The sequence below is a fragment of the Mustela putorius genome, unplaced genomic scaffold (genome assembly GCF_011764305.1).
Source record: "Mustela putorius furo isolate JIRA1106 unplaced genomic scaffold, ASM1176430v1.1 tig00003923_pilon_pilon_pilon, whole genome shotgun sequence".
NCBI lineage: Eukaryota > Metazoa > Chordata > Mammalia > Carnivora > Mustelidae > Mustela > Mustela putorius.
Genome location: NW_025422068.1, coordinates 7,098,617 through 7,170,705, shown reverse-complemented (window position 1 = coordinate 7,170,705; position 72,089 = coordinate 7,098,617). Strand labels below are relative to the sequence as shown.

General features: G+C 41.1%; 1 protein-coding gene across 3 annotated transcripts; it reads right to left on the bottom strand.

Moving 5' to 3' along the window:
- Positions 1-17,231: 17,231 nt before the first annotated feature.
- Positions 17,232-69,880, bottom strand: PGGT1B (protein geranylgeranyltransferase type I subunit beta). Of its 3 annotated transcripts, none has more exons than XM_045069278.1 (9): positions 69,862-69,880; positions 58,684-58,802; positions 49,021-49,088; positions 44,303-44,454; positions 42,816-42,948; positions 37,006-37,051; positions 28,240-28,424; positions 23,018-23,126; positions 17,232-18,769 (listed from the first exon to the last, which is right to left on the bottom strand). In XM_045069278.1, coding segments are annotated over exons 1-9 (996 nt in total). In that variant the 5' UTR covers positions 69,864-69,880; the 3' UTR covers positions 17,232-18,587. The 3 variants fall into 3 exon arrangements, with proteins under 3 accessions (XP_044925213.1, XP_004759116.1, XP_012915172.1); XM_004759059.3 differs by lacking the exon at positions 69,862-69,880 and adding an exon at positions 69,078-69,252; XM_013059718.2 differs by lacking the exons at positions 58,684-58,802; positions 69,862-69,880 and adding an exon at positions 69,078-69,411.
- Between the last annotated feature and the right edge of the window lie 2,209 nt (positions 69,881-72,089).

The following is a 72,089-nucleotide window of genomic DNA, read 5'->3' as shown; positions in this document are numbered from 1 at the left end:
ATGGCTGCCCACATCATCTCCTGACAGAGTCCACATCCTTCCTCTTCCCGCCCACTTTCCTAAACTCAGGAGAGGAAAGAAACTCTCTCTGCCTGGCTTTATTCAGCACACGGTGTGGTCTCCCATTCTGGAATTCCTTGGTAAATTATGCCAATAATTGTCCAGCTATGGGGGGAAACTGGTCTTCTGTGACAACTTCCTTTTATGGATCTCCCTAATGCAGGGAATGGTGTTTCCAGCTGAGGTATCCAGATGAAGATTTAGAAAGTGGTGTGTGGAAAAGCCCAGCTGAGGATGGGTGTGGAGGTTAAGTTTACAATTACTGAGGATGAAAAAGGACTTAGCAGGAGAACATGATTTTTTGAGAATGTGATTTTTTAAGGTGGATATAGATAGACTATTATAAGGACTTCTTAGTATCTTTACAGAAAGAAAACCAGGATCAATATTTAGGCTTAGGTGTTTTTTGTTTGTTTGTTTTGTTTTAAATAAGCACTGAATGGTGATTGGTAGGGGTCCTACCAGAAGATGTTTTTGTTCTGCAACTTATTTAGATGAGATGTAACTTCTCCTTGCAATGCCTTTATTACAGTTAAAATATATTCAGTCTTGGAAAAGTGAGGCCACAATTTTACACCTGGCTTGAGGGATAAGAAATGGGTTTACATGTTATTTTGCATTTTGTGAAACTGGCTACAAATCAGAGGGGTACAAACAATTATCTTTAACTGATTTATATGTATTATACATGAGGCTATGGCCTTTAGAGGAAATGGTTTTCTGGAAGACACAGGCAGCAAGATTCCCTGATTGATGGATCCAATAAGCATGACTTTTCCACCTACCATGTGCTGTGGTACCTCCCAGAAATTCAGAGATGAGTAAATCCGAGCTGCTGACACCAAGAGCTCGCGGTCTGCTTGAGAAAATAGACAGCAAACAGATGATTGTTGTCTAATATGATGCGTTCTGTAACAGTCACAGAGACTGTGGGAACAGCAGGTGGAAGGAAGACTTTATAAGGGACCAGTGTCCTGCTCTGCCTAATTCAGCTGGGGCTGGTGACACATGACTTTTAAATTGTCAGCTGAGGGGCATTTGGGTGGCTCAGTGGGTTAAGCCACTGCCTTCAGCTCAGGTCATGATCTCAGGGTCCTGGGATTGAGTCCTGCATCAGGCTCTCTGCTCAGCGGGAAGCCTGCTTCCCTTCCTCTCTCTCTGCCTGCCTCTCCACCTCCTTGTGACCTCTCTCTCTGTGTGTCAAATAAATAAATAAAATCTTTAAAAATAAAAATTAAAAAAAAATACATAAACTGACAGCTGAAGCGTGAGCAAGTGTTCAGAAGGGCAGGGAAGCCCGTTCTAGGCAGAGAACCCACCATGCAAAGAGCAGAGGGCAGAGTGCCTTCCGGAGATACCGACACTTCACTGTGATCCGGCTGGGGAGGAGGAATGACCAAAGGTGAGGTTGGGAAGGTCTGTAGGGCCTAGCTCTCCTTATGTAGGGCCTGACAGAGCACTCAAAGAAGGCAGATATTAGACATTACGCTGTAGACCAACACTTCTCCAACTTCAGTGTCCACAATTTTCCTTTAAGGAGCTCCTTTAAAGTCTCTCTCCCTCTCCTCCTGCTTGCTCTCTCTCGCTCTCTCTCAAATGAATACATGATTTAAAGAAAAAAATAAAGATAAATATAATGACATTTGATGGGTCTGAGTGTCCCATCTCTTAACGAGCCCCAGGTGCTCTGCAATCACGCGGCCTGCAGGCCTGAGGGAGCAAATCATTACGGACTCCAGCACCAGGAATGGACTCCTTGTGTGCGCTAAGCTCCGATACCTTCTGCCCTTGAGAGGAGGGGTGTGCAGTGGGACCTGGGCCACCACATCCTCTGGGCTGTGCCCACAAGCTGCGTCCTGGGTTTGCAGCAGATGCGCTGTAAGTAATATTTTCCATGCATTCTGCGATGGGCAGGAAAGAGGGAAAGAGTGCCGGTTCGAATAAGCAGGTGCACACTATCGGAGCCATGACCTGGCTTTTGGCTAAGAACCCCCAGTGTTGCAACACCTCCTGTTGCCCAAAGCCGCTGACAGGGGCTGTTGGCATGTGTGGCCCACAGCCTCCTCTCCTTAAGCATTCAGTGTTTGGAGACTGAAATCCCAACTCCTAATCATCTCTGCCGGTGGCACGAAGTTCATCCCGGCTTGTGGTGGTTTTTGCAGCGGCCCCTGTTGCCCCTCAAAGTGGCAAGACTCTGTCATTTGGTGGCAGCCAAGGAATGATGGATGGAAAACACAGAATCTCATTCTGGAACCTCCCAGTTCTTAGTGCTTCATTATTATAGTTACAACTTTATATATCATTTTAAGTCATTTCTTTTTTCTTTTCTTTTTTTTCTTTTTTTTTAAGAGTTTATTTGAGAGAGAGAGTGAGCGCACAGGCAGGGAAGAGGGAGAGGGAGAAGCAGGCTCCCTGCCGACCAGAGAGCCTGATGAGGGACTCAATCCCAGGACTCTTGAGATCTTGACCTGAGCTGCAGGCAGATGCTTAACTGACTGAGCCACCCCAGCATCCCTTAAGTCATTTCTTTGTCCATTCTCAAAACAGAACCAAGATGATTAGGTTGGCCATTTCTCCTAATGAAGTAGTAGATATCCCTCTGGCATAGGAAAATGCCAGTCTATGTCAAATGAATGCCAATTTGAATTTTTGCTGAGGCCGTTGGTTTTTGGGTCACTGTTGTGAGAAAGTGTGTGAGTATGAACATAATCACACATAGTTGGTTATGTCTGCAGGTCTATTTCTAGAAAAGAAATGGAGGGAGGTCTTTTTTTTTTTTTTTCCTTTAAAGATGGTATTTATTAGAGAGAGACAGAGAGCAGGGGGAGAGGGAGAGAGAAAATCCCAACCAGACTCTGCACTGAGTGCAGGGCCCAACCTGGGGGCTCCATCATACCACCCCGAGATCATGACCTGAGTTGAAATCAAGAGTCAGATGCTTAACCTACTGAGGCACCTCCCCGACTTTCTTTCCTTTTTTTTTTTTTTTTTAAGATTCCATTTATCTACTTGACAGAGATCACAAGTAGGCAGAGCAGCAGGCAGAGAGAGAGGGGGAAGCCGGCTCCCTGCTGAGCAAAGAGCCCAATGTGGGGCTCGATCCCAGGACCCTGAGATCATGACCTGAGCTGAAGGCAGAGGCTTTAACTCACGGAGCCACCCAGGTGCCCCATCCTCCCCGACTTTCTTAAAAAAGATTTTCTTTTTAAGTAATCTCAATACCCAATGTGGGGCTCTGAACTCACAACCCAAGATCAAGAGTTGCAAGCTCTTCTGACTGAACCAGCCAGGGGTCCTGGGGGCCTTCTTGTCCAAACTGACTTCTGTCCTGCTTACAACTTTTCTGACATGATTGTTTACCTTTTCTTAAAACAAACAAACAAACAAACAAAAAACAGAGAAGACAGAGGTGTGTTGCTGTGTAGAAAGCATGGGAACATTTGAAGCAGCCACTGGCTGTGCTGGTTTGGGTAGAAAACACTCACTTTCCTCGAAGTGTATCTCGTCTCCAGACTCCTCCTGTTCTGTGCGTTTCAGGGGAAGAGATCAAAGTCCTTCCGTCTCCTGTGTTTGCACCCACACTGCTACATTATTGGGAGTCTGCTAGTGAGGAAACAAGCCTTTGAAATTACAAATTCCCCTTAAGTCATAGTGTTCTTAGCCGTGTCTCCAGCTGATGATTTCTGTGCTCTCTTCCAACCGCAGTGAACCATAAGTGAAAGGAGATTCGATATTACAAAATAAGAAGGAACGGGAGGGAAAACATTGGTTTTAAACACAAGCAAGCCTCTTCCTTGATGCCCCTCCCACCCCCTCTGTCCCCAAATACCCTGTTGCAAAACTGTGGGGAGAAAGCACGGCCCAGAGATAAGTCATCTTTGCTCTCAACATTGAATAGATAACCTGCTTTATGTTATTATATATTTATGAGCAGGGAAGAGGCATATTCGTGTCTCATAAATACGACAATTAAACATTCAACAGCTAGAACCCACTTTGTTTTTTTAAAGATTTTATTTATTTGTCAGAGAGAGAGAGGGAGCGAGAGCGAGCACAGGCAGACAGAATGGCAGGCAGAGACAGAGGGAGGAGAAGCAGGCTCCCTGCCGAGCAAGGAGCCCGATGTGGGACTCGAACCCAGGACGCTGGGATCATGACCTGAGCCGAAGGCAGCTGCTTAACCAACTGAGCCACCCAGGCGTCCCTAGAACCCACTTTGTAATCTTCTAGGACTTAAATGCAACCTTGTTTTAATAAACTGGAATGAGTTTCATGGGTTCCTCTAGACTCTAAAGTAATGCGAGTCTGTTCCCCTTGAAGGAACAGGAGCCGAAATCATTTGGTTTAGAGCTCTGTCATGCTGTCCCCTAGCTCCTCGACTCCTGGTGGGTAAGACACTTAAGAGCCCTGTTTCCTGAAACTCTATTTGTCTGTTCACATATTAAGTACACCTTCCATTTAGACATGCTTCCTATCCTTGCCAGTTTCATCCTTGAGATATTCAGAGATAAAAGAGAAGTGCCTGGGTGGCTGAGTCAGTTAAGTGTCTGCCTTCAGTTCAGGTCATGATCCCAGGGTATTCAGATAAAGCTCTGCATTGGGCTGCCTGCTGGGCAGGGAGCCTGCTTCTCCCTCTCCCTCTGCTGCTCCCCCTGCTTGTGCTCTCTCACTCTCTCTGTCAAATAAATTAATAAATAGAATCTTTAAAAAAAAAGAGAGAGAGAAGTCTTTTCTGTTGACAAATAACCTAGAGTCAACCTCCATCGTGAAATGTTTTCAATAACAGCTTCTTCCTTTTCCAATGGTGGATACAGCCTAGACCAATGAGGCCTGAAGTGGAAAATGGAAAGCTGAGCTTTCTTTTTTTTTCTTCCTCCCTCCCTCCCTCCCTCCCTCCCTCCCTCCCTCTCTCTCTTTTTCTTTCTTTCTCTTTCTTTTTTCAAATCTCCAGGCTTCCTACTATTGATGCGCCTTCCAAAAAAGGGATCCTTTTGCTAGAAATTTAACAGTTCCTGGCCAATATTTTAAGAGACAGTGCATTTATGAGCTTGAGGTCATCTTAAGGCCATACACTCTCCTTGTTAGAAAGAACCTTTTGAATTATTTAATATAGTGATCCTAAACCTGGCTTCTCATCAAAATTGCCCACAGAGCTTAAAGATTTTTTTTTTAAATTTATTTGACAGAGATCACAAGTAGGCAGAGAGGCAGGCAGAGAGAAAGGGGAAAGAAGGCTCCCCGCTGAGCAGAGAGTCTGATGCAGGGCTCAATCCCAGGACTCCCAGGACCCTGAGATCATGACCCGAGCCAAAGGCAGAGGCCCAACCCACTGAGCCACCCAGGTGTCCCCCACAGAGCTTAAAAAAAAAAACAAAAAGATTCTTGTCTCTCCTGTAGTTTTCTGAATAAAAAGCTTTGGAGGTAAGTCCCACTAGTTTTTTTATTTTTAATTTTTTTTTTAGATTTAATTTTTAAGTAGTCTCCACACCCAACATGGGGCTCAAACTCACAACCCCAAGATCAAGAGTTTCATGCTCCACCAACGGAACCAGACAGGCATACCCCACTATAGTCTATTTTTCTTTTTTTTTTTTTAAGATTTTATTTATTTATTCAACAGAGAGAGAGAGAGAGATCACAAGTAGGCAGAGAGGCAGGCTCCCCACTGAGCAGAGAGCCCGGTATGGGGCTCGATCCCAGGACCCCACGATCATGACCTGAGCCGAAGGCAGAGACTTAACCCACTGAGCCACCCAGGTGCCCCTATTTTTCTTCTTTTTAAAAAAGATTTTATTTATTTGAGAAAGAGAGAGAACAAGCCACGGAGGCGTAAAGGCAGAAAGAGAAGCAGGTGCCCCACTGAGCAGAGAGCCCAATGTGGGGCTTGATCCTAGGACCCTGAGATCATCCCAAGGTGAAGGCAGATGTTTAACTGAATGAGCCACGTAGGCACCACCCCCAATCTTTCTTTTTTAAAAGATTTACTTATTTAAGAGAGAGACAGCATGTAGGAGCACATGAGGGAGGGAAGGGCAGAAGGAGAGGGAGTGAGAGTCCCAAATGGACTTCCCTCTGAGCACGGGGCCCAAGGCAGAACCTGATCCCAGACCTGAGGTCGAGACCAGAGCAGGCACGAAGAGGTAGATACCCAACTAACTGCACCACCCAGGTACCTTCCCCCGCACCCCACAGTCTTTTTAAAGAAAAGTTCTGGAAATGCCTGGGTGGCTCAGAAGGTTAAGTGTCTGCCTTCAGCTCAGGTTATGATCTCAGGGTCCTGGGATGGAGCCCTGCATCGGGCTCCCGGCTCAGTGGGGAGTCTGCTTCTCCCTCTGCCCTTCCCCCAACTTGTGTGTGCTCTCTAATAAGTAAATAAAATGTTTAAAAAAAAAAATAAAGCAAAGTTTGTAATTTGTCAACCCAAATTCAGTATATATCTCTAAAATAAGAGAAAATTTTTATGTAAGAAGCCGTTGTCACAATAAATGAAATTTAAAAATTCTTTAATATTCTCTAAGATTTAGTTCACAACCAAATTTCCCTAACCATCTAAGAAATGTCTTTTAAAATTTATCTTTACAGGGGTGCCTGGAGGGCTCAACCAGGTAGGTGCCTGACTCTTGATTTCAGCTCAGGTCATGATCTCAGGGTCGTGAGAATAGAGCCCCGAGTCAGGCTCTAGGCTAAGCATGGAATCTGCTGGAGGTTCTCTCTCTCTCCCTCTCTCCTTGCTCTTGTTTTTTTTTTTTTCCCCTCTCTCTCTCAAATAAATAAATCTTAAAAAAAAAAAAAGTTTGTACAAATTAAGACCCAAACAAACCCCACATATCGCCTTTGCTTGCTCTGTCTCTTGTATTTCTCTTACTCTACAGCTGCCGACCTCATCCCTGACCCCCCATATTTTTTATGCTACTGACCTGAAGAAACCAGGCTTGTCTTGAGGATGGCCTGTCTTCTGGGTGTGGTTGATGGCTTCTGTGTGGGGCCATTTTACTTTCCCCTTGGGAGAGGTTAGATCTAGTAGACTGGTGAAGATTGTCTCACCTTCTGGGATTAGTGATACTTCACAGATAAGAGTCTTACTTCTCAGAGCATTTCATCGGGAGGCAGGCGATGTCAGCTTGTCCTCTCCAAGGCCGAGGACTCGGGGCTCTGGCACCGGCCCTTCCACTGTCAGGTTCTCCACCAACTTCTTTCCCAACGGCTTTGACGCTTGCTGCCGAGACCGCGTTAGCCTTGGCAGAACGGTTCTTTTCTATCTCCACCGTTCTTCTTCCACTATGAGCTGAGCATTTTTCTGATAAAGGGAACTTCCCCCTCACCCCTTAGGATAATATGTCTGCTCTGAAAATGCAGTCTCAATGCTTGCTTTTTAGGGACATGGGTTAATAAAGACAAGCGTGTGCTTGTTTCCGCATGAAACACTGCCCTGTTCCGCCAAAATGCCCTCTGTCAGTGGGTCTCAATGTGCCCCCCTCAGCCTGTGGACCTGCGCTCCATCTCTGCTTTCCTGCCGAGCCTCCCCTTCTCCAGCACCAGGAGACTTACTGGGGCTTCCCCAGCCTCCCTTCCTGCAGCTCCGTGTCCAGGTTCTGTAGGTTTCTCACACAGCTATTCACGGGTGAACCCCATCATTGCACAGGTGTTCTGGGGTGTGTGTGCTTGCTGGTGGAGCGGGAGTGCGGCTAAGCAGGGGTGTGTGGTTAAGACTGACCTAAATCCTCCCCTGTTCCCTCTAAAGCCACCTGACATAAACGCCTCATACAGAAAGCAAACGACATGCAAATCTCCTTCCAGGCGAGTCCTCCAGGCCTCACCTGCTTACTCACGGCCTTGCCTCAAGATTGTGAGTTCAAGCCCCCTGAAATGAAAAATAGCTATTTTTCCCCCTGCCCCTCTCCCCTCCCCCAAAGCCTGATCTTCCCACCTCTGACCTTTTGAATGTGGGGTGGCTTGGACGGACGGCGGTGTCCTGAAAGTATAGAGCACGCTGATGTCGCCTCTTCTCTGCATTCTAGCCAATGCCAAAAATTTTAATGCATTTGCCTCAGCATTTCCTGTTCCCCCAGAGGCGCTCATTTGCCTTGAAAGGTTTAGAGTATTTCCGCATGGAGAAAGGGGAAGAAAGGCGCAGCTTTTGAGGTTATAGCAAAAATGAGATTCCTAAAGCCAGGCTTTTGTCAGGTAGGAGAGGATTTCCCAGATTTCCTACAAGTCCAATGAACAAACACATCAGGTCAGCCGCAGAGAGGACCCGGGAGGGGGTAGTTCTGGGACCCCGGGCCCTGGGATGGTGTTGAAGGCAGGGGCAGAGGAGGGGAGGGGAGGTGTCAGGATGCCCAAGGACCCGACATGCATGAACAGGGGGCCGGTGGTCTGCCAGTCCCACCCTGAAATCAAACCCCCCAACACTTTAGGGGACCCCATCCCAGCCCTCTGTAAGATGAGGAACTGGTGGGGCCCCTTTCTAGATCTTGGTGCTCCTGACTGAACCCACTTCCCGGCTGCTTGCCCCGAAAGGGTGATGACGTGAAACGGGAGGCTGGGGACAGGTAAGCAAAGATGGCCCGACTCAGACCGTGTGGTGTCTCAGATAGAGTGTGTGCCCCTACACCCTACGACAACGAGTGTGTGCTCCTACACCCCCTCTAAGAGGAGAAAGCTGGGCACCTGGCCGGTTTAGTGGGTAGGGCATGCAATTCTTGATCTCGAGATGGTTGAGTTCAAGCTCCACGTTGGGCAGAGTTTGCTTAAAAAATAAACAGAAAAAAAAGAGGAGAAAGCCGATGCTTAGTCTCTGGATCTCCCCAGGGACTGCAGGAAGCCAGGACTGGCCAACCAGACCACCACTGCCAGATCGTGGCCTAGGATGGAAAATGAAGTTAATCATGGATTTGTGTTATTTACAGTTATTTGTATGACCTGCTGTTTTTCCAAATCTGTCATAAGGCGTATTTGTCAACCAGGAAGAACATCGTAGTTTTCTAGGTTGATGTGTAACTCTTAGATACTTACACGTGGGGTAATGGGGTGACCTTGGGACCTGCTTCTCTCCAGGCACAGCCTCCAGGATGCTGAGTCCTAGAAGAACCATACTTTCCTTCCTTCTACATCCAGCACCAAAGTGAGAGGGGAGGTAGCTAGATGACAGGAAATGGGGACAGAGATTTGGGCATACAGACTGGCCTGAGAGCAAAGAGGCCACAGTGCTGGGCCAGTGTTATCAGAGGCAAATGGCAGTGACCTACCTGGAATGGACACACTAGACCAACAGACATTCAGTGGGCACCAGGTGAGAGACGGGATCAGAATGGCAACCCACATGAGAGATGCCATCAACCTCCAGGAGGCACATACATCCGGACAGCAAGGAGGGGAAGCAGCCCCTGATGTCAGCCGAGACGGGAAACTGTTGGCTGATGAATTTAAATGGCTCCACTCCTGGGCCTGCCCCACCCTGAGAGCCAAAGTTATCCACAAATGAAGACTGGGTCCATTTGAGAAAATGTTTTCTTTGCACATCTGAGCCTTAACTGCCTTTGCAGCCTTGCTACCACACGCAAAGACGGCATCAACTTTCTGGGCTGGGAGTAAAGACCACATTGTTGAGCACACACTGAGCTGACTGTTGACTCAAACCTGTATCTTTTTTGGGGAGCTTGGCTGGCTCAGTCAGAGGAGCATGCAACTCTTGATCTCGGGGTCGTGAGTTGGAGCCCCACGTTGGCTGTACAGATTACTTAAATAAATCAAACTTAAAAAAACAAAACTGTCTTTTAAAAATGATATTTGCAGTAACTTATGGGGTTCTCATTTGCTTCTCCTGCCCAAGCTGCTTTTTCCACATCAGTGGCTGGTTCTCAAACTTGACAGTAGAGCAGAACCACTCGGAGGGCTTGCCAAAACACAGATGGCTGCTCTCCCCATCCCACTCCCCGCACTCCTGAGGCAATAGGCTGAAAGTAGGACCAGAGGATTGGCATTTCTAAAAGCTCCTAGATGATGGATGCCAATGCTCCTGACTGCCGGCCAGATACTTCAAAAGCTATTGCTAAAAGCCTACGCTAATGGAGAAACATTATTCTGATTTCACTCTTACAGACATGAAACAATTAGCCTTGACTCCTACAGCACAAATCAACCTCACCCAGACTTAGCAGGGCTTGTTTGCTACTCGTGGTTTTTATCAACAAGGGAATGTCAATTTTCTCAGCAGGAAGAATGGGAAAACTTTAAGAACTGATAACATCCAGTGTTACAGAGGATATGAGGAAGAGGTATTCCAATCTCCTGTTAATGAACTTCTGAATGGCTAGCCTCTTTTTGGATCCAATTAAACAATAACTACTGGGGCGCCTGGGTGGCTCAGTGGGTTAAAGCCTCTGCCTATGGCTCAGGTCATGATCCCAGGGTCCTGGGATTGAGCCCCGCATCGGCCTCTCTGCTCAGCAGGGAGCCTGCTTTCTCCTCTCTCTCTCTGCCTGCCTCTCTGCCTACTTGTCATCTCTGTCTGTCAAAAAAAAAAAAAAAAAAAAAAAAAACCTTAAAAAAAATAACTACCAATAATTTTCTTTTTTTTTTGGTTAGCAACTACCAATACTTTTTAAGTACACATCCTCTAATCCAGAAATTGCCTGGTAGAAATCCCACAGGAAAAAATATATATATGATGTTCACAGCAACACTTGTAAGTTGGAAATAATCAAATGTCCCTGAATGAGAAGTATTAACATCAATACCAAGAGTCATAAAAGTAAAAGGTATTACCTGAATGATGCTTCTTCTATGCATGCCTCTATAACTTAACCACTGAGTAATTTTCTATAGCATGTTCTGTAGCAGAAAAGAAGATACTCTGTAGCAGAATATCGCTTGTGGATATTCTCGCGTGCAAGTCAACTGCTGAAATTCAAATGCAAGATGAAAATCCATTAACATTCGAGCAAGTGACTTCTGTCCTTTATCAAACTGATTCTTTTAGTGATTTTTTTTTTTTAAAGAATTTATTTATTTATTTGACAGAGAGAGATCACAAGTAGGCAGAGAGGCAGGCAGAGAGAGAGGAGGAAGCAGGCTCCCTGCTGAGCAGAGAGCCCGATGCGGGACTCGATCCCAGGACCCTGGGATCATGACCTGAGCCGAAGGCAGTGGCTTAACCCACTGAGCCACTCAGGCGCCCTAGTGATTTTCTTTTGCTCCTCAGAGAGTTCATAAGGCCCTACCAAACTCCCTGGCTTGCACATCTAGGATTACAGGAAAACAAAAGGGGCTTGGAGTTCCTCTAGTGAATTTTACATGCCTTTTGTGTTCCCGAAGATACTTTTAAAAACTTTTTGAAATGTTTAGAACTCACAGTAGGTTGTGAGTGAACTATGAGGACGACCCCAGCACATCAGTGGTGTAGAACGGCAGGGCCTCATGTCAGTTCAGGGAATCCCATGTGCGGTTTTAGTCAAAGCCTTGGGAGCCTCAGTGAAAAACCTGACAGTAGGCAAGGGACACATACCTCAGTCAAAGGAATGTCACTGCGGGAGAGAATGTCTGTTCTTTAGATGGAAAGCGCCGCCACTAACTATACATATGTTAGAAAACATCTGTCTTGCATGTCTCTATTTATACACAGATATGTATGTTCTGGAGATAGAGACATTCTTATCTAAGAATATGGCACCTATATGATCTTGCATGAGAGCTTTCATCTTTGGGCCTCAGATTTATAGTTTGTAAAATCAGAGTGAGGAATGAAGCCACTAAGGTCTTTTCCAATGGCACAAGTCTGAATCACATGATGGTGTTTTATTATTGGAAGATTATTTTCTGTTATTTAAAATCTCAGTGTCAAGGTAGAAGCATGTCCCAGTACAATCTTTGAAAACAATGTCTTTTCGGAAAAGCTATCAGAATTTAAAATGTGCGTACTCTTTGCCTGGCCATTCCACATCCATAAACTTAGCTCAAAGAGTCACCCAAGTAGGTGATGATACATTTTTAAGGATCCTAGACGTTTTTGTAATTGTGAGAAACGATACTAATCATGATACATTTATGCAACATAATGCTAGTAATACAACTACTATTACACAACGTTTGAAAACAAAGTGAGGATATTGAGACATTCTTAATATATCACTGAATGGAAACAATCTGCAATACTTAATACACAGTATCTCATGTTTGTATGGCAACTCATGTAATTCTTTATGTACGCATGTAGTGCTGGAATGACTACTGCTAAATACAGTTGTATAAACACATGTGTACGGAACAAGATGAAAAGATTGAGGATTCATACAACAGTGGTGATTATTAACGTCTAGAATGATAGGATGGGGGTAGGATGGAGTGAGGACTACCACTTTTTTGTATTTTAAGAGAATAAAAAATGTTCATTGTAAAAAAAATGTTCAAAATGAAGGAAGCTATAAATTCTTTAACAATGTATGCAGATATCTGAGTAATCAATCACTGATCATTCCCATCTGATTTATTTTAAAGTAAGTTCATTTTCTCAGGCTTAGTGAGTAGAGCATGCAACTCTTGATCTTGGGGTTTTGAGTTCGAGCCCCACACTGGGTGTAGAGATTACTTTAAAATTTTTTTTTAAAAAATTAAGAAAAAAAGTTCATCTTCTGAGACTCTGCCTTTACTCTGCCTCTACCATTATTGGGTCTATTCCTGGAATTTCTCCTCTATCCTGCCTATTCATGTGCTGATACCAAACTTTTAATTATGGAGGATTTAACAAGAGTGTTTTTATGTTTTAATGTCTGGTAGGGCTAGTCCCTCTCATTCTTTTCAGTTTCCATAGCTTTTCTTGCATGTTCTTTCAAATAGAAGCAAACATGATAATTTTTACTGGGATTTCATGTTGAGTCTTCTTAAGAATAGGATACATATTTTTACTGTTAAAGTCTAATTTTCGAGCAAGAGTTTAATTTTTATTTTAAGTTTTCCTCATAAGGGCACCTGGCTGGCTCAGTCGGGAGAACATGTGACTCTTGACCCCAGGTTCATGAGTTTGAGCCCCACATTGGGCATAGAAATTGAAAAAATGAACTTGAAAAAAGGTTTACACATACGTTTCTTTTTGTAATCGCAAAAGGGGTCTTCTTTCTTCAACAGCATCTTCTAACTAGGTTTGTATACATATAAAGTCTTTTATCCTTTTTAGTAAACATCTTTATTGAACTGTAACTATACATACAGAAAAGTGCACATATCCTAAGTATACAGCTTGAGAAGTAGTCATAAAATGAATGCACCTATGTAACCAGCACCATAGAAGCTGCCTCTACTCTTCCCAGCCCTGCTGAATAAAGAAGCCAGATGAAAAATACTGTATATGATTCCACTTATATAAAGTTTAAAAACAGACAAAACCGATGGTGACTTGGTCATGATAGTGCTTACCTTGAGCGAGCGGGGTAGTGACTGAAAGACGATGCTGATTTTTGCCATCTATAGATATGTTTTGCCTGTTTTGAACTTCATTGAAATGGAGTCAGAGTTACATACGCTCTTTTGTGTCTGGTGAGTGCTGACGCTTAAATGCAATTATGATATTTGAATGTTTATTTGTAATTGCTACTTTAATCAAGTTCTCTTACAGTTATGCAACAAATTTCTTCAGGTCTTCCAGATATGTGTATCTGCAAATACTTCCTCCTTTCCATGAAATTCACATGGCTTTGTTTTGTCAAACAGCACCGGCTAAAACCAATACAATGTTAAGTGGTAGACAGAGATAAGGGTAGGTCTTGTTTCACTTCGTAGAAAGCCTCTTTCGTTTCGATGTTGAGATGCCGGCATTTGGGCAGAGGTACAAATGTGAATGACTTACTCATCGGTTTTTGTTTTTTTAGTACATTCAGCATGGACTGAAGTCTCAATTCTGCCAAATACGTCTTCTGAAAAATGGAGAATGAGTTTCTCCTTAACTCTTTTAATATGATGGTTATTAGTGAATTGTCTACTACCAAAGTATCCTTGCATTCCTATAACAAAACCAACATTGTCATGATTTACTACTTCTTTAAAGTGCTGTTGGAGTGTTTGCTAATGCAAACACACAATACATATTTTGAGTGGTCTATAACTTTCTCTTTGGTACAATCTTTTGTCAAGTTTTAGAAACGCTATTGTACTCATTTTATAAAATCAATTCAGAAGTCTTAAAAAAATTTTTTTGGCACTTTTAAGTTCAAGATTCTTTTTCGAACTTCTGGAATTCTATCAACAACATTGTATTAAAGGTTTAGCAGAAATCCCTTGAAATAATCAAGGCCTTACAATTTTTTGGTAAGGAGTTTTATGGTAATTGGTTTAAATTGTCTATGAGGGTAAACCCCAACAATCTGCATTTTTCTAGGCCAGTTATTTTTCTAATTTATTATATAAAATTAGTCTTGTAACTTTGAAAAATTTCCTGTTTTATTTCTCCCATTGTCATTTTAATGTGTTTTTCTGCGTCCTCCCTTTTTTCTTGAATGGGTTAGCTGGTGGTTTGTCTATTTAAATTCACTCCCTCTCTGCCATTTTACAATTTCCTCCTTCTGTTTCCTTCTGGTTTGCTTTATTCCTCCAGTTTTTAAGGCTTGGTTGTATAATTTTCAGCTTCTCCCATTTTTAATGATACAGTTCTAAACAATATACATGTTCTGTCATAAATGCTTTTTTAAAAAAGATTGAGGCCTGCATCAGTCTCATGGTCATACATATCTTTCTGGTGTGCTCTCCCCATCTTCGGGGATGCTGCCTTGCTTATTCTCTTATTTTTTCTAACTTCTGGATGAGATTTGATTATAATCCTCACAGTTTTGTTTTGGTTTTTTCTTTGTAAGAGATTTTTCCTGTACTTTTTGGGAGGGGTGTGCTCTACGAGGACTTTTCTTAGCTCCACTGCCCTGAAGCTCCCTTTTCATTTCCACAAAGTGACAGGACATTGCTACTGACCTTCCCTCCCAACGTTTACCAGGACTTCTCTTTTCTTGCCCTATCGTACCTGTCCTGTCAGGCTGAAATCCTAATTCTAGAAGTTTCTCCTCAGTGCTAGGCTTTGTCTCATCAGCTGTGAAACATGTACAGCACTGGGCACACTCGTCAGATTCGGCTACATTGCCATGACACTCCCCTGCAAATGGAACTTGTCGAAGCCTGCCCAGTTCCAGCTTCTGTTGACTGGCCCCTGCCAGCTGTCTACGCTCCCCATCCCCACACACAGATGATGAAACTGTGTCAGCCAGTGGTCTGTCCTTCCTTACTTGTGCTTTGAAGTTCATGGGGATAACGGTCACCTAGTTTTGTAGAACCGGTTCTGGGGCTACACTGGTTACTCTGTATTCTGGCTAGAAGGTTCAGAAGTACACTATTGCCATCATCGTCCCCAAGCTTAACCCCTGTGGGATCTCTATTACTGAAGAGAGATTTTAGTAACAATCATTTTATGATGGTTAGGATAGAAATTTTAATTAGGAATTTACTGGTCCTATGCCAAGTGCTTTGTATTTCATCCTTGAATAACCTCAGGAGTTGGGCCCCCCTCCCTGACTTTATGGATGGGAAAGTTAGGGCCCAAGATCACACTGCGCAACTTGCAGATCTGGGATTTAAACCTAAGTCATCAGACCCCAGAGCACCTCCTTACATAAGAGACTCTCAAGTATCATCAAATCCGACCATTTCCAAACTTGGGACCACTGTAAGCAAAACCTCTATGTGAACTGAAATTAAGTATTAACTATTTAAAGATCTAACAAAAATTGGGGCGCCTGGGTGGCTCAGTGGGTTAAGCCTCTGCCTTTGGCTCAGGTCATGATCCCAGGGGCCTGGGATCAAGTCCCGAATTGGGCTCTCTGCTCAGCAGGGAGCCTGCTTCTCCTCATCTCTCTCTCTGTCTGTCTCTCTGCCTATTTGTGATCTCTCTCTCTGTCAAATAAATAAATAAAATCTTAAAAAAAAAAAAAAGATCTAACAAAAATGTATACATATTACAGGTCAAATCTAAAAACACTGTAGATGATGAATACTTGAACTGTGTTGTATGACTTGATTAATCTTATTTTCATGCAAATGATCAAAACAAAGCTTCTCCTACTAACTTCTGAAAAATACCATAATGAGGGTGGGGGCAGAACATAGAGTTATTTGAGATTCTGGACTTCCTATTTCCCTGCTTGTTATGATACCACTGCCAAAGAATAAGTATGCGAAATATTACTTATATTTAGTCTATTAATAAATACTGCTCTTGTAAATAACTGTTTAGAAATAAGAATCATTTCTCTGCAGTTCTCTGGCCTGTGTGTTTTGGTTGGCACACCATGATGGAAGGTAAACACTCAACTAGGCCACAAGATTTCATAAAAAGGCTCCTTACATGTGTACCAATTTGAATCATATTGTAATTTATAGTCTTATACTATTAAATTATAGGAGTTAGGAAATATTTCTTAATAGTTCTATGAAATGGGGCGCCTGGGTGGCTCAGTAGGTTAAGCTTCTGCCTTCGGCTCAGGTCATGATCTCAGGGTCCTGGGATGGAGCCTGGCCTCCGGCTCTCTGCTCAGCAGGGAACCTGCTTCCCCCCTCTCTCTGCCTGCCTCTCTGCCTACTTGTGATCTCTCTCTCTGTGTCAATAAAATAAATAAAATCTTAAAAAGAAATAGTTCTATGAAGTACTTTTAAACTTGGAATTCTCTTCCGTTTGCGGATATGGTTACTATTATTACTAACTTTCTTCTAACTGCTAGTGGCAATTCAAGAAAAACAAACTGGGTTTTTTATAATAGCTCTAAAGCCATTCCATACAGGCTATTTTAACTCCCAAAGTCTAGGAAGTGACTTAGTTTGAGACAGGGATGTCTTAATTTTCCAGGATTTAAATAGAAGCAACTGAAATAACTGGCTGAAAGATAACATCTGCTGTTAAGCTTATATTTTCCCCACAATCAGAAAATGGGTTTTATTTCTAATCAAAAAAATAATAAAGTTGACTCTGACAAGAGGAGTTTTAAAACTAAGGATCCAACAACAAATGAATCTTTTCCCAAGCACATACCAGATTTTCCTTTGGAAGTAAGGGCATTTCCCCCTAAAATTTAGGAAAGAAATTAAAATTTATATATTATAATTCCTAAACAGTTATACTAGTAATTTAGTTTTTACACTCATAGTTGTAGAATAGTTCCACATTTATTATCACCAAGCCTTTTAACTTTAACCCAGCTCCAGCAGTGAAGAGGTTTTCTTCTCCATTTCAGTACTTGTCTCACATCTCTGAACGACATTCAACAGCAGTGATGGATGTGATTTACTGATAAATTGGTTACTAATGAAGATGAGTTTTTACACTATTTCCTTTATAATTAGCTAGTTCACAGACCGAACAAAACAAAAAGAACAAAAGTGACACCCTTTAACACCTAATAGAACACTTCCCTTCCATTTACCTGAAAATATAAAAATATAAATGACCATGTATGGAGCTGCACCATTAAATTTACTTTAGTGGTTTTGTTTTTTTTTACTGAGAGTTTTACTTATTTTGAAAAAATTAGAAAATTGTCATTTTGAAATCAGAACCACTAACACACTGGACACAACAAACTAAAAAAACCAAATGGCTAAAAATAATTCCCTTATAAAAGTACAAGTATAATTTACAATATCACGTATTTCAGAAAAATAAACCAAACCACTCAATGTCTCTTTCCTTCTAGATGACTATTTTCTCCCCAGAAAGAAGAAAAAGCAACTAATGAAATTAAAAAATCAGACACAGCTGTTATTCACCCTCACAACATCTAAATAAGTGACCCACACAGCACAAAACTTTCTCATTCACAATCATATACAGTTAAATTATTTTTTCCTCAATCACATAATAGTCTTCTTAAATCAATGTCCTTTTAGAAAATTACTGTATTAGTTAAGCCTATTCATCCTTGCTATGAAGTTAATTTCACTTATATAGGCCACATAAGTTTAACTGGCACACTTAATAAGCCAAAATAAGTCATTCTTCTTTTTAAAAATTATGGAACCATCTGTTTTCAAAGAAGAATCCTAGATACTTAATTCATTAAAGCAATTTTCTACCATCAGCTATTAAGCTTTTTAAATGATCCCTAAGTGTTCACCCAAAGATTATCAATGCTAAGTGAACTGTAAACTTGTTTTGAAGATTTGTGTCCATTTTATAGTATGATACAATTTGTACTGAAGAGTTTTTAAAAAAGATAACCTACATACATATAGTTAATTTGCCTCAAAGAACTTCTTAGAAATACAGTATAAACATTTAAGAACCACAACAGAGTCTACTGTGGTTCCAACTTCAACAAAGATTTTCTTGAAACCCAGTACAAAGGCTACTGGCTCAAGACCATATTCCAAAGTGACATCAGCACAAGATTTGATTGTGAGACTACCTCTTAAAAAAAAGAGCACACTTGGTTATACATGGCTTTTAACCTTGAGCTACAGTTATGCTACAAATCCCCCCACCCTCCCAAGCTAAGTGAAGTCAGTCATGTGGAGATGTGCACATTCTCTGGGGACTGTTTAGAGTCCTTGGTTTTCCAGCTCTGATGGAGATCTCGAAGGCGTTCAGAAGTCCGTGTGCTTACATTCAGGGCAGGATGAACTTTACAAATTCCACTTTCCTCCATTAGTGACAGGCCACAGATCCCAAAGTATGCATGCAAAGCATCTGAAAATGAGGTATTTTTTTTTTTTATCATAATACACATTCTTATTTGTACATGCTGCAAAGTACCAAGCTACATATCTATTCACCACATTAAAATTAAATTTAGAAAAATGTTAAATACAGGTTTTGAAACACGTGCTTTCTCAAAGTCTCAAAACACCAATTAAAAACAACAACAACAACAACAGGTGATCAAAATCAGATATTTTATCCAGGCAAATATCATTAACAAAGGAAAACAGTTCTCAAATGAAAAGGTGACATTCTCAACATCCTCTGTGATTAAAAAACAAAGTAGAGTAGCAGTAATACAAGACTTCTCACTTAGGGTGTTTCCCCTTTGCTTACTACACAATACAGAAACAAGAGGCTTTAGCTCTGTATCTTAAAAGGAAAAATTTTCCTGAAAAATGAAAATAAACCTCTGACTCTAAGTAACAATACTCCTTCCCACTAAATTTTACCTCTGACATTTCCATGACCAATACTACCTCACTTACCTCACTACTGTATTCGGTGAAAGATGCCTAAACAGAATAATCTGTTATGGAATGCTGTACCAAATTTAGTTTTCCTATTTAGGGGAATGTCAGTCATCCAAAAAATGTCTGACCTGACAGTAAAAACAAACTCACATTCTCTGTGGTTATAAATACCATAACCTTTCTTCTATACTGGCCTCACTACTGTTCCCCATCTTTCAGGGGGCAGTGACTCTCTTCCACTCAAGTGGCCACAAGAATCACATGGCTGCTGCCTGCTGGACAGCCCTATATAGACTCTGAAGAGCTCAGAGCTCTGCCATTATGGGTATACTACAAAAAAATATATTTTGTAGCCATCAAGCATTTTTTTTGTGTGTGTGCTGGCCATCATTTATGACCTCAAGAGCTACTGAAGTTCAGAACACATTACTGACTTAAACTTTGTCAGGAAAATTAGAAAGTTTTACTTACATGACCATCATCTACTTTTCAAAACAGAGGGACAGACAGTTGTGCTTAGTGAAGATTATTTCTGACAAATTTAGCTCACTAGTGGAGGCCCATGTCAATCCTCCTTCATGGCCTCTCAAGAGCATGCTTAGGTTTCCTCTGGCTTACTTTTCTCTCATTTTCAGGCCACAAAAAATAAATCTGATTTCCCCTGTACTATGAAATTTTCCTTGTAGTTATTCTAAAATTACAGAAGGTACAAAGCAAAGTATTTTATTGACTAGAAATGAGGATACTTTTCTAGGAAAAAATGCAACTAAAAGAGAAATCAAATCCATCCAGGATAACATAAATAGGATCTTCTACTTTCCACATAATGTAAAAATAAAGCATTTTTTTCCTCAAAAAGCTTTTTGTAAAAGCCAATGAACCAGACTTAATTGTTTCAAAGCCCAAAGCTTTTTTTTTAAGCTTCCTTATCTGTAGGTGTATTCAAACATATCAAATGCTGAAATATATAGTTTCTTCATAATAGAAGTGCATTATTTTCCTAAGTTTCTTCTGTAAATACATAAGAATTACTTTGTGTCAAATCTGCTACTAAACTAACCAGAACCAAGAATACGCTAATTTTAGAAACTCTTAAAAAATGATTTCCCCAAAGGTCCTATTAAAAAGGCCTTTCCACATACATTCAACTTATGACTTTCTATGCTTTGCAGTTTACAGGTTCTGAAGACATTTTACTATATCTGTAAAAAGCATTACATCCAAGTACTTACATATATGTTAAAGTTAGCAACTAAGTGCCAGAAAAAACCTTCAAGAATTAAAAAAAAAAAAAATTTATTCTGGGGCGCCTGGGTGGCTCAGTCAGTTAAGCATCTGAGTCTTGATTTTTGGCTCAGGTCATAAGTCTAGGGGGTCGTGAGATCGAGCCCCTCGTGGTCCCTGCACTCAGCACGGAGTCTGCTTGAAGATTCTTTCCCTCTCCCCCCACTCACACTTGCTAAGATAAAGAAATCTTAAAAAATATCTATTGTAAATACTGAAAATGTATTTCAGTATGTTTATACCAGACAAGTTTTCCAAGATATTGTAATTTCCCTATTCCCATCTGTTAAAATAGTACAGTATTTGTTAAAATAGTACAAGCGCTGATGAAAAACAATGTCATCAAGACAATTCTCAGTTTTCTTAAGGTACTGCTCTAACATTTTTCTAGCTGTGGTAACACACAGTAAAATTTAAAAATTTTATTTTGCTTTAGAAATTAGAACATAACAAACAAACAAAAAAAACCTAGAAAGAACTCCCATAACTCAACAGGAAAAAAGAAACCCAAGTAACCCAAAGAAGATATACAAAAGGCCAACCAGTCCATGATGAGATGCCGGACATCAATAACTATGAGGGAAATGCAAATTAAAACCACAGGGAAAGGGCATCTCTGGGTGGCTCACTGGATTAAGCCACTGCCTTTGGCTCAGGTCATGATCTTGGGGTCCTGGAATCAAGCCCTGCATCGGGCTCTCTCTGCTCACTGGGGAGCCTGCTTCCCCCTCTGCCTGCCTCTCTGCCTACTTGTGATCTCTCTGTCAAATAAATAAATAAAATCTTAAAAAAAAAAAAAAACCCACAGGGAGATACTACGTCACTCTGGCTAGAATGGCCATCTTCAAAAGGACAAGCGATAACAAATGCTAGCATGTATGTGGAGAAAGGAAACCCTCACGCACTGTTGGCGGGAATGTAAACTGGCAGAGCCCCTACGGAAAAATGCCTGGAGAAGCCTCAAAAATTAAAAACAGAACTAACTACCATATGATCCAGTAATGTACCCAAAGGAAATGAAAACACTAACTTGGTATCGATACCCCCATGTTCATAGCGGAATTATGTACAATAGCCAAGATACAGAAACAACCTGAGTGTCTGACTAATGCACAGATAAAGAATTTGTGGTAGATACATCCACAATGGAACATGATTTGGCCATAAAAATGAGGAAATCCAACTATTTGCAACAACATGGATGGACCTTGAAGTTGTGATGCTAAGTGAAGTAAGTCAGGCAAAGACAAATACTGTGTGATCTCACCTACATGTGGAATCTAAAAACCAAAACCAAAAAACCAAACTCATAGAAAAAAAGAGCCTGGACTTGTGCTTAGCAGGGGGTGAGGTTCGGGGGAGGGGGAACTGGAGGAAGGGGGTTAAAAGGAACAAACTTCCACTAATAAGTAAGTACTGGAGGTGTAATATCCAACGTGAGACACCGCTCACCCTGCTGTACGATATACAGGAAACATGTTAGGACAGTTAATCCTAAGACTTATCACAAAAATAAACTGTTTGCCTTTTACTACTGCCTTCTTTCCTTCAGTATAGCTGTGAGGAGACAGTTGCGAGCTGAGCCTACTCTGGTAGTCATTTCACAACAGATGTACATCAAACCATCATGCTGTGTGCTTTTACCTTACATGGTGATGTATGTCAAGGATTCCTTAATAAAACTGGAGAAAACATTCTTTGGCTTTAGAAATGAAAAGCACTGAAGAGAAAATCCATTTATAGTATAATATAATATTTATCAGAAAAAATCCATTTATAAGTGGATAGGCACAATTCAAACCTGTGTGGTTCAAGGATCAACCATACTTATTAAATCTAAGAATCTTTTGTTCTTTACTTCTCTGGAATTCCTGAGTTTGGAAAACAATGAATATCACATTGTCTGAACCTATCTGGCTCCTGAGTTTTAGACAGTGATTAAGAGTTCAGATTGGCAAAGTATCCTTCTAAAAAAACAACAACCCAAATCTGCTGAAATTCAGAGAACAAGGGTATGGACAGTGACAGACAGCTACCTTCAGAATTAGAGAAATTTATTTAATGGCTTCTGAACAAATTACGAACAGGTTCCCTTCTGGACTTAGTAGTTCATTCTACTTAGCTCTAGTGACAGGTAATAATCCTAAAGATTCTGGCTGGACCAAATGATTCTCTATTTTGGACAGGGCCCATTGAAACCACCTGCCTCATTGCCTCAAATGAAATAAAACATGGGTAAGTGAAATATACGGAAAAAAAGGCATACCATAGAAATACATCTTGATAATCCAACCCTTCCCTCAACATGCTAAACTTCCCCTAAACTTAAAAAATTTTACCTTTTCAAAAAACATATCCTTTAAGTTTACAACTGTAGTTAAATTTTCTATCTTATGCCCTTACTGCAAAGATGCCTGAGAGTCTACTCAAGAAAGAAACAATATAAAGTTGTTCTAGATACATACAAAAAATAAATTACCTGGATGACTATCTGGCCACTTGGCAAATCCACCTACCAGGCGATCTTGAGTTGATAAGATGTAATTTCTATTTTTCTCAAAGTTGGTGTACTGAAAAATTTTCAGAAGCTAAAATGACAGAACAAATATAAATTTACTGACATAAAACTTTCATATTGACCTTTGGCTCAATTTTCAGTAATACATCAATTAAATATGCTTTTCTTTAGCTAAGGCTCTCAAAGCAAGCTCTGGAAACCTCAGCAATAAGAATCAATCAACCACATTATTATTATTTTTGCCATATCACAGCTACTCTACTTTACCTAACCTACTCACTATTTCCTTCTTCTGAACCACGCCCAACTAATCTCATTGCACCACATTTAGCTTGGTTCAAAACACAACTCTGTCAACTGTTCAACTTAATCAGTCATTTTAAAAAGGACAATTTTATCTACCCACATTTTAATTCTTATGATAGGCCTTTGAACTATTACTTACAGACCGGTAGTAACCTGGACCAAAAATATTTCAAAAAAGAGCAACAAAAATTATTAACAAGATGATTAGAGACAGTTCTATTTGAGAACAGTTAAAAAAAATTGTAGCTTTTTAATCAGGAAAGGTAAAAGGTGAGACAAATACAATTTAAGCATAAAAAAACTATGTAGCTTTAAAATTTAGGATATATATTTATTCTCTCTCTCAAGAGCCCATTAAATAGGAAAAAATAAAGGATAAACCACACTATGAAAAGGGGTAAGGGAGAGTGTGAAACAAGACAAGTAGACAAGAGAGTTCAAAAAATTTCTGTTAAGACAGAGAGTAGTAAAGGGGTGGGTTGAGGCCTCTGCCTTCGGCTCAGGTCATGATCCTACGGTCCTGGGATTGAGCCCCGCATCGGGCTCTCTGATCAGCAGGGAGCCTGCTTCCCCCCTCTCTCTTTCTCTGCCCACTTGTGATCTCTGCTGTCAAATAAATAAAATAAAATCTTAAAAAAAAAAAAAAAAGACACAGAGCAGTTAAAAGTATGTTAATGAATCAAAGAGCCACAGAAGATACGAATGATTAAAGAAGCACTATTTTTCAGGTGTCTGGGTGACTCAGTGGTTTAAGCCTCTGCTTTCAGCTCGGTCATGATTCCAGGGTCCTGAGATCAGGCCCCACATCAGGCTCTCTGCTCAGCAGGGATCCTGCTTCCCCCTCTCTCTCGGCCTGCCTCTCTGCCTACTTGTGATCTCTGTCAAATTAAATAAAATCTTAAAAAAAAAAAAAAGCAGCATTATTTCTCAAAAAGAAAAACAAAGCCTAAAAGAATTACAATACAAATAAGAAACAAACTTATTAATTCATTTTAATTTGGCAATACAATAAAAAGGAGAGAGACCCTTTAGAATCCATCAGCTAGAAACATGTTCCATCAAGTGGCATATGGGTCATTACGTAAGAAGAAACTATAATCTTAAGACTGTACTTGGTTCAGCAATAAACAGTATTTACATGATCATAGTAAGTGCTGATTCTTGGTTTTTAAATTTTAGAATCAACTTACAGGCAAAGCATAAAATATGTGAACATTATTACTAAATAAAATATAAATGCTACTTGACATTATAAAAGTAAAGGTAATATGACAGAATTAGAAGGTGGAAGAGGAAGAGAAAAAGTTCAGAACTAAAAACTATATAACCAGTAACAATCTGCTTGAAAAAAGGGAGGTTAAATCTTCATTCTCCGTAGTTGGGAATCAAGATATGTCTAAAGAGAAGTTAAGAAATCACTGAAAGATGGGGTCCCTGGCTGGCTCAGTCAGTAGAGCATGTGACTCTTGATCTCAAGGTCATGAGTTCATGCCCCACGATGGGTGAAGGACTTAGTTAAAAAAATAAAATAGAAAATATTTCTAAAAACAACAACAAAAAAATCAGTTAAACGTATGGTGATAGTGAATTAAGAATTTTTAAAATGTGTAAAAATGGTTGTTTTCAGAAAGTTCTCAAAGACTACCAAGGTCATATTGAAAAGACTCAAGAGGGGCACCTGGGTGGCTCAGTGGGCTAAGCCTCTGCCTTCGGCTCAGGTCATGATCTCAGAGTCCTGGGATTGAGACCGATACCAGGCTCTCTGCTTGGCGGGGAGCCTCTTCTCCCTCTCTCTCTGCCTGTCTCTCTGCCTACTAGTGATCTCTTTCTCTGTCAAATAAATAAATAAATAAATAAATAAATAAATAAAATCTTTTAAAAGAAAAGAAAAGAGAAGACTCAAGAGCCTACTTGAAGGGGCTTTGACTGGCTTAAAATGGGGATATTCTGAGCATCAAAAAGAACAATATAATGGATTAAAACATATGTTAACCTCAATGGCCACTACTAGAATGATTCTGTAAAAAAACCTCAAGTTTTTTATACGACAGCAACAAACAATCAAAAAAGAAATTAAAAAAGCAATTCCATTTAAAACAGAGTATAAAAGAATTAAGTATTTAGTAATAAACCTGATCAAGGACATGAGAGACTTGTATGCTGAAATAAATGGAAAGACATCCCATGCTCACTGTAGGAGAACTTACACTGTTAAAAGTCAATACTACCCAAAGTGATCTTCGGATTCGATGTAATAGCCTTTTTTGTAAAAAATGGAAAAACCAATTCTCAAATTCCTATGAAATGCAAGCAGCCTGAGCAGCCCAAACAATGATGAAAAAGAACAAAGTTGAAGGACTCACACTTCCTGGCTTCGAAACTTACTATAAAAGCTGCCAAGAATTAAAACAGGGTGGTACTAGCATGGGGGCAGACACATGCGCTAACGGAATAGAAGAGAGAGCCCATAAAAAATACCCCATGTCTGGGCGCCTGGGTGGCTCAGTGGGTTAAGCCGCTGCCTTTGGCTCGGGTCATGATCTCAGGGTCCTGGGATCAAGTCCCACATCGGGCTCTCTGCTCAGCGGGGAGCTTGCTTCCCTTCCTCCCTCTCTGCCTGCCTGTGATCTCTCTCTGTCAAATAAATAAATAAAATCTAAAAAAAAAAAATACCCCATGCGTATGTGTTCAGTTGATTTTCCACAAGGGTGCCAATACCATTCAATAGGTCAAAGAACAGTCTTCTCAACAAATGATCCTAGGAAACCAGGATATCCACATGTAAAATGATGAAGCTGAACCCTTAATTTATACCATATATAAAAATTAACTCAATGAATCAAAGACCTAAACTCAAGAGCTAAAACTATAAAACTGTTGGAAGAAAATAGCAGAGAAAATCTTTTGGCTTTGGCAATGATTTCATAGCTGTGACAATCAAAAGCACAGGCAAACAAGAAAAAACAGATAAACTAGACTTGATCACAATTAAAAAATTTTGTATATCAAAGGACATTACCAACAGAGAGACAACCACAGAATAGGAAAATTTATTTGCATACCATAGATCTTGATAAGGAATTAATATCCAGAACACTTGAAGAACAAAAAACACAATAAAAAATTGGGTGAAGGACCCGAATTGACACTTCTCCAAAGATACAGAAATGGCCAATAAGCACATCAGAAGATGTTCAGTATCACTAATCATTAGGGAAATGCAAATCAAAATCACAATGAGATAGCACTAGGATGGCTATTATAAAAACTAAAACCAGACAGAAAAGTTGAGTGTTGTTGAGGGTATAGAGAAACTGGAACCCTGGTACACCCATAGGACTGTAGAATGGCACACACCCTCATTGTAGAAAGCACAGTGGTACTTCACAAAGTTCCACAAAGAACTACCATATCATCCAGGAATTCCACTTCTAGGTAAATATACAGAAGAAATGAAAATATCAGCTCAGTTATTTGTACACCTATGTTCAGAGCTGACTTATTCACAACAGCAAAAACATGGAAATAACCCAAGTGTCCATCAGCAGATAAATGGATAAACAAAATGTGGTATAAACATACAAAAGCATATTACTCAGCCATAAAAAGGAATACAATTTTGATATATGCTACAACACGGATGGACCTTGAAAGCATTATGCAAAGCAAAATAAGCCAGATGTAGAAGGACACATATTGTGATTCCACCTATATGATGTAGCAAGAACAAGCAAATCCATAAAGGCAGAAAGCAGAATAGGGATGACCAGGGGCCAGAGGGAGATGAGAACAGTAAAGAGTAGAGAATTTATATTGAGGACAATGAAATTGGGGTATGCATAGTGGTGAGGGTTACATAACATTGTGAATGTAATTAATACCACTGAATTATATACTTACAAAGAGTTAAACTGATAAATAATACATTATATATATTTTGCCATCATAAAATAAAAAGCTGATGGGGGGCTTTATAGTGGATAAATCAGGTTTTACAGCTCTGGAGCCCTTTGAACAAAAAGAGGTAACTGGAGATTATGTGCCCCTTGATGTGATGCAAAAGGAAATACACATAACCACTGATTAGATACTTAGTTATCAAGGAATTATGGCTGATTTTTCAGACGTGATAAAGGAGTGACCCAGGCGCCCAAGGGAAAAGCAATTTTAAGACAGAGCAAACTAGGGGTGCCTGGGTGGCTCAGTGGTAAGCCTCTGCCTTCGGCTCAGGTCATGATCTCAGGGTCCTGGAATCAAGGCCCGTATCGAGCTCTCTGCTCGGTGGGGAGCCTGCTTCCGCCTCTCTCTCTCTGCCTACTTGTGATCTCTCTCTGTCAAATAAATAAATAAAATCTTTAAAAAAAAAAAAACAGAGCAAACTTGAGGGTATTTAGTGGTTAATAAGCTTATGAAATTGGGCATATCACAAGGTAAGAGATGAAGAGAAATGTGCAAATGTTCCAATCATCTGAGTCATTCAGAAGGTCAAACAAATCACTAAAAAATTAAAAACCACAAACTATTTTCAAAGAAATGCCCATGGTTTATCTTTTAAGAATATTAACTTCCTATAAAGTATTTACTGTTAAGTTCAGACAGATCCCTGCTCTGGATTGACTACCGGTCAGATTTTTTACAACCTTATCTTTTCTTATGTATGCTCTGGGCCACTTAAGTTTTATAAGAATGGCAATTTTCAAGTAGCACAACGGATACGTGAAATCTATGGAAAAACCATACAGAGATTAGCCTTGCCAGCGCAACAGAAAACACTCAGCAGCCTAAGTTCACTCAATGAACATTACAAAGACCAAACCTTTTGAAGCACAGTTTGTATCAATAGAGTATAGGTTTCTCAGTTTTATTCTTTCTCTTACCTTTAGAGTTGCTCCCACCCAAAAAGAGTAACAGGTGTCTACGGGCTTATTAGGTCTTCCATGATAACCATTTTGTTGCCTCATTATACACCATCTCTTTATCCGGTTCAATTCTTTTTCTGAGAAAACTTCTTCTAGTTTACCCATCAGACACAGTGATGCGATGCCACAAAAAGTCGATCCTCCTGTTAATCGAAACCACACAATACTTTACACATCAAATCAGATGCCTAGGAAAATAGCATAAATGGCTGGAGAAAAAAAAAAGCCATGGTTATATAATTCCAGAAATCAGTCAAAATAAATTTAGAAGACAATTAATTATACCTTTAAAATAACCAGAAGGCACTAAAGTCTTCAGTGTTTAGCCTTCAATATTAACTTGAAAGAATTTAAAGACAAGAATTTAAAAGAAAAAAGACAAGAATTTAAAATAATTTAAAGCTTTAAGAAATATTTCACTTATGGGAAAAAAGAGACTTTGGAGCTTAAGGATCATGTTCAAAATTACATGGTTTAATGGAAGAGTTGACACTGAAACCTAGTACTCTCCCTATCCAGGACTCTCTCACCATCCAGTCTGATTTCATTCCCTTAAAGACCGTACAGTGCTCATGAACTAAGGTTCCATCTGCCTGAGACAAGACCAGTTTTCACAAATGACAGAGACAAGCTAGAGGCTTGTAAGATAAGATACTACTCAGCTTAAAAAACTTAAGGAAAGCAAGGGATGAGGGAGAGATGGTGTTGGGGCGGGGGAGAAGAGCCTGTCAGGAAAGAGACATGTGAGGAGAAACCATTTCCTGTGGCAGACTGAATAATGGCCTGCAAAGGTTCAAATGTCCATGTCCTAATACCTGGAACACGTCAATGTTCCCTCCTAGAGCAGAAGGGACTTTGCATGAATGTGATTACAGATTTTGAGATGGGGGAGATTTTCTTAGATTATCTGGCTGGCCCCTAAATGCAACCACAAGTGTCCTTAAAAAGGGGGTAGAAGGGGATTACAGAAAGAGGCAGCGATAAATGAGTATGAAGTAGAGACTGGGGTGACTTGGCAACACATCAGGAATGTCGGCAGCCACCAGAAGTTGGCAGAGGCAAAGGAACAGACTCTTCCTTGGAGCCTCTAGAAGGAATCAGCCCTGTGAAGTGCAGTTCAGACTTCTGTCTTCCAGAACTGGAAGAGAATAGACTTGCGCTGTTTTATACCCTAAGTCCACAGCAAAATGCTACAATAGCAGCAGGAAACCAATACACTCACAACAGTGATTCCTTTCCTCAGGAACTGAAAAGTCTGTATCTGTCCACAAAGGAACAAGAAATAACAATGTTCACTGGCACTATTTGGTCAAGTCTAAACAATATGAAAATACTTATTCCAATTTATCATGACTTTGCCTACTGATAAATTTCTGCTACGGAAATGGAGGGTTTATAATACGCTTCATCCTACAACTTCCCTTTTACTGTGAAAGTCCTCATGCATTCTCTGGCAGAAGACAAGTGAGCATTCCCTCTAGGAAACTCAAGGCAGCCATCACATTGAAAAGGTCAATGTCAGTAAGAACTACTTAAACTTCAGAATTTTCCCAGTGACTAGGAAGTTCTACATCAGCCATAAGTTAATAAAAACAGAAAAATAAAACATACTTATAATAACCTTCTAGAATAATTTCTATTAAACAACTATCAATCTTACTTCCTCTTGAGTGACCCACCAATTTCAATTTCTATTTCATGACAACCTGGCCAGGACTTTAGGTATTATTATATCATTAAATATAAAATCTCCAACAGATAATATGTACTCACTAACTACCAAAGAGTAAGGGTGCCTGGCTGGCTCAGTTGGAAGAGTATACAACTCTTGATCTCAGGGTTGTGAGTTCAAGCCCCACGTTGGGTGTGGAGATTACTTAAATAAATCAAACGTAAACAACAACAACAGAAACCTACCAAAAGGTAAAAAGAGGCATTTAATTGTTACTCTCCAAATTACTTGTTAGGATTCTTTAAAGCACACTGGCACAATTCAAAGTAAAAATACTCTCTACTTTGCCCAAATCACCAGCTTTGCACAATGATAACTTTCGAAGTAAGACTGAGGTCTGAATAGCTAAGAATACTTACTGCAAAGTCTATGTTTTAAGCTAAAATTCATTTACCAACATTTATCCCTAAGAGGTTCTCATTTCACACAGAATTCTTAAAAACCAACTCGAAAAACCTGGGCTAAGAGTATGAACTTAGGAGAGTGTTAGACACAGATACAAAGAGCAAGAAAAGATAGGTAACAACTTAATAAGTCAATTAAGAAATATAAAGAAGTGGGCACAGGAACTCATATTCTATTTAGCACCAAAAGGGGCTAAATAAGGCTATGTCCGTGATTCCTACAAGCTTCAAAAAATTTCAAGAATATCACATAATTCAGGGTCACCCAGGTGGCTCAGTCTGTTGAATGTCTGACTAGGCTTAGGTTAGGATCTCAGGGTCAGGAAGTCATGCCCCACCTTCGGCTTTCTTGCTCAGGGTGGGGGGAGTCTGCTTGTCCCTCTCCCTCTGTTCATCCCCCCACTTGCACAAGCTCTCTCTCAAGTAATCAAAATCCTTTTCTTTTTCAAACAAAATTCTCTTAAAAATTTTATTAACATTTAACAATGATAAACCAGTCAGCATTTTCCACAGTCCTCATGAAGTTCTTGTCTTAAAGATGAAATTTACTTCAAATGTCTTCATGTAAACCAATCAAACATGAATAAACTTTTATAATGAGCTTCTCAAACACATCTTTTTAATATTGTTTTTTTTTCTTGGCAGTACTATGATAGTATTAAGATTTGTTTTTATTTTAATTCAGGGGCGCCTGGGTGGCTCAGTGGCTTAAAGCCTCTGCCTTCGGCTCAGGTCATGATCCCAGGATCCTGGGATAGAGCCCCGCATTGGGCTCTCTGCTCCACGAGGAGCCTGCTTCCTCCCCTCTCAGCCAGCCTCTCTGCCTACTTGTGATCTGTCTGTCAAATAAATAAATAAAATCTTAAAAAAAAAAAAGATTTGTTTTTAATTCAAATGAATTGTTTTCAAGATTATTGTTAATAGCAAATCTTGATTTTTATTACTCTGCTAAGGCAAGACAGAAACATGATACTTTAAAATTACTTTCCATTCTCTATGAACCTATTTTATAGTTAAAAAATTATTTGGTACTAAGTGTTTTTTATGCTCAAATTCTAAAAGTAATCTTTAATTTCAACTGAACTGGGTACCCCAAGATTTAACAAAATTTTTTAACGATATTTACATAATATAATTTTAATCACTCAGTTCTTCCTCATCACTGAAATACATGCTTTTCTTTATTCTTGGGTCAAATAAATAAAATCTTAAAAAAAAAAAGAGTATCACATCATTACATTAAAGTACAATACAAAACCGCTTCTCCTAAGTTTCTGAATTCATCAAGAGAAGGTTAAGTTGTGTTCATTATGCCTTGGCTGGAGACGGTATGAAAAGAACCTTCTGTCCTGAAGGCTCTTCCAGCAAGGCACACTAAGACATATGCCAGCAAGAGAAAGACTGCCCTGCTGAGTCTGTCACCTGAGGTCAGATGCTCCAGTCATACGGATCTTTCCTGTGTGCAGAATACCACAGCCAAGGACACCACACATAGACAGAAGAAACCCTCAAGGCTGGTTCTCTCAAACAACAGACGTCACTGCTCCCGGGGCAGTGGGGGTGCTGGGGGCAGGGCGAAGGAGGTGTTCCTGCCTCTAATCATGGATGCTAGGACTTACTTACATTTTAACAGTGTTTAACAGGTGTAAGCTAACTTACTGCTCCCATAAGGATTTAAGGCCCAATTTTAAGCACTGTCTTTATTTGCATGTACCAAATTATATGAAGGAGTCCATATGCTCTGAAATATATAACGTAAGAAGGTTACAATCATATAGCTAGAGATGAAGTAGAAACTAAAAATAGGTATACAAATAAAATTATACCACTTCATACTTAAACACCCCATGGAAAGGTAAAGTGAGGAAAATTCAAGGAGCCAAATGCTTACATGAAATTAGGGCAAAGAGGCTGAGTATTTCTCTTCTGGATTAAGTAGTAGAGACAGTTTTGAAGAACCATGGAATCAAGTTTATTTATCTGAACTATTACTTTTATATCATGAATCCTGAGAGGAGACAACAGCTTTAATCCTTTTATATCATGAATCTTGAGAGGAGACAACAGCTTTAATCCTAGCAAAGCAAATCCAAACACACGACCACTTTACCGTACAACTGTTCTAACACTTAAGAGTCTCACTAGGCTAAGAAGGAATCCTCACATCTGATGATCACGGCCTAGAAGGGTATTGTGTGCCTGTCTGGTGTGCAGGACAAACGGGCTGTCTCAGCTAAGCAGTCGTGGGAGAACAGCCTGCAGCAGAAGGACGCAACCCACCCAGCCTCCCAAGCTTTGGGATGCCGAGTGCGAGAGAGGAGAGCCACTAAGGCAAACGGAGTGCCGTGAAGATGGTATGAACCAAGTTTGATGGAATACAGAAAAGGGAGGCATTGCTCCAGGCCAGGGGATGAGAGATGATGAAGTGCTTCAGAGAGAATGGAATCAGCCAAAAGCAGATTGGCAAAACTCAGAAGGTGAGAAAAAGGGAAAAGAGGAGAAGCAAGTGGAAGGGGATGATTTCAGGCAAGGGAAGAATGTCAGCCACGTCCCAAGGTGAAAAGGCACATGAGAACATTCGGGGAACACATGTTCCCTGCAGCCTGGGATGCACAGAAGGGTGGCTCACGTGTGCGACTACAAAGCGAGGCTGGAAGCGGACACGGAGAACTAAATGAGGGGTGCAAACGCAGGCAGAAAGGCCCTGCTGAGCATGCACAGGGCATCAAGTGGGCTACACCACATACCCGATGATAGATGAGCCTACTGGGGAAGTCCCAACTCTGAGAAAAATGGCAACGGTTACTGTGGTGGTTTGCTACCGTGTCCACCCAGCTCGGCCAGAAGTGCTTCCCTATGGGGTCTGCAGTCCAAGTCTGGGTGGGATCCGTGGAAAGAGAGAGAAGCAGCAGACACTATCCTGGCTGTGGTTCAAGGAGCCAAGAGACAAAGACAGACAGAGGTGCCAGGAGACTGCACCTTGCCCTGATTCTCCCACATACTTGGAATGCAAGTCTGCTTTACTTCTTGCCCTGGTGACCCAACACCCACAGTCAGATGCCGGAGCAACAGCCCCCGCCAAACTCCTCTACCACAACCCTGCTCTGGCCGCTGGTTGTCCCTGACCTTCCAGATTCTCCTGCCAGGTCTTGCTGTCCACCCAGGCCAGGGCTGCAGAATGGCTCGTCAGTGACTTCCCCTCCACCAACTTCCCCTTTCGGCCCTTCTTTCTCTAGACTCCTCCACAGTCATGTACAATCTTATTCCCAGGATAAATCCAGGTTCTTTACTATTCATGGGGGTTTCGCGTCCCTGGTGGAATCTGAGTCACACAAAGATGTGACTCCCATTCACACTCCCAGAGGGCTGGTGCGAGGACTAAATGAGACTAACTGGTAGCTGGCACAGAGCAACTGCTTCATTGTAAATTCCAGTCCTTTCAGTCTGTAGATCAAGGATTATAAACAGGTGACCTACGGGAGAACACTGGCATAACTGCAAGCAGGCAAACAAAACAACAAAACAAAACAGACGCGAGATCAAACACCCCGAGTTCGGGACTTTTGGCTTCTATGAACTGAAAAACTAGTAGATCTGGAAGTAGTTGTTCCACATTCCTGAGGGGCAAATGCAGGCACCAGAGAAAGGAAGAAAAAACGAAGGCTTTAAAACTGCAGCTTTTGACACTGAAGAACTACAGAAGGGCATGTACCTCGCCGGCAGGTGGGGAGGGCGCTCTGCAGCATCAAAGCAAAAGGACAGATTCGGAAAAGCGTTCTGGTGCTACCCGCACAGAGGGGACCAATAAAACCACCATATTTCATCCCAGCGCATACCGCATGTTCTAGGTGAGGGGAACACAACAGTGACTGAAACAGGCAAAGATCTCTGTCCTCTTGCGCACACAGATAATACACACACGATAAAACAGAATATAGAGAAAAACAAGGGCAGAGGGGGATGGGCAACAGAGTGTGTGTGGGCGGTTTGCAATCTCAAAAATGACAATTAAAAGCAATCACTGGAGCCAGGACCTGAGGGATATGAAACAGAGCTGAGTGTAAACTAGAGGTGAGGGCGGAGGGTTCTGTGTACAAAGAACCACAAGTCCAGGAAGAGCCTTGAGATTCAGAAAGAGGAACCACCTTCAAGGCAAGAAGAAAGGTGGGTCCAGGTAAGTGAGTGGGAAGAAGACACCAGAGTGGTGAAGGAGCCACAAACAGCGAGTGAGGAAGCGGGCAAGAAGAACCTGACACTTCCAGAAAGCAGGGGAGAGGCTAAGAGCTTCCCAGGCTTCAGGAAACACAAGGCGAGGAGTGAGACAGTGACAATGGGCTTGAAATCTCTCAATCACCAGGGACTTTACAAAAGAAACTCCATAAGCTGCTGGGGCTTATACAGAAAGCTTAAGAAAAGCCACTCGTGGAGAAGGGCAAAGAGTGTATTTGGCTTGTTTCTCTGAAAAGACTAACAAGACAAAGAAGAAGAAGGAAGACGACAAAGGCTTGCAGGGGCAAGCCAACCTGCAGGCTGACTTCTGAGGAGGAGGTCTTGCTGGCCAGTGCTGAGAGGAGAGAAGCGGGGAAGGAAGGCACACCAAGGGCTTCCAGAGCAGGCTCCCAGGCCTATCAAACCTCACAGCACCCAGAGAACATGACACCTGACCCGCGTGTGCACACCGGTGTCCTGTGAGGGGGCTCCAGACAGGCAAGGTGGAGGGAGCGGTACCTGGGTGTTCCTGGAGCCCATTTGCAGGACGCCAGCCCACTGTGGCACCCTGAGTAGGACGCCCTCCTCTGGAGCTGTGGGTCTCAAGCCCACCAAACAAATCAAAGAGAAAAGGAAGACAGATAGAAGGTTTTGGCACCCACCACAGTCCACAGCTGCTGATCTCAATGGATGTAATCCTACTCAAGTCGTACAGACTTAAAATCACTACTAGTGTGACTCAGCGAGACACGTTTTCCTGACAGGATCTGTCAGTGAGAATCATGTTTGAGCAGCCCTCTGCTTCACGTCCCAGGAAATGCAATTCCCATTTCCTGGGACCCACGGCATCTATTCCACAGGTCTCCAATACTGGTGACATTTGTCCTCGGCCAGAGTGCGCGTTAACACCCTCTCCAATACTGAGCACAAGACCCTGGCTTCTCGGAAATTCACAGACGCCAGATTTCCTCTCTGCGCACCTACAAGTACATGTCCTCCTCACCAAGTGCTGAGGACCAGTGACAGAACTGCTACTACAGCTTGCCCCAAGCCCAGTCTCATCCGCGTGTAGGCACACATGGGAATTGTGGTGTCCTGATTATAGCACAGCTTCAGAGGAAACATCAAGACTGTCTTCTACATGGCCCTTCGCAATAAGCACTCTGCAAATATCAACACTGAAGGAGGGAGTGAAGATGTGTGAGAGGGAGAAGACCAGATAGGACAAGGTCTCAGGGAAGTACAAAGATATGGGTCAGGTAGTGTATGTTAAAAATATCGTTTTATACACGTTTTATAGTTTCCAAACCACATTCCCCTTATCTCAGAATCCTAGCAACAATTTTAAAATTAAAGGAAGGTCCAATTATTTCTCATCTGTCAATGAGGAAACCCTCAGAGAGAATAAGCAAGGGGCCAGGTCCCAAGCAGGTTATCAGGGCTGAGACCTGTTCTTTCTGAGATCTGTTCTTGCCACTTACATGCTGCCAGAGGGAGGGACACAAAAGGCGAGCACAAAGAGACGGCCATAATAAAGAGGAAACTTAAGGTGTTCACTCAGGGTGCCTCCTTGATCTAGGCTCTTTCCTTTTAAAGAAAGGAACACAGATGGGGAGCATGGCTGGCTCAGTCAGTAGTGCATGCAAGTGCTGACTGTGAGTTCAAACCCTATGCTAGTTGTAGAGATTACCTAAAAATAAAATCTTAAAAAAAAAAAAAAAGAAAAGGAAAGGAAAGAAAGAAATGAAAAAAAAAATTGAATTGGAGCATGCAAAAAATAAAATAAAATAAAAAGGAGCATGCAGCTTACTCCTACATGGACATACTCAACTTGAAAAACCTCAGGCCACTGATGTACTGAGAGACTAAGTATATCATCTCCCTATTCTAGTTCCACCCCAAGTGGGGAAAAGGGTGAAAGGAGAAATTGCTTTAATTTATGTACGGAACATTTTGCTATATAGCAAAATGTTTTACAGCAATGACTAAGGATTATTATATTAAGATAAGTAAACTTCACAAATTCATTGATTCACGCTTAAAATTCTGCATCTAGCTTTTTGGTGTTATGCCAAAAAAGAAAACTTGCTGTCTTCTAGTGCTATTTTAAGAAATCACCCTAGGACATTATCATGCAGCTGACAGTCAAATACATAACCTGAAAATACTAGAAAAGTATAAATATCCTAGTCTGAACATTCTCAGACCGATTACTGACCTAGAAGACGTTCCAAGTGGCATAAAGTGTCAAAAGAGAGAAGTAGGAAAGAACAACCATGGGCTGAGGCAAACTTCTAGGGTCCTCGATGTCGTAGACACCATTATGATATTTAAAGGAACAAAAGAAACTACACGTTCATTTACTTTAAGATGTCTTACCATGAGATTCAAGTCCAGCTCCCTGTGCCAGCCCATTGTCATAGGACTGAAAAAGAAAAACATTGTTCATTTTAATACGGAAATGATAATAAGTAAGTCCTCACTATGCTAATATTTGGTCTCTGGATTGATTTTGGTTTCTCCCTCATATCTCCTAAAATATTCAGTTTCCCACAAAGGAGTAGTTGTAGGCATTTTCAAGTACTTGGTCTTGGCTTATTCATCAAGTCAAAGCACTAAATGCATACAATAAGCACATTCTGAGACAGACTGTTCAAAGATGGCATCTAGATATTCAATCTCTACCCAATAAAAACCCCAACCTTTATTCTTTTCCTCCTTGCCAGACTATACAATTTAAGGAAAATGTAAAGATGCTATACTAATAAATTATAAACATGGAACAGGTCTATTTTGAGGTTTGTGGGTAGCAGAAGATAATAGCACCTGCCTAAATGTGGATCTCCCCACATACCCTACAAAATAAAAACAGAAGAACAATACAACTATATAAAACTGAAACCTCAGCAAAGCTGGAAGACATGTACGAGTTTTAAATTACCTGTCTACAGAGTAAGAAACCTCCAACCCCAACAAGCTGCCTCTCCCATTCCTGACACCCCTTTGCAGAGAGCAAGGGAAGTCTGTGGAAAATGAGGAGGAAGCCAATGGTAGGCATGAGATGGATGTAAAGTTCCCACTGGAGGGAGAAGGTCCACCCTAAGAGCGAAACGCCAGCAGTCTTTGTGCAGTTCAGATGCGCACAAATTCAGGTAGCATTCCTTAGCCGAACACCACAATATGGTTCTAGTTCCGTAAGTACGCCATATTAACTATGAGCAATTGCACAGAGTACCAACCTGAGGCGAGCCCTCAGTTCACAGATCACCACGGAAACGGCAGGTGCATGTCACCAGTCCCGCCTTCTTCAGAGTCTTAGTAACTGGTCACTGCACACATCATTCACTCAGTTCATGCACAGCCAGCAACCTTATGGCTGTGCTGTCTCCTCCTTTGTCTTAGTAATAAACCCACAGGAAAAGGCAGAACTGAAAGAAGACTGGCCACCAAATCAAGAATCGAGAAGCAGCAGCGCTAGAAGTGAAACTGAGCTCAAACACAGAGTTACAGAAAAAAAACGGCTGTTCCTGGGAAGGCCCCTAGAGCCGCCGTCGGAAGAACTCCGTGAAGGCAGGCACCTGCACGAGTGAGGACCGCAGCTGTGATGCAAAGGGTGAAGACGCTGCCAAAGAACTTCACGGGAAAGGAATCCTTAGAGATGTTTCACAACGACGAAAACACAAAGGAGAAAGTGTTGGCAGCTGCTATAAACTTAGCAAGGAGTCTGATCATTTACCCAGACAGAAAAGATGCTCCCTCCCTGTCCTAAGTTACGTAAGGAAACAAGGCAAACACTGCCCAAACTACTTCATAGATACATATACATATACACACACATATATATACATATATATGTGTACTTTTTTTTTAAACAAAGAAAACACTTTTAACTCTCAATATTTTTAATATTTTCATAGTACAACATGCTAAAGACTGGTGGTACCGCTTCACACTTCTCTGTACACAAACTTACGACTCCCAGAGTGTGATGTGATGGCAAAAAGCAGCACAGGCCCCAGTGCACTGGTGATCTCCCCAGTGACTCAGATCCTGGGCTGCATGTCAGCCGGCAGGGTCATGGTCCCTGTCACCAGCCAGCCCCACCATGCCAAGCAAGCGCGGCCGTGACTGCATGAGCTCTGGAACAACAGAGCGCAGACCACAGGGAAGGGACTTCAGAGGGTGCGCTGGTCAGACTGCGTGACTTTGATGAATCAAGTCAACAGAGAAGACAGACGGGCCCTCCAAAGATCAGGTAATAAAGGACACCAAAGGAGCAACACTTAGAGACATGAGAAACAAGAGAACCTCTCTCCTACCAGAAAATCATGAAACACACATTTTCCCCAACATGAAAAAAAAAAAATCAAACCCCACACAAACTCTAAATTTAAAACATCATGCTTTGTTGACTGGAAAGAGTATACTCTTAAACAGAAATTTTTCTAAGATAAAAAAGAACATCCACAAAATGACTAAACAAAGAGACAAATCTATATAAAGTAACTCTGAAACGAAAACACAGCAAATGGAATGAAAACATCTTGGTGTATGAAAATCTGCCCTCGCCTCCCCAAAATGGCCATAAAGCACTGTAATACATTAGCCCAGATTCGGCTGCATGTTATCAAGCAAGCACCTGGGAATATGAAAAGGAAACTAAAAGTTAAAAACATAAAGGACAAACAGTATGAAGAAATAAATGGAGTTCAATGACTTCAGGAGAGAAATGGAAGAAAATAAGGAAGAAGAAGACAAAGGAATAACAGTCTCAAAAGAAAAAACAGTAAGGGACACTTACGACAAGGCAGAAAACAGCCAAGAGACTAAAACTAAGATATAGCAGTAAAAAGGATCAGAGAGAAAGTGACTAAAATCAAAGACAAGCAGAGAAGAAAGAGTACACACAGAACTGGAGTCCCTACAGGAAAAAGCAAACCAATGGACTGGAGCTTGGAGTTAGCAAACTGGGCTGTAGGCTACAGGTGCCTCTGCCTGGTCCTGTATCATCCTGGAGTAAAGACAATGGCCACGCTCACTCTTAAGAAAAGAAATACAAATTAAAATTAAATACAATGAAAGATCATTCTTCACCCACAAGACTGGTAAAAATTAAAAAGGATGATGACACACTGTTTTGGTGAGGTGGTGTGGAAACAGGCACTCTCCTGCACTGGTGGGAACAGAAACTTGTCCACCCTTTTTGGAGAGAAAATGGTTAACATCTAGTAAAATTACATATGCATTCACCTTCTGGTCCAGCAAGTACACTACTAGGAATTCACTCTGAAGATCTCCAGAAACACATAAATGCATATGCAGATGGTTATTAACTTCAACATTGTCCGTCTATGGAAAATACATGTTCCGTGTACAGGGTAGTTCAAAAAACTAGGTACATGCACACAATGGAGTACTATGAAATGAAGCATCTACGGTGTGCTACCTGGTGAGGAAGAAGGGAAGAGAAACAAAAAATGGACATACTTGCTCATCAAGAACAAATACAGGAAGGACAAAGAAAATACTAAAGAGACTGGTTCCCTACAGAGTGAACAGAACAAGGTGGCAAATACGGGAGTGAGGAAGGGGGCAAGAGAGAAGGGACAGGAGGCGCGGAGTAACCCATCTTGGAATATCCTTTTCTGTGTAGTTCTGACTTTCAGAACCAACTCAGTATTTTACATATTAAGTACATTTTTAAAAATCAACAACATTGGGGCACCTGGGTGGCTCACTGGGGTAAAGCCTCTGCCTTCGGCTCAGGTCATGATCCCAGGGTCCTGGGATGGAGCCCCGCATCCAGCTCTCTGCTCAGCAGGGAGCCTGCTTCCTCCTCTCTCTCTGCCTGCCTCTCTGCCTGCTTGTGATCTCTGTCTGTCAAGTAAAACAAAAAACAAAAAACAAAAATTGGGAGAAAACCCCAAAATGGAGCCCAAACATAGACAAACTTAGCTGTATTTTAAATATAAAAACATAACCATACTAAAGTGGGGGGGAATAAAAGAAGTAACTCAAGTTTTTTCTTTTTTTTAAGAGTTAAGTAATCCTTTTAAGTAATCTCTACACCCAATGCCGGGCTTGAACACACAGCCAAGAGTCAAGAAGGGCAGTCTCTACCCACTGAGCCAGCCAGGAGCCCATTAAAGTATTTCTTAAATATGCTATTTTGACAATATATCATATTGACAATCTATCAGGTTTATATGTATATAAACCAATATATATATATTGGCTCTTTTTGTTTTGAACCTGGTATCTGATATATCTATATATCAGGTTTATATAGATATATCAGATACCAGGTTCAAAACAAAAAGAGCCAATGTCTCCTGGATAATGGGAACCAGACTGACTGCTCACTGTCCGAGAAGGGAGTTATAGAAAGAAAGGAGGAAGATAAAAAAGAACTGTGGTGCTGGACTGAAATTTGAGCCATCAATAGGACTCATATGTTTTTTAACATACATAGAGATAAGGAAATAGATAGAGGGGAGAAGTTGCATATCGGGGGGTTTTGTGCACAGACACAGGCATACATACATTTCCTCACTCGGCCTGCTGAGAGAGAGAGACTAGGAGCCATGGTATCCCAACACACATGAGCACAGCTATCGTGCCCAAATCCTCATTTCTACACACCATCCTCCAGTAGGAACCAGGTCTCCTTGCCAAAATGACTGAATCCAGGACTACAGCTAGGGAAGTACAAGATCAACCTGGAAAATCTTGAGCCAGAAAGCAAATTGCTTCTCAAAGAATGAACGGGGTGAGACAAAAAAAGGCACAAGCGTCTCCTTGAAGGGGCTTGCATTGGCCGAATGTGGGACAACATGGCTATCAGAATAAGTAATGACAGTAATAGGTAACAGCCCACTGGATAAAATAAGAATCTAGAGTTCTAAGTGATGGAGACAGATGTAAAGAGAAAGCTTTCTCTAAAAGTGGAAATTCAACTGAAAATTACAGAAGGAATGACGGAGCTGGAAGACCATCAACTTCAGACCACCACCAGCGGATAAAAGTATGATTCGGGGCAGGTTATTTAACAGTCTCCAAATCCGTCGCCAGAGGATACTGAGAAATGACAGCTGAGGAATGCTCACTTTCGAGAGAAAGACATGGCATACACTGCCTTAACTGGTGATCCAAAGTCACCATCTCTGGTAGCGGGGCAAATCGACAGGCTTCATTTCCAAATACGACACATTGAGAAGAACCCAGTTGTCACCACTGCAGCAGTCACACCAATACACACATTACCCATCCTTCTACTGAACAGAAACCTCCTCTCCCTCTGAAGCTCCTCAAAGGGCCTGTTCTGTATGCTCCACTGGCCCTCCAAAATTTTTTTCTACAAGAACTGAGCCCATAATCACACGTTCAGTTAAAAAAATGTCACTCTTCTAAGAACTTAATTTTTATTTTGAAATACTAACTAGTAAAAGTTGAGTTAACAGCCTAAAATAGTCTCATCTGTAAAACTACAACTTCAGATTTGGGAAGTAATAAACTTGGGAAGTAACATTTCTATGTCTCAGTTTCATGGAAGAGATGAAAAAGTAGAGCAAGGATAATTCCAGCTGAGACTAACTACTGCCAATGAAAAGATTAAGTTGTATCGTGAAAGAACAGCACTTCTATTTGATACTTGCCTTAAAATAAACCTTAGGTTAAAAACACAAAAGCACACATACAAGTATTAAAAAAAAGATCCAAAAATCTATTGTTAGCCCAGTCAATCTTGTTGTATTTGGTTCTTGCTCATCAAATGGCTTACTGAACTCCCACCTCACACCAGATATAGAAAGAGTCTCGTCAACGTATCATCATTTTTCATTGCCTGGCCCGGGCTCTGCACTGACCCCTGCTAGCCAAGACTATCAACATGGGCCTGTGAGATTTTACTTTTTTTTTTTTTTTTTGCTTCTAAGGCTGACCAATCTCTTTCTAGTAAAGCCATCTGTTTCCTTAGATACAATCAAATGACATTTGAATTTTAATGGCCAGTGAAGCAATCTGTTCTTTACAATTAAATGGCCATTCTGATTAAACAAGGTATCCAGAAAGCAACCTTACTGACCTTTTTTCCAGATTCTTGGTGGAGGAGAGATGAGACGTGCATTATACTGCCGTCCCCATACAGCAACAATAATAGCCAAAATAGTCAATTTATCAACATAACTCACCATACTTCTTCTGATGTAATTGATGGCTTTTTTCATATCCATGCCAGACCAATTGTTGAGCATATAACAAACACAGGAGGCACAGTATACAAATCGCATATCATTTTCACTGCCTTCAGGGACTGCACAGAAGCTGAAAGGAGTAACAGTATGATTTACAATTACATCACACTATAATTTAGTTTTTATTTATTTTGTGGAGGGGGGAGGGTTGAGAAACACCTATTACTTCCCACGTTTTTACTCACAGAAAACCCCATGATTAAAGACGGATTTAAAAACCATATACTACTTGTATATGTCAGTAAAGAACAGGACTATTAACTTGAATAGTAGTAAATGATTTCCAAATCACTGTTTCATTTCAAAGTTCTGATTTCTGGGTGGCTTTACACACTTGCCAGCTACTCAAAGTTTCTTTGCTCCCTGTCACAGACAGTTGTGGCACACTAGCTTAAGAACTAATGAGGGGAAAAGCACCTAGGACCCATTGGGCAGTAAGAAATCTCCAAACCCAAGTTTTGACATGTGAAATTTCTTCTAAATGTATATGTAGATAACCACTACTTGACAATATTGTATGGTAATTTTTTTTTTACCTATTTCATTAGGTTTAGCAAGGTAACAGTCTGAGTCTGCTAACTATTCCTTTATTTACAAATAAGGAAAAGGTTACAGTCATCAATGACTATATGGGAACTTTGAGATACTAGTCACATGCACTAGCTAAGGTAAAGATTCAGTTCTACAGTATTTCCAACTAATGACAATTTATCTTGCAAGTCTACCTTAGTTTTCCCCTCATCAAGAGCAGTGTTTTCTAAAACCCTCAAAGGAAAACAGAGATGTGGAGCACTGACATAATACAGCAGAATTGATCTGCAAAATCTTTTCCCTAGACATTATCATTACTGCTTTGCCACTTCCTAGATTTGCCGGGAAAAGAAACTTTCACCTAACTCCTTGGAACTCCAGGAAGATTCCTTAGACATACCATATAAACCACCAACTGTTACTGAACTAAGTTCTTTTTCTATTCTTTACAAATGTCACTGGAACTACTTACGCTAGAATATAGCAGTCAATGTTCCTTCCTTTCTCCCCCCAGTCACTGTGTCTGGGGGACAGAAGTTCAGACTAAACGTATGCTCACTTCGTAATATCCAAGTTTTTCACCCAGAAGATAAATTGAAGTCCTTCCTAATATTAAAACCATTCAACCACTTCTTTATGAATGTATTCACTGTCTCAGGTAAAACAGAACAAACAAGGAGCTCTGCTACTGTGATTTCTTTCTATTGAAATAGGAAAACCTGTATTATTTTTTGATTAGGGATGGAACATACAGTGAACTTGAAAGGATTCTAAAAGGGTTTATGATAAACTCTAAAGTTCTCATAAAGTATTATACCCATTTTTCAGTTCTATAAAATTTTTCCAAAAAAAAAAAAAAAAAAAGGGAAAAACAAAGAGTGACCGACCCATACCTGCCATCTTCTAGCTGAAGGGCTCTCAAGCCTGCTAAACAAGCTTCCTTATTTACTCGGCTTAAGTCGTCTCCAAGAATAACTAAGCATGAAAGGCCCGTGTAGGTCATTGCTATGTGGCCACTATCGTAAGGATGAGCTGTTCCAGGATTCTAAATTCAAAATTAACATAATGTTAATTAACTAGTAAACTGAAAACTTCTTTCATTAAGTAATCTGACACTACGTTTCAGGAACTAGTAAAATTAAATGTTTGTACTGACTTATACCAACACCTGACTGAAAAAAAACCAAACCTCCATTTTGTAGGTCTCAGAGTAAGTACGAATGCAGGCTTTCCAGGCTACACAATTTTTAAATTTATCCTGCAAACCTCAAGCTTCTTGGAAGCAGTTCTGATACACAAATGAGCCAAAGTATTTGAACTCCATATGCAGTCAACCATATTACTTTTAACTTAAGTCTCATGAAGTTAGAAAAGCATACAGTCTTTAGATCAAAAAAGGTTTTTAAAAAAACTAAAAATTCTTTTACTGCACAATTCCAATACCACAGTAATCACCATATAAAAATATTATAAAACAATATAACTGAAAAACCTTATTCAGCTCTCATTTACAATTAAGTTATTTGAGCTTCTAATAAACATCAGCACTTAGAATAACTGTTATCCCATAGTATGTTGGATTAGTTTCACCGACCTGATTGTTTTAATAAAAGATAACAACAGTTAAAAAAGATCTCTTAGCTACAAAATACGTGACAAAGTAGGAAATCCTGCAAAGAATCTAGGTACTGGCACTGGCAATGATAAAACTGGACATAAAAAGTGTTTATTACACCAAGTAACTTGACGTTCCACCATATAAAAAGCATTTAGAGTTTTTTTTTCCTTTTAAAGATTTTGTTTATTTATTTATTTGACACACAGAGATCACAAGCAGGCAGAGAGGCATGCAGAGAGAGAGAGGGGGAAGCAGGTTCTCTGCGGAGCAGAGAGCCCAACTTGGGACTTGATCCAGGACCCAGGGATCACGACCTGAGCCCAAGGCAGAGGCCCAACCCACTGAGCCACCCAAGTGCCCCAGGCAGAGTTTTATAATTAATTTCAAATAATCAGCCAAGCCTACCAATCAATTATTTTAAAGAAAAAAGATTTCACTTGTAAAATTTCACATTGTAAATAAACGTATTTGTCAGCTTAAGAATATTTTAAGTTTTGGAGCACTAGGGTGGGTTAGTTGGTTAAATGGCCGACTTGATTTGGCTTGCGGCATGATCTTAGGGTGGGAGGACTGAGCTCCACGTCAGGCTACACACTCAGCAGGGAGTATACTTCAGGATTCTCTCTCTTTCTCTGCCCCTCCTCCCCCTTTCTCTCCCTCTCTCTCAAATAAATAAATCTTTTTTTTTTTTTTAATTTTATTTAGGGTGCTGGGTGGCTCAGTCATTAAGTGGCTTCCTTCGGCTCAGGTCATGATCCCAAGGTCCTGGGATCGAGGCCCACATCAGGCTCCCTGTTCAACAGGAAGCCTGCTTCTCCCTCTCCTGCTCCCTCCCCACTTGTGTTCCCTCTCTCTGTCAAATAAATAAATAAAATCTTTAAAAAAATTTATTTATTTATTTGAGAGATGTTGAGAGAGAGAAAGAGAGAGAGAGGGGCAGAGGCAGAGAAGCAGGCTGCCCTCAGAGCAGGGAGCATGATGCAGGACTTGATACCAGACCCCTGGTGATCACAACCTGAGCCAAAGGCAGATGCTTAATGGACTAAGCCACCCAGGCACTCTCAAATAAAAAAAAAAAAAAAAAAAAAAAAAAAAAAAAATAATTTAAGTTTTGTTTTTTTTTTAAAGATTTTATCTATTTATTTGACAGAGAGAGAGATCGCAAGTAGGCAGAGGGAGAGGGGGAAGCAGGCTCCCTGCTGAGCAGAGGGCCCAATGCAGGGCTTGATCCCAGGATGCTGAGATCATGACCTGAGCCGAAGGCAGAGGGCCAACCACTCAGCCACCCAGGCGCCCTTAATTTTTTTTTTTTTTAATTGAAGTACAGCTGACACACAGTGAAGAACATTTTAATTTTGACAGAATATAAGCATATTTTAAAATTCATCTGTGTCATAGGTTTCCCTTCTATTTGAGTCTGGGTTCATCAATAACTACTTCAACTTCTAGAAAAATTGTTTATCATACTAGAAAGCCAAAATGAAACTTGTACCGTTTGGTTGAAGCAGACTCCTCTACCCACTATAATAAACGTTAACTTCTACAACCACTGATACGCATCAAATCCTGTCTCTACCACTCATTGGCTCACTTCACTTCCTCCTTCTGGAAAATGGGTATCAGCACCTTCCTCACAAGGTTACTGTGAGAATTTAATAAAATTACCATCACAGAGATACTAGTTATCCTGAGGATGATGCAATTACAAGGCAAATATCCAAAGGCCATTACTTCTTAGGAGTCATGAACTAGGTTCCTGGAACCACCAGGGAGTGAATCACATTGTTCTCCTGCTCGCCCACCCTCTGTGGTTCCTCATGCAAAAGATTTGCAAGGTGTTCAATACCTTCTCGAATCGGAACCTACCCCACCCACCTGGCCTTACATATACAATTCTTCATGTGGTCTCACAAACATATCAGAAAATTTTCATCTTGCTAACCCTTTCATTCTGTGTTGCTCCCCGGAGCTCACACTCCGGCACTCCCGGCTGTTCCATTCCACATTTATAATAGCCTGCCTAGAACTCCTACAGCATATTTCAGTTTTTGGTACTTAAACTAAACATCTACCATGTTAAAAGCACTGTGGGGAATCCAAACAGAAATCAAATGGCAGAAGAAAGGGTCTGATCGAGTAACTACAATACAAAGTAGAATGTAGTAAGTGTCATGGGGAGATGGAGTAACACCAAGATTCACCCTTTTTTTTTCTTTTGAAAGATTTTATTTATTTAACACAGAGTGTGCACAAGCAGGGGAGCAGGAGGCAGAGGGAGAGGGAGAAGCAGGCTTCCCACTGAGCAGAACCCCATACAGGGCTCCATCCCAGGACCCTGAGATCATGACCTGAGCTGAAGGCAGATGCTTAACTCAGGTGTCCCAAGATTTATTCTTTTTAATTGTCATCTAATCCTCTGTTAGTTAAATCTGAAGACTGCTTCAATTTTTTTTTTTAGGCTCCATGCCCAGTTGGGGCTTGAACTCACACTCTGAGATCAAGATTTGCATGCTCTACTGACTCAGCCAGCCAGAGACCCCAGTAACACAAAGATTTAAATAAGGAATTTTTTTCTACAGCAGAAGAGGAACTTGGTGGGTGGAAAGAAGAGGAGGCTTTGTACATAGAGAAAAAGTAAAAGCAAAAGAGCTAAAAGTAAAAGCAAAGTGGAAGAAGAAAATTCTGGGTATCCAGTATATATTAGGTACAACACATAATTTAGCAGAGAATACAGAATTTGTGAAGGTAAACAATGAGAAAAGTGGGCTGAGAGGATCCAAAAGTGTTTCTCAAAAAGTACTCTATGGCCACCGAAGGTCCTGGGCATCTACCAGTAAGGCAACGGCCTGCAGGTGAGTTTGGTGGTTTTGGAAGAAAAGCTCCTGACACTACTGTATTTATATACTTTATCGGACAATCTTATGTGCCTCCTCAGATTCCTGCAAACTCTCAGCCAACCACCTTCAGTGATAACTCCTGGGGGGCCAATTTCAGTCCCCTGGAGTCTCCTGCTCCTTCCACTACTCCAATTCAGATGAGCACAATTCAGATGAGTGTGACCTGGCCTCCCCAGAAGATGCCAGTGGTCTAGGTGAGTGAGGACCAAAAAATGGATGTTAGGAGACTCTGTAAACCAAGCAAAAATGGTTTCTTCTTCAATTTTACTCCTGTTAGTTTAAAAATGTCTTGGGGATGGAGGAGGCAAGAGGAAAGGGACTGGGTTTTAAAAGTATTGTTCTCGGGGTGCCTGGGTGGCTCAGTGGGTTAAGCCTCTGCCTTCGGCTGAAGTCATGATCCCAGGGTCCTGGGATCGAGTCCCGTATTGGGCTCTCTGCTCAGCAAAGAACCTGCTTCCTCCTCTCTCTCTGCCTGCCTCTCTGCCTACTTGTGATCTCTGTCAAATAAATAAATAAAATCTTTAAAAAAAATAAAAGTAATGTTCTCAAAACCCTGTTTTATTTCAGCCAGGGCAAGTATACATAAGGTATGGCACTACAGAGCGGTCACCATGAGCACATGTCATGGCACCCAGAGCCTGTCCATGAGGAGTAAAGGGAACGTGACCTTCCTCAGGACCAGCATCTGTTGGAAAAGATTACATGTATAGGAAAAAGGGAACATAGTTTACAAATCCTTTGTTTTTAGATTCATTCCCTGCTAAAAGCAATGGACACACATGATTAGAGAAATCATGGCAAATTCATATGACCTTGATGCAGGCATTGGACCTACAGCCTATGACATGAAGAAAGCTGAAGTAGGGCCTCTGTGATATCATGTTGCCTTCTCCCAAATCACTGCTATTTACTCCAGAATTTTGAAACACTGCATGAAAAAAACGGGGAACTGTAGCTACAATGTACATTAGTAGATAGTATTTAGCTCTATCGAAACAAGGAAGCTTGGGTCTATCTGGATAATTTCTCAGTTTTATTTTGCACTAAAATCCACCCACCTCCCTTCTCCTTCCTCCTGACCCAGAGAATAACTCACCTTTGACGGATTGAATGGAATACCCAGGTATGAAGAGCCTCGGAAACCACAGCGATTAAGATTTGATCCTAGAAAATAAAAACATGTACTTATTTAGAATGTACTTTATTTTTGTACAGACTCTAAAGCAGGTCAATTAAACTTTCTTTCAGAAACTGAGCATTTTAGTACCAAAGCTTGTCACTGTGTCCATTTTCATTCTAGATAATGGTTAACGCTCAGCATGTCCTAAGGCTGTTCTCTCTTTATGAGAATTTCCTCATTTAATTTTCAAAAAGATTTTTAAATTTGTTTATTTATTTATTTACTTAAAAGATTTTATTTATTTATTTGACAGAGGGAGACCACAAGTAGGCAGAGAAGCAGGCAGAGAGAGAGAGGAGGAAACAGGCTCCCGGAGAGCCCGATGCGGGACTCGATCCCAGGACCCTGGGACCACGACCCGAGCCGAAGGCAGGGGCCCAACCCACTGAGCCACCCAGGCGCCCTTATTTATTTATTTTTAAAGATTTTATTTATTTATCTGAGAGACAGAGAGAGAGAGAGAGAATGTGCACGTGCACCAGCAAAGGGAGAAGGAGAAGTGTGCTTCCCACTGAGCAGGGAGCCCAATGCGGGACTTGATACTGAGACCCTGAGATCATAACCTGAGCCAAAGGCAGATGCTTAACTGAAAGAGCCACTCAGGTGCCCCTACTTATTCATTTTAAAGCAATTTATACCCCCAATATGGGGCTCAAACTCACAACCCTGAAATCAAGAATCTCACTCTTCCAACTGAGCCAGCGAGATACCCTTCTCGTTTATTTTTCAAACCAGAGACAAAATAATGATTTCCTACCATGCACCTTTAGTTTACAGCCTCCTTCACTGCATACAAAATGTTTCCATACCTTTCTATATGATAATTTTTCATGTGATCAACATATTCAACCCCATGCTAAAGGAACAGAAAGTAGAAGCTTAGAGGTTAAGGGACATGTTCAAAGTAACGCATCAGAATCTGGAATTCTAATTTCCCATCCAGTGTCTTTTTACTTTACTTCACCGCTTCTTTATATATGAGCAAACTAAAGGTATAAGCTCCTCTACTTGCAAAAAACACATGTACTTTGTATTTTAGTATGGGACAAACTTTTATTCTGAGTCTAATAACCCACTTTGCTTTGACATCCTGGCTAGAAAAGGACTCAGGCTGGAAACGGACTCAGGCTGGAAACGGACTCAGGCTGGAAACGTGAGTCACATCCATGAAAGGGGAGCCCTGAGCACTGGTGGTGGGAATATAAACTGGCACACCCATTATGGGAAATAGTATAGAGGTTCTTCAAAATACTATAAATAGAACTACCATATGATCCAGCAATCCTCCTACTGGGTATATAGCCAAAGGAAACAAGATGACCATCTCGAAGAGATGTCTTGCTGCCCTGTGATCACTGCAACATCATTTATAATAGCCAAGACATGGGAACAACCTAAGCACCCAATGACAGATGAATGGATAAAGAAAATTTCTCTCCCTCTCACACACACAACCAGAATGTTATTCAGCCATAAAAGAGGAAATTCTGCCTTACATGACATAACAGATGGAACTTGAAGGCATTATGCCACATGACATAGGTCAGAGGAAGAGATGAATACTATAATACTTTATGTTCTCCCTTATATGTGGAGTTTAAAAAGGATGAACTCACAGAAACAGAGTAGTGGTTGCCAGCAGCTGAGAGAAATGGGGAGATGCTGGTCAAAAGTACAAACGTCTACCTGAGAGACGAGGATCTAATATATACCATGATGACTCTAATTCACAGGACTGGACTATATCCTTGAAAGTTATACGGAGAAATCTCAAATGTCACCACACACACACATACACATACACACACACACATGAAGAAATTCTGTGAGGGGGCTGTGGTAATCATTTTGCAGTATGTTCATGTATCAAATCATCATGTTATATACCTTTACACTTATATATGTCAATAATACCTCTACAAAGCTGGGGGGAAAATAAGAAAACTAAAAAATGAGCAATTAGTTATACCCACAATAAGAAAGTAACTCAGGTTTTGATAGCTATTAGGAAATCAGCATGACAGATGTGGAGGACAGAAATGTATTATCCACAGAATGTACATGCATTCATTGTTAATAAAAAGTCAAGTGGATTTGGGGTGCCTGGGTGGTGCAGCCGGAAGAGCGCCTGACTCTTGGTTTCAGCTCAAGTGTGATCTCAGGGTTATGAGCTCAAGCCCCACGTCTGGGTCCGGACTCAGCATGGAGTCTCCTTGTGTATCTTTCTCCCTCTGCCTCTGCCCTACCCCCTGCACTTTTTCACTCTCTCTAAAAATAAATAAATCTTAAAAAAAAAAAAAATCAAGTAGACCCAGCTTTATATCTTGAAAGTACTTACAGTAGTAGCTTAAACATTAATTTCTTGCACAATTTAGGGAACTTTACCCACTAAATTTAAAACTTTCCACTACCTTTCCTTGTTGACAAAAAACTTATTTGAAAAACGGTATTATCTAATATAATGAATAGTTCTCCCATGTTTGCTAAAGACTTTTAAATGGGTAAGCCACTTAAGACTTGTCAATATATAACAAGAGTATTAAAAAGGCTCAGACTCTGACTGGGTAATGATATATCTGAGAATTTACTCCAGTAACTTCCAATGTAAGAAAGGCCACATGCACAGAAACACCCAAGGCAGTATCACACTGGCAAAACCCCAAAGCAAACAGAAATGCAATAGGTTAAATGCAACACTGTATCTCCTGAAACACTTAGGGAAAAGGATGGACCAACATGGAGAAATGATCAAGAGAAAAAGTAGGACACAAACATTTATGTGATTATGTTTATAGTTAAGCAAAGGACACTTAGCAGCAAACCCAGAAGGGAATAAACAAAATAATACCGGACGGTATGACAGGAGCGTGAATTGTGTTCTTTGTAGGAGTCATTTTTGCCTTCACAAATTATCACAAACTTACTACCTTGATACCACACCCACCTACTATCGCACTGGTCCGTAAGCTCTGACGTCTGAGACAGGTCCATGAAACCAGAGCGGAGCGCTGGTAGGGACTGCGCCCCCTACTGGAGGCTCTGGGGGAACAATCCCCCTCAAGCACCTTCAGCTTGTTCAGCAGTCGTGGGACTGAGGGCTCCACGTGTTTGCTCTCCACTGTCGGCTGGGGCCTCAGAGCTCCCTGAGGCCACTCTTGCCACTGCTGGCATCTGGGCCCCTGCACAGGAGGGCCTGCAACATGGCTGAAATCCTTCTCATGCTGAGGTTCTCTCTGGCTTCCCCTTCTGCAGCACCTCTCTGACTCTTGGACCTTCTTCTCTTTGAAAGGACTCATATGGTTGTACCAGGCAAACCCCCCTTCCCTGTACATGCAATGCCTGCAAACAATCTCCCTATTTTGATGTCAGCTGATTAGTAACCTTAACTTCATCTTCAAAGTCTATAGTGCCTGGTGCCTGAAGGACCAATAAAACTTGAACACCAGTAAGACTTTCACATCAGCAATCAAGTCGTTTTGCTTTACCGTGTGTTCACTGGAGTATCACTGTTTTTTAAGTTTTATTTTTGCTTAAGTAATCTCTTAGCTCAAGCCATGTGGGGCTCAAACTAACATACCCGAGATCAAGCATTGCACGCTTTTCCAACGGAGCCAGCCAGGCTCTCCTGGAGTAGCAGTTCTAATTTTCTGCAAGAACTCTTCCTTTGCATGCACAACATGGCCAACTGGCTCCAGAGGCCTAGCTTTCAGCCTGTCTAGGCTTTTGACATGCCTTCCTCACCAAGCTTGATCATTTCTAGCTTATGATTTCGTGTGACAGATGTGCGACTCTCCCTTTCACTTGGACACTTACATGCCATTGTGGGATTATTAATTGGCCTAATTTCAATATTGTTGTATCTCAGGGATTAAGGAGTCCTGAGGAGAGGGATGAAGGGGAATGGCTGGTCAGTGGAGCAGTCACAACACACAAACGTTTATCAATGAACTGCGCCATCTTATATGGGCATGGTTTATCGTGCCCCAAAACAAGCAGATTTTATTTATTTACTGAGAGAACAAGTGTGCACAAACATGAGAGGAAAGGAGGCAGAGGCAGAGGGAGAAGCAGACTCCCTGCTGAGCAGGGAGCCTGACACGGGACTCGATCCCAGACTCTGGGATCATGACCTGAGCTGAAGGCAGACGCTTTACCGACCAAGCCCCCCAGGGGCCCCCAGAAAAGTTTATTTAAAATGAAAACCATGTCCTCTATGCCCCTTTTCAAGAGTGTATACTGTCACTGAAAAAAATATTCATTAAGCAATCCTTTCTGGTTCTTTTCAAGATTTGCCTGCTATTGTGCTTTCCTTTATAATTCTAGTAAGCTTCCCTATTCATGATAATTAGTAAGCATAAACGCACAATTCGTTCCAAATTTACAACTGGATGCAGGTCCACAATAGCCTGAGTTCCCTTGGAGGCTGTTAGACGGCGCCATCTAGTGGTAAACTGGAAGGGTGGGTCTGGGTCCCAAGAGGACTGCATAGCCTGAAAAAGCATACAGGCCTCTTGGGTCCTAACTCAGGCCCACATCAAAACCCTCAGTTAGCACTTAGATACACATCACAACTCCTAGTTTCACACTATCAAAAGACCCAGACATTCTGGGTGGGGGGAAACAGTCTAGAGCCTACAAAATGGGTCTGTATACTTATTTTCTAAATTTCACAGATTCGTTTCAGAGGCAGACCTAGGCCAACTAAGGAAAAGGCAGGCGGGAGACTTCCTTTGACAGATCATTAGAGACTTAATAGTTTCATGCAACAAAACAGTAAATGGAGAATTGAGAATTGCAGTTGGGGCTGTGACAAGATCTGTGGTGTGGCCCACCAGATACAGGTGAGGGGCAGCTGAGTACATAATCACTGTGGGTCTATCTCTGCAAAAAAAATCCTTCATCTAGAATTCTTCCAAAACAGATATGCAATGATTTTTGAAATGTGAACATGCTCGGTTAGGCACATGCGACTATACCTACACCTGTAAGTACCGTATTTACAAAAGGCAGCAACAGGACTTAAAATTTTTCATCTACTTAAAAAAAAAAAAAAAACTCTCACAGGAAAACACACACGATAAACAGAGCATCTATTATACGGAATCAGTATTGGAAATCTCCAGGAATGGGAATCTCAAAGGACTAGAAAACAGAAAACTATTCTCTAATTTTGCCTCTGGCATTAACGAGGTTTATTATCATGGACAAATTATTCATTCCTTTGGATCTTAATAGCCTCATTTGTAAAATGACAGACTATAATATCCCTTCCTCTGTTCTAGCTCCAATATTCTCTGGCTGTGCCCTTGATGAGAGAAGGGAAAACACAACTCCCAGCCTGATCCCGTGTGTTTCCTAAACACTTCCGGAGGCTGCTGGGGAGGGCCCCAAACCCTCCAATGGTCTGACCACACACTTAAAGTAAGATACCACTGGGATCTTTACAACCCTGAGGCTAAGTGAAAAACCAGGGTTAACTCTGATTAAATATTCACAATGTACTTAAATGCCACACAAGGGAAGTCTCCCCCCAGGGACCTATATACTTCACCAGCAAAGCAGGACTGCAGCACTAGGGCCTGGAATCAGAAGCCTGCAATTTCAGCAGACTCTATCCCTTTATAGCTATGTGTGCCCTCAGGCAGGTCTCTCACATTCCTCTTCTGGGGAAGGCAGATTAGGGGAAGCACAAATTTGACAATGTATTTATTTGACAGTGCCTAAAAAATCATAAAATTTTAATTAACGTACAGCATTATTCCTGCATCAGCAAAATATCAGTATTTGTGTACAGCCCTGTAATGTTAACTTTAGTTTTTTAAATTTTTGTTGTGTTTGGAAGAGAGGTTAAAGCTCTAACTTGAACTTTTAAGTATGGAAACATACTATGAATACACAAACAATGCAGGTATAGAGAATAAAATTAAAGTACTACCTTATCCAGCCATCTCCCCACGTCTGTTCCCATCTACTTCCCCCTCCACAAAGATTTTCTATGTCCTTTCAGAGTTTTCCCCAAATATTGACAGCTAAATATTATTATCTCTGCAGACATTGGTATTTATAATTTAACCATATATGAACATTTCCATGTCAGTATATACACAGGCCTACCTCAATCACTTTACTACTGCCTAGTATTCTCTGTGGACCACAGCTTATTGTTTCTCTTTTGTGAACATTTATTCCCCTTCTAATTGGTCAGTGTAATGAACAATGCCAAAACATATCCTACACAGATTTTTGTACACATGTTATTAGTTTCTAGAGATATCAAATTCCCACAAATCTGGAGGATTTCAACAATGGAAATTTATTCTCTTGGAGTTCTGGAAACCAGAAGTCCAAAATCAAGGTGCTGGCAGGGCTGGTTCCTTCTGGAGGTTCTGAGGGAGAAACCGTTCCACGTTCCATGCTTCTCTCTCTCAGCTGCTGGCAGCTCCAGGGAATCCTGGCATTCCTCCATGCAGTAAGTACTTTCCCCCACCCATGCCCACAGGGCCTTCCCCTTCCCCTTCCCCTCTGGCATCTTCTTCCTCCCTTCTCCTAGAACACCACCACTCGCCGATATGGAGATGCTGACCTTAATTACACCTGCAAAGGCCCTTTTTCCAACCAAAGATCATATTCTGTGATTCTGCGCAGACCGATCCTTTGAGGCCATTATTAAACCCACTACAACATGCAAGAGAGTATGTCACATGAGATAAAAGATTATACTTGAAAATGCCTCTCAAAGGTTACAATGATTTTCACTTTCACCAGAATGATATTAGGGTGCTCTTTTGGGACGCCTGGGTGGCTCAGTCAGTTAAGCGGCGGCCTTCAGCTCAGGTCATGATCCCAGCAGATCCTGGGATAGAGTCCCACATAGAGCTCCTTGCTCAACCTGCTTCTGCTTGCCTCTCCCGTGCTTTGCTCACTCTCTGACAAATAAATAAATAAAATGCTTTTTAAAAATGTGTTCTTTCCCCTGTTTTTGCCAACTTTCAAAACTTCCAGCTAAATTTACAAGTTAGATAAAAAAAACAATGCACCAATTCTTGGAACACTGAAAAAAAAATTAGGATGTTAAAAAAAATAATGCACCATTGTTTCTACTTCATTTCTCTGACTTTTCTAGCAAGGTTAATCCACTTTCACGTAGTTACTGACTTGAGATCCTCGTATTCTTAAACTCTGTCATTTTCTAAACAGTGATGAGTCATTTTCCTCTCAGTCGTTAAGAATTCATCACAGTCTGGACGTTAATATTCTATTATATATATTGCCACAACTTTCAAGTCTGTCTACTTATTCAACCTTACCTCTTACTACACAACATTTAATACTGTTTATTTAATCAAATTTAACGATGTTTTTCTTTTATGGTCCTGGGCTTTTAACATTTCTATAGTTTCAAATTCCGTAAGATTTTATGTGATATCACAAAGCAGGACAAATACAGACCTATGAGTTACAGAAAGCACCTTCTACTTGGTCTGCAAATGCCTTCTAAATGAGAAAATATCTGAAGAGCCAGAGGATCCTTAAATTAGGTGTTCTGAGATGCAATTTCCAGCAAGCAATTCTCGGAACACTAGCCACTCATTCAACTCAACTGAAGACAACTCAATACCACCAACTCCTTTCTGACACTACGCAGAGACAGCATCGGACCACACAGGCTGAGGGGCTTGGTCTGTCAGGACACCAAACCCCCACCCCACCAACTTCAGGCACCAGATGCCAGCCCGGTTAGCTGTGCTCTTCTGACCCATTGGCTATGGACCGTAGGTTCTCATGAGTCTCTCTCCGTGGGTACAATTAACTTCCCAGAGCAACTCACAGAACTCAAGTGAAACCTGTTACCTGACAATAAAAGAACGTAATTAAGAAACTGCCAGGGGGCGCCTGGGTGGCTCAGTGGGTTAAGCCGCTGCCTTCAGCTCAGGTCATGATTCCAGAGTTCTGGGATCAAGTCCCACATTGGGCTCTCTGCTCAGCAGGGAGCCTGCTTCCTCCTCTCTCTCTCTGCCTGCCTCTCTGCCTACATGTAATCTCTCTCTGTCAAATAAATAAATAAAATCTTTTAAAAAAAAGAAAGAAAGAAAGAAAGAAACTGCCAGATGCTTAGGACAAGGCATAGGGAATGGGCAGGGAGCTTCCACTCTGTCCCGGAGACCCTCTCTCCTGGGAACTCTACATTTTTGCCAACCAGGAAGCACTCTGAAGCCTGTCCCTCTGGGTTTTAACTTAGGCTCCATGACAGAAGCAAGAATGATTACATCACTGGCCACTGGCAACTGCTTCAACCTCTGGGCCCTCCACCATCCCCTCCCCGGGAGATCAGGTGGTGGCACTGATTTGTTCCAACCCTCCAATCATTGACTGGCTCTAAGAGCCAAGAGCCCTCTATCCTCAGGCACTTTCCAAAAGTTACCTCATGAACATAACAAAAGACAACTTGTAACACTCTCAAGGCTTAGGAAATGCCAAGGGTTTGGGAACTGTAAGCCAGAACTGTGAGTGAAGACCAAATATACATTTCTTACAAATCACAATATCATGATGCTATAGACCAAATGTGAAAATACAGCGAAGAGGAGCAGTTAAGTTAGAATAAATCAAACCTCTTTCTTTCTAAACAAAGCTTTAGCTTACTATTTCCCTAAAGTTCATCTAGGTGAGACATTTATAAATGTTTACTTCAACCAACGAAACGCATGGTTGATTTATAAATATTGGCTCTTAAAAGCCAGGTAAATGGTGACCATGATTAAAACTGTCATTTTATGGGAGTTTATCTGTTTCTCTTTTCAAGGTGAGAATTTCTAACACCTACAAGTTAAATCAATGTTAAGTATGTTACACTTAACAGTGTGAGCAATAAGGTGTATAAAGCTTGTGTGCATTTAGTTGAGTAAGTAACATATAAATTTCAAACATTAATTAAAAAAAGAAAAAGAATTTAACTGACCAAAATTCATAAAGTATAAAAAGGACTATAGTGCTAGTAACGGTTCTAAGAAACCATCAGAGAAAGGCTAACGAAACCTGAGAGAAACCACCAGGAGAGAACACCAAAGAGTTCACTGAAAAGACAAGATGAATGGCTGGGAGTGAAAAATACAGCAAATGTTATGAAACTAAACAAGCAAAAATGACAAATATCAAATAACTGATAAGCAGTACTCCCCGTGGAAGAGAAGAACATAACATGCAGCTACAACAGCAAATCTCCAATTCCAGACAACCGTACAGTGGTTTTCTCAAGAGATTAACAAGTAAACTTTTTAATTTTTAATTTATTTTTATTTTTTTAAGTTATCTCTACCCTCAACGTGGGGCTTGAACTCATGACCCTAAGATCAAGAGTAGCACACTCCACAACCTGCGTCAGCTGGGCACCCCAATGATTAGACTTCTCAAGTGTCAGATCTGAACAGGATAGAAGTGCAGCATTGCAAGGAAAACATGGCGGAATAAAATATGGTTAAGAGTTTATGAATTCATACTGAGATTTGCTCGTCTGACACATGTTATGCCAAGTACAACTAACTAGTCACACTGAAAATAAAATGCTAAAAACTCACTCACTGTCTTCTGTGGGAAGGACCTGCAGGGAGTAAATCCACTCTATTATATCATCTTTGTTCACCAGATCTAAGGAATCCAACATATCCAGCCCGGAGAGCGCAAAAAATGCAATTGTCAGCCTAAAAGAAAAAAAACAAAAATGTAAAATTCCATCTCAACTGTCAAAACACTGAAGTCTTTCTGGTTCAGAAAAATAATAAAGTCTTTCTAATTTTAAACTTAATTTCAAACAGTACTCTCATTTTGCAAAAGCCAAAAAGCCCTATTTATACTTATAGTTTAATATCAATCAAACCTTTGTTTCATTTAGGGGTTAAAAAACCAGTCCCATTCATCTGATGCATACATGGATTCACTAAAACAACCTGAAGGCTAAAGCAGATTTAAAAAAGAATTCCCTACACCCAGTTAGTACAAATAAGTTCAAAAGGCTGGAAAACACATAAAATCCCTATTTCCACTTATTTGCCAAGAGCAACTATGCTTATAGTTGGTGTTTAATTCTTAAGGAATGTTAGAATAAATCCATCTGTACTCAAATTTGTTTACAAGTAGTGTGACTAGAAAAAACTTAAAATGAATTTTGGGAAATAATACTTTAAAAATACATATGCATTTCAACTCCATTTTCCCAGAGAGCATTCTTTGATGGAATGAGAAACTGTAAGGCAACACAATCCCCTCCAAGAGTACACACTGAAGAGAAATGTAAACTTTGTTTTCACATAAAAGCTAGTACTTTAGTGATTACTTTTTAAATAAAGAGTTTGTTATATATAATTCTTTTCAGGCTGAGATGAATTCCGTACTGCTGTCTGAGCATAGTTATCTCATTTCCGTATTCTAACAATTCTGATGACTAATATACAAAATTAATACTTTGAATCATTTGGTCTAAAATCTGGAAAGAAAGCCACTGGACACATTCTGTAACCTTTTCAACTAAGATTCCAAAAGAGAAATAAGCCTTAATGCCCTAAGGCATCCACTGTGTGTAATAAATTAAATTCTTTCCCACGCATTTATCAAAAACACTACCAACTTAAGGAAAAATGAGAAAAGTTACTTTTTTCTTTTTTAAGGTTGCAATTCTCTTTGATTCCTGGTTGAAAAAGGCTGGCATACATTAGGTAACAGGAGGAAAAATCAGGAGAATAACTCTAACCAAAGCTTAAGGGCAAAAACCAAAACTAATGCAATACTGGTATACTTAAGAACAATAGATTTGGGGAAACTTACATTGCTGAGAGACTATTACTGTATACTAGACACTGATCTAGAAAATTTCTTATATACTCTCTCGATCTAATTCTACAAACTACTGAGAGCCACCAGAATTAGGAAAGTGATTTATCTGAGCAGGATTAAAGTAAGGTCAGTGAAACCCCTTTATGTGCAAGGCTACAGTTCAGAGTTCAGATCCCATTATCAAATGAGCTAGAGTGAAATCCTAGGCTGGCTGATTCACAGCCATTTATAACCCAGGCAGGCCCTTTGCTAAATCTTTTCTAAGTCCCTTCCTTATCTATAGATGATTACCCCTCACAGTTAGCGCACTACCTGGCCACAAGCAATCACTCCTCAAACAGAAAACTGTCATGACTGGTATTTTCCCTGATTTTGATGAGGGAGCAGAAGGCAAGCTGAGGACAAAGCAGAAGCTGACACCCTGCAACCTCCCCCCATCCCCTACTGCTGAATGGGACACATGTGACAGTGTTCCAGGAATCACCCATCTTATGTTAATACCTTGTAGAGGGGAAAAACAACCTTAACTCGAAAATGGCAAGGCCTCAAGGCCTCCTGTATCTTGTAGGTCCTCTTTAACATGTGAAAGTTCTTTTGAAATCTTTCTCTTTACCTCCCCCAACCCCACAGCATATGACCAGCCACCCCTCACAAGCCCAGGGCAGCAGCTCTTTTTGCCCACGGGTCCTGTCCCCGGAGTTTAATAAACCACCATTCTGCACCAATGACATCTTAAGAATTCCTTCTTGGTCGTTGGCTCTGGACTCCACCCCACTGAACCTCACCTATACTCTAAAACTTCATCAATTTGACAGGTGTTAATGATGACCCCAGCGTCTCAACACGCTGTTACACTATAGGCCTTTTCTCCAGGTCACTGGTTGGCAACCTTCTTCCCCCAGACGACACTGCTCGCTTCCCCTACCCCTCAAAATGATACTTTAGAAATGCGAAGAACTTCTCTCTGACAGCAGCCATGTCTGAGAATCGCTGTTTTTCATGATCAGTATGTCTCAGGAGGTTAAGTCCATTTCACCGTGATACGTGCCTGCATTACTTCACGTAACCCTGCTAAGGAGCTCTCACTGGGGTTCTCGGTTTTGCTGTAAATGGTTACAGTTGGATATAATCAATTAAAATTATCCAGTAATTTAGTTTATTAAAGCACTGTTAAAGAAAAACCCAAAAGGAAGACAGAAAAGTGGAGGACAACAAGAGGCTGTCAACAAGACAATCTACGGAGGCTGGATAAATCCAAGATCTTCCTGTCAGTAAAAAATATATGATCAGAAAACATCTAAAGGGCTACAAAAAGAAGCTGGTATTCTTTTCTAAGTTAAGTACTCTTTTAAATTTTTCTAGCTCAAGATCATGAAGTCCAGAGAACGCCAAGTGATTTGCTTGAATTTGCAAGGCCAGATAACCAATGGAAACTACTCAGGAGCTCTGAGTCGTAGGGTGGTGGGCTCCACTGGGGTGTTTGTCAAACCTGGCTGCACATTAGAATTGGCTTAAAAACACACACCTAAAACACCACCAATAAAACACAGAGAGGCCTAGGTCTTACTCTATGATAATGAAATGGAAATTCTAGGTGGAAGTGGAGTCTGGGTACCTGGTATGCGGCGGGGGTGCTTCCCAGGTGAAGTAATATGCAGTATATGCAGTCAGGCTTTAGAAGCACTGCTCTAGGGGCTCCTAGAGGCTCAGTCAGTTAAGCGTATGTTTTTGTTTCTTTTTTTTTTCTTTTTAAAAATTTATTTGAGAGAGAGAGAGGGACAGACCACAAGCAGGGGGAACAACAGAGGCAGAGGGAGAAGCTGGCTCCCCGTTAAGCAAGGAGTCAGATGCGGGGCTGGGCCCCGGGGCTCTGGGATCATACCTGAGCTGAAGGAAGACCCTTAAATGACTGAAACACCCATGTGCCCCAAGTGTATGACTCTTAATCTCAGCTCAGCTCTCAATCTCGGGGTGGTGAGTTTAAACCTGTGTTTGGGCTCCATGCTAGGCATAGAGCCTGTTTAAAACCATTAAAAAAAAAAAAAAAGGCTTTAGAGCAGTGATACCCCAGGATATATTCTAAAAACATTTTTCATTGTCCCAAGAGAAGGGTGCCAATGCCAGCTAGCTGGTAAGCGCCAGGGATGCCGCTGTCCCACCTACAATGCACAGGGCAGCGCCATTCAATAAAATGTCAACAGTGCGAAGGTTAAGTAACCCTGCTCCAAAGTCCAGTGTTAGTTCCATGTAAGTGTCATAGGAATGATCTGTTTTTTATTTTACTTGCTTCTAAGTATGAATGAAAATACCAGAAATCAAGTCAGATGCTGATAAACCACTTAAAAATCTTGCCTACTTAATTATTAAAGGCTCCCCTACGCTATTTTCAACTCCTAGCTGGTGAGACTGAAGTTGACAGGATTAACAGCTCTACTGAAAGGCTTATGCTTATGGGGGCACCTAGGCTCAGTGGGTTAAAGCCTCTGCCTTCGGCTCAGGTCATAGTCTCCCGGTCCTGGGATCAAGCCCGGAATTGGGCTCTCTGCTTAACAGGGAACCTGCTTCCTCCTCTCTCTCTCTCCCTGCCTCTCTGCCTACTTGTAATCTCCATCTGTCAAATAAGAAATAAAATCTTTAAAAAAAAATTAAAAAAGAAAGAAAAGCTTATGCTTATGAAGTGAGGTACCCAGCAGCGGCGGGCAGAACCAAGAAGTCAATTTGGAGCTAATGTCTTGCCTTCCTCTAAGGCCAGGAAAATACTCCTTTCTCACCACACCACAGTTCTCAAGTGGTCCTAAAACTCTTGAGAGGGAATGGTCAAGTAAGGCATAAGAAAAAGCAATTTTGGGCTGTGGGCCTCTGAGAGAAATAATGGTTTTATGGTGCCCCCATAAGTGCTACTTGAAGTATGGATTGCTGGCAACCCACCTGGGGGTAGGTGTCTAGAGGTGAAATCGTGTGAAGACATATGCCTAAAATCAGGCCAGTGCAGGTATTTCTACGTTAGTTACTTTGGAGAGCATTTGTTTGTTCTCTTCCTTTCTTCTCTTACCCAGAATTGAACTCTAAAACTATAGCCTGCAAAAGCAAAGTAAACCAGCTACATCTTCCTGACCCTTCTTTCACTCCAGTACAACACATATGAAAACTACAACTTACATGGATGAGGTAGTAAAGTTTGTCTCCTCTAAATAAAGTTGCTGCCCCACCGAATTGATTCACAGATAAGAGGCATCAATTAAATGATGTCCCCAGAAGATCTCCAATTTTTCAGGTTGAAGAATAAAATTTTCAGGCTTAAAAAAAAGCACAAAAAAACAAAAACAAAAAAACCAAGGATTACATGGGGCAGGGGGTGGGGGACAACCAGTCTGGGCAGTGGAAAAAGAATTGAGCAATAGTAATAAATTTCCTGTGCCAATAAAGGAGTAGTGTGCCGTTAGGCTAGAGCAGGTAAGTGACCATCTGCGAGTACACAGGGAACACTGATGTATAGGCACTGACTAGATTACCAAACTTTGGATCACCTGCTCTGCTCCCTTCTGCCAGTAGTCTCTACCAGCATCTCCAAGTGTCTTTAACATGTGACTGCATTCCTGCCTAGATCTTAGGAGAGGCTATAATAAAATCATAATGCAAAGAAGTCTAAAATTATGAACAAGCATTTAGAAAGAGAAAATATTTAGAAATAGGAACACAGTTGCTCAATAAATTTGCTAACACTGATAATGATAAGAGAGACTCAGAGGACAGACGGAAATTAATCACGAAATTAAAATACACAGCACAAACAGGCCCCAGTAAACACTCTGGAATGAATGACTTGAAATGCTGCAGGAATGCTAGAATTTTAAGCCTCCACCCCCCTTTTTTAAAAGATTTTATTTTATTTTATTTTATTTTATTTATTTATTTATTTGACAGACAGATCTCTACTTGGCAGAGAGGCAGGCAGAGAGAGAAGAGGAAGCAGGCTCCCACTGAGCAGAGAACCCAATGCGGGGCTCAATCCCAGAACCCTGGGATCATGACCTGAGCTGAAGGCAAAGGCTTTAACCCACTGAGCCACCCAGGCACTCCTACGCCTTACTCTTTATCCTTAATATTTTTCAGTAGCTGGCTTGATAAAAGTATTTTTAAGTACAGTCACACTTCTTTGGAATTATTTTACATGGAAAATAATTTTTCAATAAGAAATGTTTACCAAACATCTACTACAAACTAAATCGTGACAAAAATGATTAAAACAAGCCTCTTAGCCTTAGCAGGCTAAATTATGGGGAAAAAATAACTAAGTAGCTATATAATAAGCACTCTTAAGGAAATCATCTTCAGGGCACCTGGGTGGTTCAGTTGGTTAAGGGTCTGACTTTTGATCTTACGGTGGTGAGACTGAGCCCGGCCTCACTTGGTGTTGGGTGTGGAGCTTGCTTAAGATCCTCTCCCTCCCTTCTCCCCTCCACCTTTCCATCCTCTCTCCGCAAGACACTAGTGCTCTGCCCAAAAAACAAAACAAAACAACAACAACAACAAAAATCTTCCTTTCTAAATCTACTCCTTTTGCCTCTTATTCTCTAGACCATGGCAGTTCCAATCCCAGAATCCTGGAACTCCTCCTCCTTTTCCCTAAACTCCTTCATTCTATCCCACTCTGCCCCAGCATCTGGCTCCCAGATTAGTGCATACTATAACTGCTCTCTAACTGGTCTTCCTGATTCCAATCTGGTCTCACTTACTACTACAACAACCAATCTCAAATCCAACCATCACTCTGAAATGCATATTTCAGAAGATCTACTAGGATCTACTTCCACCAGAAGATCCACTGCTTGGCAAATTTCCTTCACTTCTGTTCACTTCTGGCACACAAGGCCTTCTGTAATATGGGCCATGTCTGCCCTCCTGACTAAATTCCTACCACACCTGCCTTACCACTGCTGGACAAATGATTGCAGTTCCTCTGCTCAACACTCATTTATCTACCTTTATCGGCTTGTCTATTTGCCTATAATCCATCCCCCCAAACTAAACACATTCTTTAATATTTAACTTCAGGGTTACATCTTCCAACAAGCCAACTCTGAGACATATCTCTCTTTAGGTTGAGCTAAGGTGCTTCCATAATAATATCCTGTAAATATCACAATCATTCTGCAAACAAGTTCAAGTGTGGTCAGGGGATCAACAACACTGGCAGCCCCTGGGAACCTATTAGACCTGCAAGACCTTAAACCCCTCCCAGACCTATGCAATCAGATTTTGCGTTTAAACAGGATACCCAGGTGATTTATACGCACATTAGAGTTGGGAGGCACTGTGTTAAGAATCTGTTTGTACATGTGTTTCTCCTATCAGGCAGTCTCCAACATTAGGGTGCATAAGCACCCTCTGGGATGCTGGTCACAATGCACACGGGCAGCCCGTGCAGAGTCTGAGGAGAACCGGGGAAGGCCCCAGGTACTTGCATTCTTATAAGCGTGTGATGACGCCATTGATTTAGAGCCTCCCGCCGTGACCATCACACTTTGAGAAACATACTATGGGACTGCAACAGATTTCTGCTAAGGGAGGGAATGAAAGAGCAGAGCAGTGGCTAGAAGGTAGTGAGCTAAGCACTTACAACACAGGCTACACAGGGGAAGGACATGTGAATGGAAAGACTAGGTAGACTGGGATGTCCTGTAAAATAAAAGCCAAACATCTAAACCCTTCTTTGAGAGCACCTGGATCTGTAAAAATAACATACACAGAAAATGGTCAGTATTTTGTTCTTCAGTTAAAAAAAACCTACTCTAACTCCCGTTACCCAAATACAAATGGCAGTAACAACTTATGACCAAAAACTCTCTGAACCACTCAAATGGGGGGCCTGAATGGCTCAGTCAGTTAAGCGTCTGCCTTCAGCTCAGGTCCTGATCCTGGGGTCTTGGGATTAAATACCACATCAGGCCCCTTGCTCAGCAGGGAGCCTGCTTATCCCTCTGCCTGCTGTTCCCCCTGCCGTGCTCTCTCTCTGACAAATAAAATCTTTAAATAAATAAATATATAAAAATAAACCACTCACGAAAAAGAAACTTGTTAATGCACAAAGCTCACAATCCAAGGTTTAATATTCACATGAGGTAACTAATAACTACCACCTTTCAGAAATTAATATGAAAAAAAGTCACAGGCGAAATAAGTATTTTGTTTTCATAAAGCCATTATTAGAAAAATAAAAATTATTTAGTACTATTTGTCAAACTAAAAACAAAGGGGAAATGAAAGTAATTTTGCCAAAATGGTGGGTCAGAAAATAAGTGTCTAAATGTCTAGTCTGTTATCAGCCTTCCTAAGAATCTCCTTTGTCACATCTATCAGTAAGAAGAAAGGCACACCAAAAATCACTGGTTTTGCACTGCATCCCTATACCCAAACAGCAGGCACTCAACAAATGTCTATGGAATTAAATAAACAGCAATACCAGGTTAAGAACTGTGACTTAGCAAACACATTGTTTTATCTGCAAAGTGGCAACAGCAGAAATTTCACGATCAGTCACCTTTGCTTAAAAGGTCAGAGCTCCTTTGTAAGCATACAATTATAAACCACAGACACCACAAAAGGACTTAACCCTAAACTAAGGAAAGTAAACCTGACTCAGGAAGACAAAAACCGAAAAACTTTTTAAAAAAATCATTACAAAAACTGCTATGTGCACATTAGCTTAAATGTGGTTACGTATGCCATAAGAAAACAAGAAACAAAAAATACTCAAGTGATAAACATTAGGTGTACAAAGGATATAATTAAATTTCTTAACTAATGCACCATGACCGTATACACTATCATCTACCACATAATGCCTTGTGTAGATCCTAAGATTACATTGAAATTATTAAATCAGTTGTCCAATCGGAAAATTTTTGAAGTTTTACTTATACTTTGGGCACCATTACACAGTTTACCAACATGCATCAGTATACATGGTTTTGTCCATGCTGGAATTTTATTTTATTTTTAAAGATAATATATTTATTTTTTCTTTGACAGAGATCACATGTAGGCAGAGAGGCAAAGAGAAAGGGGGAAGCAGACTCCTGGCTGAGCAGAATCCAATGTGGGGTTAGATCCCAGGACCCCGAGATCATGACCTGAGCTGAAAGCATAGGCTTTAACCCACTGAGCCACCAGGCGCCCCTATGCTGGAATTTTAAATAGAGCAATCAAACAGTGGCATTTTGGAAATACAACCACAGACCTAAAATGATAGCTACGAGCAAAGTTCAACTGTTTAACAAGCACCATAAGATGGAAGAGTTCTTTTTATCCAAATGCTTCAAATACACATAAAGTCAATCCCCATTAAATGTGTGATCTATTAACATCTTTGTTTCATCACATATCCTTCCAATCAATGGAGTTTTGGAAACCTTAATTCAGGTCTAGGGATGTGCTCTGCTAGCCAACACCTATGGATAGAGAAAGGAATGTAAATAATGCTTCACTCTTTCTTCAGCAAGAATGTACCCATTATTCAGGGCTCAGCTCACATTACTCAACAAATTTACTTCTTGCCTCCTTTGCGTAGTATTGCCCAATAGACTTTCTGGAATGATGGAAATATTGAAACAGCCACAAAAGCAACTGGCCAATGTGGTGATTGAGCACTTGAAATGCAGTGGCTACTGCAAACCGAAAAACTTAATTTTTTTTTTTTTAAGATTTTATTTATTTATTTGACAGAGACCACAAGTAGGCAGAGAGACAGGCAGAGAGATAGGAGGAAGCAGGCTCCCTGCTGAGCAGAGAGCAGGATGCGATGCTGGGCTTGATCCCAGGACCCCGGGATCATGACCTGGGCGGAAGGCAGAGGCTTTAACCCTCTGAGCCACCCAGGTGCCCCCCGAAAAACTCAATTTTTAATGTGATTTCATTTTAATTAATCCAAATTTAAACAGCCAAATGTGGCTAGTGACCACTACACCGGACAGAGCAACTCTAAAGCATACAAGTGAGCTAGAAAAATATCTTTCCTGAAGTTCACAATCCCGTGTGAAAGAAAAATATTAAACAAATAAACCAATAAATATATAATTTCACGTGGTGACTGGAAGGGGCGAATCTCTTTTGGGAAGGCCTCTCTAAAGAAATCTGGATTAGGTATCGCCCTTCCTATGTGGTCCCACTAACCCTATGCTAACAGAGATTAACATACACTAACCCTATGCTGCAAAGAACTCTAGGGAAACCACTTGCCTTGTTCCGCTGTACTCTAGCACCTCTCATACTGAGTTTCTGGAGCACCAGGCAGAAGTAATCTAAATAACTCACAATGTTCAAAAGACACCAGAGAATCCGAGTTCAAAAAAATACGGAGAGATTAGAGCAAACCCAATCGGCTCTCTTCATACCCAGTCCCAGGCAGCGTTGGAGCCTCACTTCAAAACACAGCACTGCAGAGCAAGGACCGCCTCCTTCTCTTTCTCATCCCGACTTTTACTCCGAATGACTAATTCACAGTTTTTTCGCCGCAGCCAAATCACACTCCTCAGCCAACTCCAACTCACACGGCTACAGCAGATACACTTTTAACAGGCTGCTTCACGGAACACCGCACCTCATCCGCCAACCTTCTCCTACCCTTAGATTTACAATTCCTGGAAAGTTAATCTCTACTCGAACCTGACAGGCTCTGCGCCGCTCCTATCCATCCAACACCATACGGATATTCCATCAAGAGGGAATGACGTTTTGGAGGGAAGGGTAGGTAGCCCAGGAGAGGCTATTTATCTAAAATACGAAGGCAAAGTGATGCGTCTTTTCCCTTCTGTACTCGGAAGTAATGAGGCCAAGTTGATTCACAGCCTCGTAGTGGGATTTTAGAGGACAGCTCGGAGCCGACAGGAAAAATGGTTGGGAAGTGATAAAGGCAGACACCGGAGGTTCCACAAGCCCTCGACTTACTGCTGCCCCAATCCTCCCGCCACAGCCCGGGTGGAATGAGGGTGACTGCAGACCCGCCTGGGAGGAGAAGCACCTCGCACTGCCAGGTGGGCGGTGGCGCAGGGCCCGCAGGCGCCGGGTCAGCCAGCCGGCTCCGCGGAGCCTTTCCGCTGGGGCGAGGAGCCCCATTGCCCACCCCGCTGACCGTGGCCACCAGTTACCTGCTGGTCTCGAGCGAAGAATAACGCTCGGGCAAGACCTGGAGGCAGCGCTGGAAGAACCGCACGTGCCGGTCTCGCAGGAAATCCAGCCTCTCTCCCTCACCGCTCCCCGCCGGCCGCTCTTCCTCCGTGGCCGCCATGCTGCTGCGGAAGCGACGTCCGCCGCGACCCGGAAGCACTTGGCGCGCGGCGTGAGGGAAGCCCGAGGGGCCACACAGGGATGGCGCGTGGGCATAGGCGGTGCGCCCGCTGCGCGCCCGTCTGGGGTTGAAGCGACTCGCTGTTCAGAGTCTAAACGCAGCGCTTGGTGCCTTCGCATTTCTCTCTACAGCCCACCTTTTCTATTCTGAGCCCCGCAGGCTTGGAGACCCCCCTCAAGCCTTGTAAAATTCAGCCCACAAATCCCCCAATCCCTCCAGAACTGTGATCCTCGTTAGGTATTTGGAAGTGCAAGATCAAAAACTTCTAGTTCGCTTTGAGACGATCGTGGCCCTAAAGGATGATCTATTTGAAAATGGATGGATCAGAATAAATCCTTTCTGCAAGTCCCTGGCTTTCAGCTGAATGGATAGGGAGGCTAGATCTTCAAATCAAGCTGTGAAGATAAATGTTTATTAAAAATTACGGACGCTTCCTGAGCTCAGAGACGTTCTTAGTCCTCTCTAGGATACCAGCAATCTCACACACACACACGTATGAATAATAACAAATATAAATATATAAACATATACACATATGAATAATAACAAATATAAATATATAAACACATATATACACAACTTACATTTATATTTCTATGTGTGACTGCATCATTTTCTTTTGCAAGATTTTACTCTTAATGTTAAGTCTGTGTTCATCTAGCATCGTTGTCGCATATATTTGCCATGGCAAACAAGCTCAAATGTTCTCCAACTACCCCTATATTAAAATGAAATAGCATGCTTTTAGCAATTTTTTTTTTAAGTTGGAACTTAATTTGCTTCAACCATATATTATTCCCTTTAAAAGGTCAAGAGGCAGTCTAGGGGGAAAAAATCCACCGAAAGATCAGGCTCAAACCTAGGTTCTCTAACCTAGGTTCTCTATAGTCGGCTAAGCTAAGTTTGAGTATAATTTTAATTGTTACCTTTTTAGAAAAATCTATTTAAAATACATGCTGTGTGGGCTGCAGTTATCTTCTCCTTATTCAATAACCCAAAGCGCCTACTTTTAGGTACCAGTTACTACTTATTCACAGGGATTCCTGTATGTCTGAAACAAATACGGCATGACCAAAGGGCTGTTCTTGGGCTTCTTTACAAATAGGGAGGCCACATTCCTTGTTTTTCAGGTATGCCTGGTCTAAAGGAGTTTTCATTGTCATTACAGTTAAGATCTTTCTCCCTCCCTTACAAACACACACCACCAAATGTTTCAGAATGTTGAAAGTGTGGTCATATCACAGGAATTTAATTTACTATGGACAATGCAGTCTATACATGCTCAGAAAGACAATCCTGTTCAACTGGGCCACCTAAAGAGAACACAGATAATTTTCCTCTGATTCTCAGCTCAGGAGCCAGCAATCTGATCCAAATTCCATGATGGACTCACTGAGAGATAATATAACATGCTTCCTAGGTAAGTAAAAGGGTTTTCATGGGTGACTTTGACCACACAAGATTGCTGACATAGGCATGACAGAAGCCAACCCCCATGCAAAGTGCCACTCTATGTTACTAGGTAAGAAGTGTAAATAGCTCAGGTTTTCAACATACAGGCATGATAAGACATCTATATAATTGAACATTATTTAGCCATTAAACAATAATGTTTGAATTCTATAGAAACATAGGCAAGTATATATAACTTAGTATAGTAAATAAAACATACTCTATGACTGTAGCTATTTTAAAATATGTAGGTATGTTTTTGCAAAAAGTTACCATGGAGTGATGGAATTAAGGGTGCTTTATTAACATTTTTCCTTTAGGGTTTTTTTCTAAAGTTCTTAGATCATTTTTATTTATTTTTTATTTTTTTATTTTTTAAAGATTTTATTTATTTATTTGACAGAGAGAGATCACAAGTGGCAGAGAGGCAGGCGGGGAGGGGGTGGGAAGCAGGCTCCCCACTGAGCAGAGAGCCTGATGCGGGGCTCGCTCCCAGGACTCTGGGATCATGACCTGAGCTGAAGGCAGAGGCTTTAACCCCCTTAGCCACCCAGGTGCCCCTCAGATCCTTTTTAAACCAGTAAATGAAATGTTTATTTATCTCTTCTCTGAGCCTACAACTGAAGATACTATTAATTATGCTTATTCTATACCTTTTATACATCCCTCATTTGTTTTAGATTCAGTTAGAAGGACTGGTTTTGTCAAAGAAAATTCCATAGTTTTATTAAGAAACAAACAAACAAAAAAACAGACAAAAAGCCCAAACTCACACTACCCAGTATGCTTACCTTTGATGCAGGAAATGGAAGTTACCTTTGTGTGCAACAAAAAGCTGTGTTCAAAAGCCATGTATAAGAAAGCTTTCTTTTGTGTATCTTTTGTATAGTAATTCCATTGTGTGTTTAAAATCTGTTGTCCGATATTGTGTCTCTAAATGGCCTCCGACCATTTAAAAACAAAGTTAAAGAGAACGAGAGCTACAAATAAAACAGGCATCCCTGATTAAGGATGTTTTATGTTCTTTCTCTCATTTTGCACCAATAATTGTGTAATCAAATTCAGTTTCCAAAATGTGGAAGCCATCAACTTTGACAATTAACTGTGAAATAAGTAAAGGTTACTACTAACAGTTTACTAACAGTAAACTTCTGAGTCATTTGACCTAGATGTTTCAAGCTATAAATTAAAGATATTCTAAGATAAAATATAAAAAACACAAGTTCTTTCATATTTATTATGTATATTATACCATCTCCTATAAGATGGGGACTGATTAAAGTTAGGAGCTAAGATTTTATAATATGAAAAGTTGAGTCAAATTAAGTTAAATTGTGTTTTCACATATAAAAGTTTGGAA

Excerpts from the sequence above, each read along its gene's own strand:
- PGGT1B (XM_013059718.2), bottom strand. The coding sequence starts at position 69,396 with ATGCGAAGGCACCAAGCGCTGCGTTTAGACTCTGAACAGCGAGTCGCT. Across the intron at positions 28,425-37,005 it reads AGCTGGACTTGAATCTCATG|GAGGATCGACTTTTTGTGGC; the intron begins GTAAGACATCTT and ends TTCGATTAACAG. Across the intron at positions 23,127-28,239 it reads GGGTGGGAGCAACTCTAAAG|CTTCTGAAAATTTTTCAGTA; the intron begins GTAAGAGAAAGA and ends CTGTCATTTTAG.